The sequence below is a fragment of the Eubalaena glacialis genome, chromosome 3 (assembly GCF_028564815.1).
Source record: "Eubalaena glacialis isolate mEubGla1 chromosome 3, mEubGla1.1.hap2.+ XY, whole genome shotgun sequence".
NCBI lineage: Eukaryota > Metazoa > Chordata > Mammalia > Artiodactyla > Balaenidae > Eubalaena > Eubalaena glacialis.
In genome coordinates this window covers 96,876,764-96,940,085 of record NC_083718.1, presented here as the reverse complement: position 1 = coordinate 96,940,085, position 63,322 = coordinate 96,876,764, and the positions used below count along the sequence as shown (strand labels likewise).

Here is a 63,322-nt window from a genome sequence, read left to right as displayed (position 1 = left end):
TGATTTTTTGAGAGCTGCTCTGTTTCTTATTTACTTTTATTGCTGAGGTGTATTTCTTTAGAGTCCTAACTAAAAGTCCAGGGTGTTTTCCAGTCTCCTCTCTCCCATGGTCAGCCTAATTTTTGCTCCCCATCTTTCAGAGACCGTCTGCTCAAATTTCTGCTCAAATCCTCTGCTTATCCGCTGGCTATTTTATTATTATTATTTTTTAAATTTATTTAATTTATTTTTTTATACAACAGGTTCTTATTAATTATCTATTTTATACATATTAGTGTATATATGTCAATCCCAATCTCCCAATTCATCACACCACCACCACCCCCCATCCCACTGCATTCCCCCCTTGGTGTCCATACGTTTGTTCTCTACATCTGTGTCTCTATTTCTGCCTTGCAAACCGGTTCATCTGTACCATTTTTCTAGGTTCCACATATATGCGTTAATATACGATATTTGTTTTTCTCTTTCTGACTTACCTCACTCTGTATGACAGTCTCTAAATCCATCCACGTCTCTACAAATGACCCAATTTCGTTCCTTTTTATGTCAGCCGGCTTTTTAATTAGCGAATGTTCAAAGGGAACAGCAGCACCAACTGTTGGGCTCACCACTTTGGGCTACCCCTCTCTCCGGGATCTTGGTCCTGCAGGTTTTTTCTTCTTTGGTATATCTCTGATGTCTTGAAATATATATGCTTTATTGAGTCTGGTTTTTCTATCTCTTCTCACCTGGAGGATTATCTTGAAGCAAACCAATCTACCAATGAGGGAATATGTTGCCATAATTTCAAAGTACTTTGTGAGACACATTTCATGTCACTAATAATGTAAACACTAATTTCCAAAAAACACTGTGGGTATTAAAAATATTAATATTCCGGGGCTTCCCTGATGGCGCAGTGGTTGAGAGTCTGCCTGCCAATGCAGGGGACACGGGTTCGGGCCCTGGTCTGGGAAGATCCCACATGCCGTGCAGCGGCTGGGCCCGTGAGCCACAATTGCTGAGCCTGCGCGTCTGGAGCCTGTGCTCCGCAACAAGAGAGGCCACGATGGTGAGAGGCCCGCGCACCGCGAAGAGGAGTGGCCCCCACTTGCCGCAACTGGAGAAAGCCCTCGCACAGAAACGAGGACCCAGCATAGCCATAAATAAATGAATAAACAAAATAAAAATTAAAAAAAAAAGATACCTACAAAAAAAATAATAATATTAATATTCCTTAAAATATTAAAGAAAGTGAAAATTATCAAATTAATACTATATCTCTTTACATTTTGTTTACCATAATTTTTACTGTAATTATATTTTGAGTAGAAAGGAGGCTTGAAGCAAATTGTGCAATAATGTTGAGACCATATTTTTATTCCAATTAAGCTTTGTTTCTCATAAGACCTTCTCCTATATTACTGGGCTTTCTGCATTATTTGGTTTAAAAAAAAAAAACCTTCTTCAATGTTGCTATATATGTCAGATACAATCAGTTATTTTTGTAGCGGCCAGGAAGACATTTGAATGTTATATACGACTTGACACAATTCACTGTGTAACTGGGCAATGAGCTACAGGTATCCAGCCTCCCTGGCCCATTGACCAGGAGCATCGCCTAAATAATTTTTAACAAGCAAAACACTTCTACAAGTTTCCAAAATATCCTCTAGGACTCAATATTACGTCTTTTGGAAACCCTATATTAGAGCTATAAAATCATCCCTGTAGACTGTGCTAGCCCTGGGTATGTGTGGATCCCAAGATCATCCTTAGAAGCCAAAGATAGAATGTACCAATCACACTGCATTCTGTTGCCTCTCACACCTGACAACTCTTAAAGTTATCCTAAAATCAAGTGATAACAAGTTAGTGTTAATATCTAGGACAAAGGTAAAGAAGTCATCATACACTCTGATATTTCTTCTTGGGTTAGGATGGGAGTGCTCCTAAGCTAGCTAGATACTATTTCAGTAATAATAATCTCTTGCATTTTCACCTACCAAACACTAGGCAATGAACTGCTTTAATCCTGTTATCTTAATCCTCTCAACAACCCTATAAAGAGGAATTATTGTTCCCAATTTAGAGATGAGGAAACTGGGACTTAAGTAACTGCCTCCAAATTTAAACTATTAAGCACTTCTGTGATTCCACTGCACTCTACTGTTCCCCTAAGGACTCCAGATCTTTTAAAGCCTTGAGCAACACTTAGGGGTAGAAGGGGGTAACCTGATGGGAATTGCTTGAAGAAAAGGAAAAATGTGTCTAAGAGAGGCCTAATACAGATCTATCTGGGCTCCATTAGGTCCCCAACTCCCCTCTTCTGGGCATTTCCCAGGAATCCCACCCCCATAGGCCACCACTGCAGAGGCTGTGTTTTCCTACATCCTTGAACCTAGTAGCCTGGATTTCAGGGCATCCTGAACATGGGGGTCCCTGCTTCCTCAACAGTGCATTTCTGGTGGCCCAGCTTCCAAAGCTCTTCAGCCTACAACTTCAGATGCAGCAAACCCCCTTCCTCCTGCCCAGCTGCAGAATTCTCACTCCCCTGGGCTCCTGGCCTTGGAGGTGCAGTTCCTGCCCCAAGGATGGCTCTGCAGGATTCCCCACTTGCTGAGTAGGCTAGCTCAGAGCCACTCCTCTCTGGGAGCTTGGCAGCTGGGGCTGCCCAGCCCCGCCTCTGTTTCTTAGGCAATGTAGTACACAAACTCTGGCCCTGGTGGCACTGCTGAGATGTGCTTCAATAAAGCAGGTAAGGAGGGCTGTAATGGAGGAGTCAAGAGTAGAGGCAAGAGGAAGAGTAGGGAGGCTGGGAAAGAAGAAGGGCAAAGGGAGGGAAAATGCGCTTCACCTCCTTACATGGAGTTGATCTGGTTTTTGTTAAGAGCTGGGCCTGCTCTTAAGAGCTCTGCTTCTCCTCCCTACACCCCACCTGCCCCCGAGCTCTCACTTAGACCAGGGGTCTTCCCTCATGTGGAGTTTCTCCTGTTTCTTGATCTTCAGAGCCGCTGGTTAACTACTCCTTTGGAACATGTCAACAGAGGAAGGTCTTTCCTCACTCCTGTCCCACAAGCTTGTTGGGGAACAAGTTGCTCCCTTTTAGGGGAGCGCCCAACAGAGGGCCTGGATGTTACATAGCAGAAGATGTGAGTATTCACCTTCCCTTAGGTGGGTCTCAGGGTATCTAAGGATACCCAAATTTCCTGGAAGAAAAACTCTATGGGATTTGTGACCTTCAGGGTCCCAACATGAGAAATTGCCCTGGGCCTCTACAACCAGCTGTCAGGGCCAATATCAGAAATCAAAGGACAGTTGCTCCCTTTTTGCCTCCCACCAAATGCAAGCCTTGGCCTCATGCAGTCCCCAGTACAGTCCTCACCAAAAGAGACTCCATTCCTACCTCCAAAGGCAAGTGACTCAATAGCTCCCCTTAGTCCAAGTCTGGACTGTGGCTGTGCTGGTAGGTCAGTTTATGAAATCATATAATCAGACTGACAGTTGCATTACAGCAGATCCATCTCTGTGGGGCTCAGAAGAGTAGATTCACTGGAAGTAGAGAAATGTCAATCACTCTACCTATCCAGCCACATTCCTTTGTAGAGTTGCCTGGGTTACTTATGTAATTGCTTGTATGGTCTTGATGCAGAGGAATCAAGAACGAAAGAGCAACTTTGTCAGAGAAGATTCAGGAATACTCTAAGTTCATTCTGTTTTAATAACTATAATGTTCTCTATGTATGTTTTTTCTTTCTTTCTTTGTTTTCTATATACTACTGGAAGAGGTATGGCTTGGCATACAACCTCTCTAAGGTCCCAACCAGTATAAAAGGATATGCTTTTGGAGCCAGAACAGCCGTGAGGTTTAAGCCAATTAGCAAGGTGAGAAATGGCTGAATGTGCTTAGATTTTAGTGTGATCTGTGTTGCTGTGTGTATTTGCACTGGGGAGCAAAGCTGGAGGTTATGTAAAGAATATGCCCTGAAATTCAAGAAAAAAAGTCATTTGGGCAAAAGCTACTAAGAAGCCTATCAGAAAAGCTTGGATGTTAGCATTGCAAATGTGTGTGTGAGTATACTGGGAGAGTGGAAAACAATTCTCAGAATGAATGGTACCAAGGCAGGGCTTCAGTCTTGAGACACCTGATGTTAAAATACTGGCAGCTTTGTTTATATGCATCATATTATCTTGTCAGTTAAAAAAAAAATCCAACTTCTTCACCCTTTTGTGTGATTGGACTTCAAGTCTTCAGTATAGGCTCCTAATCTCTTGTTGGACATTTTCTTGACACTTAAGCACAAGGAGAGGGATACTGGCTCCAAAAGAATCTCTGAGTGGGATGGTGGGATGGTGGGATGGTGGGATGGTGGGGATAGTAGCTGCAATAAGTTACCTTGGCTCTCTACCCACCATAGGTTTATTTCTACATCCTAAGCTTTAAGTACATTTAGGTAGCTGAACCATACCCTTATCTTAGTTTTCTACCTACTATAGGCTTGTTTCTAAACCATACCTGATATATGAACAGGAAAAGGATGATTTTGTTTTCTCTACTTAGAAGACTTTTCATGTGTGTGTGTGTGTGTATATATATATATATATATATATATCACCCTCTAACATATTGGTCTTTTTCTTGGAAACAGGATATGACACCTTACCCAGGCATGTACCAGACAGTCAATCCTCGAGAGCAAAAACACAAACACAATTTTGCTCCATTTAATTCTTTGCTGCCTCGATTTAGGACATACTCAAAGGACTCTTGTTATCCTGGGTATGTGTTCCTTTTTCTGGTGCACTTCAACAAATAGCAATAGGAAAGGAAATACAAAAAGGGGTTTCATCCCAACCATGCCCTCTAAATAAGAAATCATCTATCTTTAAAGATTCAACCTCTTGCCTTCCAGGTCTCTAGAATTATAAAATTGTAGAGTATAGTGATTCATTCAATAAATATTTATAAATGGCCAGACAGATTTGTAGGGTTCAGAGATTTTGCATTAAACCCATCACACAAGATTCCTGATTTCTTCGAGTTTATATTCTAGAGTCCAAACAATGAGAAGCAAATAAACAAGAAAATATCAATGGTAATAAGGAGAGTGGCCATATTATTTGTTAGTCAGACAGTGACGCTTCTGAGAATGAAAGGGTGTCTTATTAACAATTATACCAAGATGGTAGCCATAAACTAGGGCTGTCATGGGTGCATCAGGAAGTCTGGTGACCTGGTGATGTGCTGAATAAAATCAAACAGGATGATGATATCATACAGAGTGGTGGACTGGAATCTACTTTGGCAAGGATTGTCAAGATAGGTCTTTTTGGGGAAATGACACTATCTGAAATCACAATGACAAGACTGAGCTGGCCCTGTGAAGATCTGGGCCCAGAGCTTCTCCGAGAGGAGGAATAGCAAGTGCAAACGCTGTAAGCTGGGAAGGAATTTGGTGTGAGGAAAAAAGAAAGAAGATTAGTTTGGCGAGAGTGCAGTGAGCAAGGAGGAAATGAGAACATAGGAGGAGGGGCGGGGCTAGAATACGTAGGCCTAATAGACCAAGAGAGGCATTATAAGTGCTTTAGGAAGCCTTTCAGAATGTGTGGAATTGTAGGGCCCAGGGTCAAGGTCTTTCTTTTACTGGTGAGAAATCCAAGGGTCAGAGAGTGAGTGTAACTTTCTCAAGGTTGTAGTAAGGAAGTGGAGATGTTGAATCTTGATTCCCTTGTCCATTCTATGTGTTATTTCCACAGCAAAGAGTCTACACCAAAAGACAAAGTGTTATGAACAAAGGCAATTATTAAATAATCCCATTATCAAGAAATTTCACCTGGTTCTGCTTTGCTGTCCCTAGATTACTGATAACTTTAAATTACCACTGCACTTTTATCCTCAATTTTATATCATGAGCAGTACTTATGTATCACTGTGTTAGTTGTCTTTTATCACCCACCATTTCTGGGAACTTTTGGTCTCTCAGCTAAGGATACTGAAGTTCCAGAAATATTTTAAAACAGAGTTGATTTTTACTTTGTCAAGACTAGATATCTTGAACGCTAAAACTTAGTTAGAAATACATTAAAAGGTAAAGGAATCCTATGTTAATCAGTTGGCTGCCTTTCCCCAAAGAGTTAGGACTCTAGATCAGAGGTAGAAATTCATATATGGCCACTAACTCATTACATATGATGTTTTGTATTTTTGTTTCTAGTCCCACCACATACAACCCAGAGATAAAGCCACCAAAAAAAGTCACCTGGCCAATGAAATTTGGATCTCCAGACTGGGCTCAGGTTCCATGTCTACAGAAAAGAACACTGAGAGCAGAGGTAATAGGATTGGACTTCTATGGAGCCCTTTACCTAATACTTCCATGTATATCAGTGATTCTTAACCAGGAGTCTGTGAATAAGCTTCAAGAAATCCTTGTTCCCCTGAAATTACTTGCACAGTTTTGTGTGTATATGCATATGGGGATCTTTTTGGAGAGTTACACAATTTCACTTGATTTTTAAATGTGCGTGTGAGCAAACAAGTCACATTTTCTTACTTAGTTCTCAAATAATCTATAGTAGTCCGAGATACTTATCCCTCTATGACTGAGGAGGAAACTGAGGCTCAGATGAATTAAGTGGCTTGTAGAAGTTTCTCAACTAGAATCTAGATCTTGTGAGTCCTAAGCCAGTGTTCTTTCCATCACACCACTTGCATATTAGATCATCAAGGGGCTGTGGATCGTTCTGTCAAGATCATGGATTTCAGGGACAGACTGCCTGGGTTCAAATACTAGTTCCATATTTGCTTGCTTTGTGATCCTGTGCAAGTCCTCTAACTTTTCTAAGCCTCAGTTTGCTTATCTTTAAAATAGATATAATAATAGACTCAATCTGATAAAGTTGTAAAGATTGAGATATTGTAGAGAAGCATTTAGCACAGTACCTGTAACATAATAAATACTCTCAATCCATGTCAGCTATCATAATTCCAGAGGTGCCTTTTTTCCCCTAGTGGAACTTTGGATTAATTTTACAAATATTTATTAAACGTCAAACGTATTAACATCATTGTGCCTATGGGTAACATTCAAGTATTAAACACATAATCTTCATTTTCAAGAAGTTTACCAGCCATACTTGACAATTTACCAAGTAGAAAATAATTCCTAGAATGATATATACCAGAGTAAGATGACAAATAGTACATGTACATAGTAATGTTGAGAGATTCACTAAGGCTAGGTTACTATGCAGTTGGGGTTCAGCTAGGCCACAACAGCTATAATGTACAGTTCTATTTTGCACAACCAGGAAGACCAGAGGCAGAGGGTTCTTATTCGAATATTGAACTAGACAATATTCTTTCATTGCAGTTGCCCACAGACAAAGACTTTAGAAAGCATAAGAACCGTGTGGCCTACCTAAGCCTGTATTACAACTGAAAAGCTGTGACTACCTTCACGTGCTCCTCCTGACCACAGACTCTCCAGGATTGAGGACACAGCTGCTCTTGTCCTTCTGCATTGGTCTGGCCCTCCTGTCTGCCAGCATGGGGCACAGGGAGGGGCAAGGGGCTCATAACTACTATATGACAGCATAAAGACTAGTTCAGAAGGCTCTCTCTCCATGTGCTGGTTTGTTGTGTATACATGTAGATGGGTCAAGGGGGTTCCTACTGAGTGTTCAGTGGGGTGGCTTCACTTTACTGAAATACTTGTGGGTCCCTGCCCTCTAGCTCTAATTCCCAGCCACGAGTTTTATGTTTTCTACCACTAGCCCTCGTGATAGGTGACTGTTAGTCTATACATATCAAGGATTTGGATGGCTTGCTTGGCCTTGTATTTGGGCTTGCTAGATGCAGAGGATACTTAAACGCAGAGTTAATATTTAGGTTTTAGGAGTTCTTGCAAGTGTCTGAGTTCCCCAGTGTGGATTGGGGAGGTCCTGATTTGATTGCCTTTCCCAGATTTGTGTAAAACTCACAGAATCAAAATATCCCCCCTTTCCCATTACATCATCTATTTAGTCTGTCAGTCATCATCATATTGAGTTCCTACCATGCATCAGGCAGAGTGGCAAACACTGGGGATACAGCAAGAATCAAAATAAACTCACTTACTGGCTTCTTGAGCCTGGACTGAAGAATGAGAAGGACTCCCCAGGGAGGCTAGTGAATTGGATCTGTTCCTCACTCCCAGTTTGAATGATGCCCTGAAGCTTTACAAGTTACTCTAGGTGTGTTAAGGTCAGAACTCATAGCAGCCACATTCAATGTACTTATCTAGACACTGGCCTGGGAGACAGGCCTTTTCCTTCCAGCACAAACTGAAATAACTCAAGTATGGTTCCTTCAGAAAGGGCATTAAGTATAGTCTACCTTATCTTTTAATGGGAAGGTCCTTTTGTGCCTACTTATCCTTCTTAGTAATTATCAGACTGATTGCAAGTCTTCATGTGTCTGGATACCAAAGAGTGAGATGCTGTTAGTGCCTCAAAAAGCTGTAGCCTGCTGTACTCTTCAGGGTCAGCATATGATAAGTGTTAGCTGATGAAAGAAGCACTAGGAGTTGAAACCTACTGGGAGTATGATGCTGAGAGGCCTAATTCCTTAGGTGCCAAGATCTTCTGAAGAAAAATGGTAAAAGACAAGTCCACTGGAAATCAAATTAGAATATTGAGATAATGCTAAATATACCTCAGTCCAAAAACTTTTACTTCATTTAATCTGATCATTTAAAGATTTCTATTATCTTGTCAAGAAGTATTTTTATGACTTGAGATAAATCAAGATTAACACTTCTCACCGCTTTAGCACACCTCCCTCCCTTTTCTCCTTTGGATCCACACACATGCTGCTTTTTTCAGAGGTGGTAATTTAGCATTCATTATTTTTTCTGACTTAGGGTCTTGGGCCCCTTCTTTGGAGGATATTGACAGGGATGAGAGAACATCTTTCACACTGTTTTTTGGTTCATACTCTCAAGGCTTTTGCCAGGGAAGGCAACTCCTCTTTCTAAAATAGTAATCTGATTTGGCAAAAAGTAAAAATTTTACTATAGCTTCAGTTAACCTCCAGGGTCCCTTGAAATGCTTAATTGTATATACAAGTACTTAAGGAAGAATACAAATGAATACAAAAAAATAAAGCATACAGTGTCATTTATTTTACATATGGGTTTTGTTCAAGGGGTTTATAGTTTTTTTTAGATCTTAATGGAGTAAAACCTAATTATAATGCTGCTTTAGTAACGTAGGGCTTCCAAATTGACAGATAGATTGATGTAATATGTAGACTACATGGAGTATTGGAAGATTAAGTTTGACATGCAGCACAAGAGAATTTGTGACAAAGTAGAATTTTTCCAACATTTTAAATTGAAGGCCAATTACAACACTTGCGGTTCTGGTGGAACACCAGACCCTGAGCACACTGGGAGAGGAAGGTCTTGCCTCCAACACACTGGTGGAACTTGGTGGTGTCTTTAGGATTGCTATAAATGCCATCTGCTTTACCAGTGCAGAAACCTTCATCTCCTCCACTGCCCCCATCACCACCACCTTCTCCACCACTGCTGCTGTCTCCACCGATATTGGCACAGAAACCTTCACTTCCGGGTGTCACTGGTGGGTTGTCTCCACCGATATTGGCACAGAAACCTTCACTTCCGGGTGTCATTGGTGGGTTGTCTCCACCGATATTGGCACAGGAAACTTCATTTCCGGGTGTCACTGGTGGGTTGTACCAGGTCTTGGTGGCTGGTGGAGTGCATTCTAAAAGAACAAAAAGACCATTTCAGAACATCATCATAAGCTGTTTTTGAACCTAGAAGCAAAAACTATAGACCTCCTCTTATATCAGTTTTGTTCTCCAAGAACTTGAGCCCTGTGAGAGTTCCAAGTTATGGTTGGGAAGAATGTTACAAGGGGACAGATGTCCAAAGCAAGCAGGAAGGGAGAACAAGGGCCATTGGAGTCCTAGCAGGATGTCAGCCCTGGGCTTATGCTACGTTTCCACTGAGCGAGAAGTGAACCCAACCCTACCGTGATTGGACCAAGGATTTTATGTGGGGGACTAATTAATACTTGTGTTTTCGTAGAGGAGGCTTATCCATATTTCTGTCATAAGTAATACATCTGCATTTTGTCATCTTGTTAGCCGTAAGTATTATACTTAGATTTTTTCATCTTGTTATGTTTTGTTTCTTATGCTTTATTTTTGCTTGTTTCCTTTCAACATTGCTTTTTCTCCCCTTTTTCTCCCTCTGGCAATTCAGACATTTTATATTTCATTTTACTCTATTACTAGAACCCTCTCCACCACTAGAATTTGCTGCCTCTTACTCCCTCACTCTATAATTTGAGCCCATCTTTTTATAATCATCTCTTAACAGGTTTTACAATTTAAAAAATCAATTATTCTGTCAATTTCCTGAGAGTAGAGACATACAGAACCCTTATATTTTCTACTTCTCTACCTCCATCTTTAGCCTTACCCCAGGGATGCTTAACCAAGGAACATACAAAGCCATGTGAAGAGCAGGGGTTTCTCTCCTCACACTGCTGAGTCATGGACCAATCAGCAATGTGAGCCTTTGTGCCTGCTCTTCTTCAAGACCTACCTCCAACCCTCCCCACTAGCACCCAAAGACAAAATCTGTAACTAAAGCAGGTGGGAAGTGGCTAAGCTGGCCTGCTTATGTCTAAGTCAGGATATGGTGCACTGCACTGACAGGAAAACTGTCTAGTTTAGAGAAAATGTCAACACATGCATCAGACTCACTTTCAAGATATCAGATTCTTCCTCCCAGACAAAATTTTCCTGAGAAGAAAGGCCCACCTCTAGGGTATAAGGTATATTCAAATCTTTGCCCACATAGCTACTGAACTTAGACTGGCCTCTTGATTGAAAAAAGTATTTCTAAAAAGCCTCTTCCTGTAAATCTGTCCCTTTTTCACATGATGCTCTGTGGCTACCTCCATGCACTCTTGTCCCTCTGCAGTTGCCATTCTTGCAGCTTGACCTACATCATCTTTAGAACAATGTGGTGAACTTAGTAGTGATGCACCTGAGGACAAGCCCAGGAGTGACTTCAGCTTGATTGTGAGTGAATATTTGCCCTTGTTGCAGAAGGAGCCTAAGAAGTCATCCAGATCAATGGCCCAAATCATGGACCCACCAAAATTGTTCTCCTTAAGAAAGTCAACCTGCAGACACAAAGAGCACTTGGTAGCCAGAATCAAATGGCATCTACACAACAAAGAATGGAGTACAGGGTGACAAGGGGATATTAGGGAGAAAAATGCAAGTGGGTTGAAACCCTATGAATTTTTTTTTTTATGAAAGGATATGTGCTTTGTGAATTCAAGGTATGATTGTCTAACTCAGTTCTATTTTTGTTTTCTTGCTCCTGTTAATAAACTCTTGGGTATTAATATAAACAAAGCTAATATTTATTTAATACTAGTAGTCCAAGCTAAGCTACATTTTAACATTCATTACTTGCTTAATCTTCACAGGAACTACTAGGTAGATCCTATTATTATTACTCTTTCACAGATTTCTGGGAACTCACCCAATCCTAGATCAGGACTTGAGAACCAGGTATATCTGACACCAAAGTCTAGACTGTTAACCACTGCACCATACAGCCCCTTTCTCCTCCATGTTGACCACCTTTCTCCTGACCAGGATTCTGTAAAGATGAACTGACAGAGCAGTGCGATGGAAAGAGCCTAGACTCTGAGCCAGATAACATGTTCAATTACTGCCTTTGCATTCTCCAACTATGTAACCTTGGATTAGTCGCAGAATCTATGAACCTCAGCTTACACATCTGTAAAATGGAGAGGCTATTTCTTACTTCACTGGATTGTGTAGAATCAAGTAAGATAATGGTTGCAAGGCATTTAGGTAAAAATGTAAAGGATTATTTTCATTATTGTCCATGAAAATGTTGGTCTTAGGTCTAGCTTATAACCATTTCACATGAATTAGTATAGATTCATATTGGACAAAAATTGGGCAATAAATTTTAAACATATTAGAATATTATACTATATGTCAGTGTATTCTCCTATATATTGTACACTGTATCATTAAATCTATATTTAATCATATTGTTTTCTCTGTCTTGGTGGAAAGGTAAGTCATAATGAGGTTGGTCTACTCCACTTTGTACATATTTAAAACTTTGAAACCATTTAGGATTTGAAGCTAGAATTGTAATTTTTTACACTGTTCATACCTTATATCCATAGCTCTTAATATTGTCATAGCCAACCTACTCAGGGTTTTTATAAGCATATGGAACTTTTTGGTCTTCAATCCAGGCATTTGTGACTTCACTTAGGAATGTGCAGATCTATGGGGGGAGTGAAGAAGGAAACGTTGAGTATGTCACAGATTATGTCATGTATTGGAGGAGAAAGGACTTAAATGGGAGAAAAATAGTAAGAAATGGGAGACAGATGGAAAAGGGGGCATTGTGAAATATCTACTTTAATTTCACATATTTCTCTGGAAAGTGATTTTGTTTCATAAAATGAAGACACAAATTTCTATGAAACCAGGTACAAAGAAGTGAAATTCTATTTCTATAACCACAGGTTAGTTGAGAAATGGTAAGCATGACCAAATGTGCTGAGATCATTCTTCCACAAACACTCGAGTCTTTGGCAAACACTGCTAACTATTCACCTATCAGTCTGAATTTTTAACACAAGATTTGAGTACATGCAATCAATTCAGGTTGGAAAGAAGATCCAATTATATGCCATCACTAGGCTAAACTACTGAAATCCTTCTCCGTCTATTTACATGGATGTAACAGAATTCAGTATAGCTTTGGACTGTAGAAAATATGGTCCCATATACTTCAAAACCCAAAGAGGAAATTCAGCTTGGTTTTTTTAAGTGAAAAGTATTCCACAGTCATCAACCTGCCTTTCCACAGGCTGCTATGCTCAGAGCTGTTAAATCTGTGAAAGCCGGGATATAGGATCTCAAGAGCAGAGGAGTAACAAAATGACTTGGAGAGTGGAAGAATTTTCCCCAGGGCATTTTAGCCTGAATTAGCTGTGTTAGTTACCTCATAGTAAGTCCAGAATCCAGCCTCACCTGTGTAAGGACCAGATGACCCTGCTCCAGAGACTGGGCACAGACTGAGGTGTCAGAAGTGCTGAGCCAGAAAGTCCTCCCATAGGTGAGGAATCCCATGATGAGCTTCTCTGAAGGGACCCCATTGTCTCTCCAGGGCTTCATGGCATATTCCTGCAGAAGGTAACACAGACATTATTCCTCACCAGTGTTTTTTCCATATGATTAACAAAGTCTAGCTAATTGTCCCCCAAAGAGAAACCCTGTTTTCCAACAACCAAGGCTCCCAATCGCTTCCCTGTCTTCCGTCTGCATATGATTTGGGTCTTTTCTTTTTTACACAGTTGAAATAACATATGTCACCTTGATCCTTGGATCCTACACGCAGGGGGCTGTTGTGTCTTGTACTCGTGTCCCAGCCACGATGGAAGTCATAAGTCATCACACTGATGAAATCAAGAAGCCTGGAGCAAGAGATTTTGAGCCATCAAGATCCTGGGAGCATTTTCTTATGGACAATTTAAGAGCAAGAAATGGTAGCTGTGGAAACTCATGATGTCAAGTAGATATCCATATGGTCCCACTAATGTGGCTTCCTGGGTGTTATCTTCTGTGACTTCCATAGGGCTAGACAGAAAGTCTCCTTTACTTTCTTGAAATAAACAGGGCAAACCCAGAGCAGAAGGTAAGAAAACATGGTAGTTAGAGTATGTGTCTCAGAAACACATGTCTCTAGGGCCATGGGAATTGCAGGTGAATAGCTCTCCTATTGTTTTGTCAATAATAGCTTTTTAAAAGAATTTATAGCCTTTTTCAAAAGAAACTGTTAATGAGGTTAGCTGTTACATATAAAGATTTTCCAAGGTCTTGAATCTTGTTCCTCTTTCCCCCAAAGCCTACTACAGTGACAATTTAAAGGGGTCACCACCTTGTCCCAGAACCACTTCAAACATTGTTGGCAATTGATGGTACCAACTTTCTCAACATTATGTTTACACAACTACTTGGAATGTTTTCTACCAAAACGTTTAGGTATCTCTGCTTTGGGATTTGGAGAACCTGAGAGACTCCTCACACTCACTTTCCAATCTCTGCAATTTCATATCCCGCATCAATGGTCCCTTTGCCTGCAGACACAGCTGCTGTGATCAGCAGTCTGGGTTTTCCTCTTGCTTTAGCCTCTTCTTCAAAAGCCTGTAGCATTTCCTGGAGAGAAGAGAGGGTGAATTTTAGTGGCTGTCTTCATTATCTATTTCCTATGGTGAGTACTTCTTGAGATGGTTTCCAGCTCATAGCAATTCCCCATTTCTGGAAATAGCCCTTGAAATATAGGGATAGATTCTGGTAAGGTATAACTTGGAACAAAGATAAAAACAGTAAGAGTCCTTGAATCTAAGTCTCACTTAATGACAATTCTAGAGAAAAAGACCAGGAACTCCTGGCAGAGGATCTAGAAACTCTCTTCCTTGCTGTGACTTCGCTCTCCCTTTTGAAGCTCTATCCTCAGCATTTGTTCTTTCCTGCCTCTAGCCTTTGCAAATGCTTTTATCACTTCCTTAGAAAATTCTTCCTATCCTTTGTATTCCTGGTTCCTTTTATATCTTCATGTTGTTGCTCAAATGTCGCTTCTTGGAGTAGACTCCCCTGACCATCTTATTTGCTGCTATCATTGCTCTTATCATGATTGACAATTACTTATTCATTTATTTGTTTGTTTTGCTCTGTATCCTCCACTATGCTGTAATCCCCACAAGAGCAAGTATCACATTTATCTTACTCACTGCTCTGTATCCAGTGTGAAGCACAGTGTCTGGATCATAGAATGCACTCAATACTTACTGAATGAATGACATAATGAAAGGTTCCTTCTTTTTGATTCAAGAATTTCTTGGAAGAGAAGATTCAAGATGGAAGTGTAGAAGGACTCTGAACTGACTCCTCCCATGGATACAACAAAATCTACTACTACATATGGAAAAATTCCCTCCAGAAAGGGCCTGAAAACTGGATGAATAGAGTCTCCACAACAAAGGGTAAAAGGACAGCATTAAGATGGGTAGAAGAAACAGAGATACAGTCACATCAAGGAAAAACCACACTCCAGCCACAGTGATCCACAATCACGAAGTATAACAAAGATACAGTTACCTGAAACTAACACAACATTGTAAATCAACTATACTCCAATAAATTTTTTTTTTAAAGTACAGTTATTTTGTCTGAGGAATAAAGGTTTCGAGTTCCACATCAGGCAAACTAAGCCTTAGATCCTTCTCAGGAGATACAAACCCTGCCCTCCCCAAACCACTGAGTTTAAAAACCAATGTGAAATACTCCCAGGAAAACCATAGAACTACAGGGAAAGGAAAACTCATTTTTAAAGGGCCCACACACAGTCTTTCTTGACAAAAACCTGCACAAAATCACCAGATTGAAAAGTGCATGGACCATAGATGAAAGAGACACACTTTCTAATCCTGAAGCATCTGCTATAGAGTAAGGACCAGCTGGGATGACCCCTGGGGACTGAGACCCTAGTGGGAGCCATTTTTGCTATCTCAGGCTACCTTACTAATACTGGCACTGGTGGCACCATATTGGAAATCTCCATCTAATCTGTGGGTGCACACTGCTAAGAGCCCTGCCTACCTCTGTGTTTTGGCAGTGCCTCACAGCCAGCCAGGAAATAACACTGCTGGGCACTGGTGGGCACAGCCCCACTGCAGTTCTGAGGGCCAGCCCTATCCCCCAGCATATGACAGCCCTGAAAATAGTCTTTGCAGCCATTATATGGCCAGCTCTGCCCACAGGTACCCAGCAGCCAACATGCATGAGTCTCACAGCCATTCTGGGACCAGCCAACCCACTAGTAACCGGCAGCCACCATGACTCGGCCCCACAGGCATTCCAGGGGCTACCGCTGACCACCAGCATCCAGCAGCCACTATGGTGAGACCCCATAGGCAATTTGCAGGGCCAACCCCGCATACTAGTGTGCTGTCATAGTATCTGTGACCCCACAACAACAGGAAAACATATGCAGCCCACATAGGGGACCTGGCTTGTGCACATTGCTCTGGTGGCCAATTAGGATAGTTCTTCTGAACCCCACAGGACAGCTCCTATATAAAGCCAGTCTTTCAAGACTGGGAGTGGTAGCTGATTTACCTAATACATCAAAACAAACACAGAGAATTAGGCAAAATGAGTAGACAGAAGAATATGTTCCAATCAAAAGAACAAGACAAAAATCTCAGAAAAAAAATGAAATGAAATGGTGATAACCAATCTACCTGATAAAGAGTTCAACATAATGGTCATAAAGATGCTCACTGAACTCAGGAGGAGAAGGGAAGAACACAATGACAGCATCAACAAAGAGATAGAAAAATATTTTTAAAAAGTAAACAGAAGTTATAACTGAACAGAAAAATACACTAGATGTGTGCAACAACAGATTACAATAGTAGTCAAACAAATCAGTGAGCTAAAAGGCAAAGCAATGGAACTCATCCAGACAGAGCAGCAAATTGAACAAAAAATTTTAAAAAGTGAAGATACTTTAAGGGACCTTTGGTACAACAACAAGTAGCATAACATTCACATTATATGGGTCCCAGAAGTAGAAGAGAAAGAGAAAGGGACAGAAAAACTTATTTGAAGAAATAGCAGCTGAAGAATTCCTAATCTGGGGAAGGAAACAGACATCCAGGTCCAGGAAGCTTGGAGAGTTTCGAATAAATTGAACCCAAAGAGACATGCACCAAGACACATTGTAATTAAAATGGCAAAAGTTAAGGAAAAAGAATCTGCTGCTTTTAGGAGAGCAGCAAGGGAAAAACAATTTGTTACATACAAGTGAAACTCCATAAGGCTATCAGCAGATTTTTCAGCAGAAACCTTACAAGCCAGTAGGGAGTGGCATGACATATTCAAAGTACTGAAAGGAAAAAACTTCCAAGAAAGAATTCTCTACCCAGCAAGGTTATCATTCACAATTGAAGGAGAGATTATGAGTTTCCAAAATAAACAAAAGTTAAAGGAGGTCACCACCACTAAACTGGCCTTATAAGAAATGTTTAAGGGACTTCTTTAAGATGAAAAAAGGCACTAATTAATAATTTTTAAAAATATGAAAGCAAAAATCTCACTTGAAAATGTAAATATATTTTTTAAAAAGTAGTGGATCAATCACTAATAAAGTAAATGTGAAGGTTAAAAGACAAATGTAATAAAATTAACTAAAATTACAATAATCAGTTAAGAGTTACATAAAATAAGATGTAAGCAAAAGTATAAAATGTGGGAGAGATTAAAAGGGGATATTTACATAGAATATTATATATGAACTTCATGGTAACTACATGAAAAAAAACTTTAAATGTAAATGGACTAAATTCACAATCATAAGACATAGAATGGCTGAATGAATAAAGAAACAAATCCATCTATATGCTGCCTACAAGAGACTCACTTCAAAAATAAAGACACACGTAGACTGAGGTGAAGGGATGGAAAAAAATATTTCATGCAAAAGGAAGTTAAAAAGAAATTTAGAGTAGCTAAACTCATACCAGAGAAAATAGACTTTAAAATAAACACTGTAATAAAGACAAAGAAGGGCATTACATAATGACAAAGGGGTCAATCCAATAAGAAGCTGTAACATTTGTAAATGTATATGCACCCAACAGAGGAGCACCAAGATATATAAAGCAATTATTAACGTACTCAAAGGGAGAAATTTAAAGCAATAGTAATAGTAGGGGAGTTGTCACCCTCTTACATCAATAACAGATCATCCAGACGGAAAATCAAGAATAAAACAGTGGACTTAACACATTAGATCACATAGCTTTAGAGATATATACAGAACATTCCATCCAGACTAGCAAAATACACATTTTTTTCAAGTTCATATGGAAGGTTCTTCATGATAGATCACATGTTAAGTCATAAAACAAGTCTCAATAAATTCAAGATTGAACTTATATCAAGCATCTTCTATAACCACAATGATATGAAACTAGAAATCAATCATGAGACAAAAATGAGAAAAACAACAAAATGTGGAGATTAAACAACAATGCTATGAATAACCAATGGACCATCAAGAAAATTAAAGGAGAAATCAAAAAATACCAAGAGACAAATGAGAATAGAAATATGACATGTCAGAATCCATCAGATGCAGCAACGGTGGTTCTGAGAGGGAACTTCATAGTAAAACAGACCTACATCAAGAAAAAAGAAAAATCTCAAGTAAACAATCTAACTTTACCAAAAGGAACTAGAAGAAGAACCAAAAAGATCAATGAAATTAAGAGCTGTTTCTTTGAAAAGATAAACAGAATCAATAAGGCATTAGGCAGACTAACAGAGAGAGAGAGAGAGAGAGAGAGAGATAGAACAAGTAAATAAAATCAGAAATGAAAGAGGAGAAGTTACAACTGATACCACAGAAATACAAAGGATAATAAGATACTACTAAGAACAATTGTAAGCCAATAAATTGGTCAACATAGAAGAAATGGATAGATTTCTAGAAACATACAATCTTTCAAGACTGAATTATGAAGAAATGGAAAATCTGAATAGACTGATTACTAAGGAGATTGAAACAGTAATCAAAAATCTTCCAACAAACAAAAGCTCAGGACCACATGGCTATTTAATACCTATCTTTCTCAAACTCAGTTGAAAAGGAGGGAAAATTTGCAAACACATTTTACGAAGCCAGAATTGCCCTGATACCAAATCTAGACAAGGACCACACACACAAAAAAATTATAGGCCAATACCCTTGATGAACATAGATGCAAAAGTTCTCAATAAAAATATTAACAAACCAAATCCAACAATACAATAAAAGGATCAGATGCTACTATCAAGTGTGATTTATACCAGGGATGCAAGGATGGTTCAGCACCTACAGATCAATCAAGGTGATACATCACATTAACAAATGAAGGATAAAAAACATATGATCATCTCAATAGATGTAGAAAAAGCAGTTGACAAAATTCAAGATCCATTTATGATAAAATCTTTCAATAAAGGAGGCATAGAGGGAATGTATCTCAACATAAAAAGGCCGTATATGATAAATCTACTTCTAATATATTCAATAGTGAAAAGCTAAAAGTTTTTCCTCTAAGATCACGAGCAATACAAGGATGCCCATTCTCACCACTTCTACTTAACATAGTGTTTGGAAGTCCTAGCCACAGCAATTAGGCAAGAAAAATAAATTAAGACATTCAAATTGAAAAGGAAGAAATAAACTGTCACTATCCGTAGATGACATGATGCTATATATAGAAATCCCTGAAGACTCCACCAAAAAAAAAGTAAGAATAAATGAATTCAGTAAAATCGCAGAATACAAAATTAATATACAGACATCTGTTACATTTCTATACAATAATAATAAACTAACAGAAAGAGAAATTAAGAAAACAATCCCATTTACAATTGCATCTCAAAGAATAAAATACCCAGGAATAAATTTAACCTAGGACGTGAAAGACTTGTACTCTAAAAACTATAAGACATTGATGAAACAAATTGAAGACAATGAAAATATAAGCCATTCTTGTGGACTGGAAGAATTAATATTGTTGAAAAGTCCATACCAAAACAGTTCATAGATTCAATGCAATCCCTATCAAAATACCTATGGCATATTCACAGTATTGGAACAAATATTCTAAAATTTGTATGGGACCACAAAAGACCTTATATTCTCATATCATACTCCCTGATTTCAAACTATACTACAAAGCTATAGTAATCAAAACAGTATGGTACTGCCACAAAAATAGACACATAGATCAATGGAAAAGAATTGATTCCTCAGAAATAAACCCATGCATGTAGACAATTAATCTATAACAAAGGAGCAAAGAACATATAATGATAAAAGACATTTTCTTCAATAAATAGTGTTGGGAAACTTGGATGGCCACACACAAAAGAATTAAACTAGACTACTCTCTTACACCATACACAAAAAATAACTCAAAATGGATTAAAGATGTGAATTCAAGACTTGAAACCATGAAATTTTTGGAAGAAAGCATAGGTGGTAACCTCATTAACATTGGTCACAGAGACATTTTTGTGGATCTGACTCCAAGGCAAGGGAAACATAAGCAAAAATATACAAACAAAATTACATTAAACTAATAAGCTTCTTTACAACAAACAAAACCATCATCAAAACGAAATTCAACCTACTGAATGGGAGAAAATATTTGCAAATCATATATCTGATAAGGGGTTAATATCTAAAATATGTAAAGAATTCAGAAAATTCAAGACCAAAAAACCTCAGACACTCCAATTAAAAAATGGGCAGAGGATCTGAATCGATATTTTTTCCAGAGAAGACATACAGATGTCCCACAAGCACATGAAAGGATGTTCAACATCATTAATCAAAACCACAATAAAATATCCTCTCACAACTGTTAAAATGGCTATTATTCAAAAGACAAGGAATAACAAATGTTGGACAGGAGGTGGAGAAAAGAGAACCCTCATACTTTGTTGGTGGGATTATAAATTGGTGCAGGCATTGTAGAAAACAGTATGGAGATTACTCAAAAAATTAAGGATAGAACTACCATATGACCCAGCTATTACACTTCTGGGTATTTATCCAAAGAAAATGAAAACACGAATTAAAAAAAATATGTTCCCCTATGTTCACTGAAGCATTATTTACAATAGCCAAGATATGGAAGCAACCTAAGTGATCAAAACATGGTATACATGTGTGTGTATATATATATAAATGGAATTCTACTCAGCCTTAAAAAAGAATGAAATTCTGCCGTTTGCAACCACATGGATGGAACTTGAGTGTATTATGCTAAGTGAAATGAGTGAGATGGAGAAAGACAAATACCATATTATTTTAATCATAGGTGGAATCTGAGGAAAAAACCCAGCAAACAAACAAAATAAAACAAAAACAAAGTCATAGATACAGTGAACAAACTGGTGGTTACCAGAGGGGAAGAGGGTTGTGGGGTGGGTGAAATGGGTGAAGGACATTAACTGCATGGTGATGGCTAATAACTAGACTTATGGCTGTGATCACTCTGTAATGTATGCAGATGTTGAACTATCATGCTGTATACCCGAAGCATATATAAAAGCATATATATTGATGAAGCATATATATTGATGAAGGAAGTCAATGACAGAACAGATGAAGATTTTGCTTTTGGCAGCTGTGGAGACCATGGTGGTGAATCTAGGCAGAGAGTTTGTCTGTATTAACATCACAGATCCAGGAATACTCCCCACACCATCTCTGATATCAATTTTTATTATGCATTTTATAGTAACCACCATTGGATTTTTACAGTTAAGGTGAACTCAAAGTGTTAATGTTAATTAGTAGATAAGTGTTTATAATTAAAACTTTATTTTCTTCAGTATACCCATTCAATAATATTCTCTATTTATTTATAATATCAATGGTACATGTGCACTTAAATTATTAGTGAGATCTTTCAGGGGCAGTGGTTTAGATATCACAGTTCTTTGATCCTAAGATGTTCATTTTTTATATTTACTGTTTCTAAAATTAAGATGTGATTTATAATATGTGAATATGTTTAATGAAGCACTTCTGATTCCCAAAGATGTGCTATTAAATATACTGAGTCTTGTACTTAAAGTTGCCTTGAAATCTAGAAAAATTAGTTCATCTGTCATAGTCAGCAATTTTATACTCTATAAACACATTTTTAAACCCTCTTGGTTAGTTCTTGATTATAACGAGCCTGTGGTAAACCCTTTGTAACCTGGATCAAAACCTCCCTAAGTTATCTTCTATTTTTTCTTTTCTTTTTGCTTTTAGTTCAGGTATTCAATAGCAATTAAGTTTTTTTTTTTTTAATTGAAATAAACTGACTAGTGCAAACTGAGTTACCTAAAAAGGGAGGGGGGACATATTTGGAGTTATGGGAATTGACCTGCAAAGATTTTCTTATATAAGTGATTTGTGAGCAAGATAAGAAAAAACTCTATTGGTGGAGTGGACTTGAGGCAGAAGAAATATTGATCAAATACCAAAGGTGAGAATTAGCTTGTTACCTGATAGGTAACTGCCAGAAAGTTCACTTGGCTATTTGAGAATAAAAACACTCATTGCAACTTGTTCCATCATTGCATTTTAGGAGTAGCTGCCTACCTCTGAAGAATTTTGGAGGGAAGAAGAGAGAGGCAAGTTACTTTTCATGTCAAATAACTTTGTGATCTCTAATTTCAAAATAATTATAGGAAGGCCTTACTTTCAGAATTTAAAAAGTAGTTTACCACTGACTTGGATAACTTTTTACATACAAATCTAGTCTAACCTCATCATCTCTTTTTTTCCAACTCAGAGTCAAAAAGCCTGTGAGGTTACCAATCCTTTCTCACTGCTTCCCAGAAGAAAAGCCTATGACTCAACCCAGGGCTCATATTCTCATGAGGACCCAAGTGCTTCTCCATCACCACGCCAGTTCTTTCTCACTCACCATTCTCCACATTCTTTTGAGTGTTTGCCCACCATTTTCTCCATACTATTTTTATGTTTCCACATCTGCTGCAGTCAGCCCTTCCCACCTGCAGACAGTATCTTCTTAAGTGCCAGTCTCTTTCCCCCTGGAATATCCATTTTCACCTACCCACTGGTATCACATTTTCCCACCCCAGCCTGAAAGATTCTTCCTTTTGCCTCCACCCTCATATTCTGGCCATAGAAAGACTTACTTCTGAGTGCCAAAATTCCAGCCACCAACAGCCAGCAAAGTGACCAGATCTCTGTTGCTGCAGAAAGAAACAAACAAACACTTTTTAGTGAGACCTCTGTGAGCTTGCAGGATACAGGTACTGCAAAAACAACTCTGCTATCCTCATTCTTGACTCTCTGGGAAATAGGCAGCCACCAAGTACAAGCTCTAAAGTCCCCATGGCAAGTGCGCCTCTCCATCTGCCCACGTTAGTCTTTACATCATAGTTTACCATATATGTGTCAGAAATCTGTGTATTCTTTTCAGGAAAAAACTATCTGCAAGGGACTTTGCCTCTCAGAATCTTATGATATTTGGGAATAAATTGGAGACTGAACTTGGGCTCTCCATTATCCCTCGCTGACTCCCACTCACCGTGGATTCAATTCCCATTGACCAGTCTTTCAGGGCTTGGAACTGAGTATACAGGACATCAATATCATTCCATTCATAGGGAGCAATCTTGTTGTCATTCATGGTGGCAAAGGCATATATCAGGTGTGTGCACAGACATGGGTCCACATCCTTGGGGAAGAACTTGGCTGGTTCTGGTCGATACTGCGACCAGTTGGTAAAGTAGCACACTATCTTATAGGCTGAGCCTATGAGAGAAAGCAGCAGCCATTGTGGTGCAAGGCTCCACTGTCTGTGTCACTTGCTGATGACCTCTTCAAGGGGAAGGGCTACTACCTAAGAGTTCACATGACAGATACCTGGTAGATACTGCTGCACTCCTTTCCCAGGTCTATGAAGGACCTGGCTAAACAGTCATGACACTTTTGTGAACAGAATCTCAGCAAGACCTATGCATCTTTCATGACTCAGAAAGATTTAAATCAATTCAAGTCAACACATAAAATAAAATCAATTCACCATCATAGCAGCAAGTGGTGAGGTTAATTATGCTCCTTGGGTACTATTCATAACTTCAAAGACTACTCAAGTTCATTACCAATAAAACAAATACCTTTTGTAGATGGCATATGATGTGACTGATGCTTTATTTAGAGGTTTTACATGCATTGTTTTACTTAAATTTTAATACCCATACGGCCTTATGGGGGAAACATTCTCATTTTTAGATGAGACTCAGAACTACTCAAGGCTGAAAGATTAAGATGAATACCAATTCATTCATCCATTTATTCCCCAAATATTTATTGTGCATGAACTATTTCCAGGCAGTCTTGCTCTGAAGCTCACGCTCTTCCCACTCTCCTCTCCTGAGTCCCCATATCTGGGCCTTAGTAATATTTCACATCCACAGAACAATGCTTAGTTATTAGAAAGAATGTGAGGACATTTGAGGGGAAAAGAAGACAACACAAAGAAGAGTATAGACTACTAGGTCATAGACACTATTCTTGGCATTAGAATATTGGGTTAAGTCCTGGTGCTGAACAACCAAGGACAAGTCGCTTCCCTTCTCTGTGCTTTAGTTTTCCCACCTATAAAATGAGGCATTCTGGATTAGATGAGCTATATGTCCCCTCCCAGTGTTGACTTTCTGAGATCAAGCAAAACAGGCTGGGGCTAGTCCTAGTCCTGACATAGCAAAAGGAGAAGGAAATGCAGACTTGGAAGAAAGGAGGGAAAGAGGAGTAACTATCAGGAAAATTGGAGTGTGGATAGGAGGCTGTGTTACTCCTTACCTAGTTGTACCTGCAGCAGAACAGCCAAGCCTGAAACAAACAAAGAAACAAAATACAAAAACCAGTTGTCCTCAGATGGGTTTCCCAGTTAGGACCTGCTGTACTCAGGAGACTTCCAGGATGTCAAGGGCCTTTGGATTTATCAGTGGCATTTCCCCAAGACCCCATTTCATCACTCTCAGGCGTGGATCCCAAGTTCCTCTATCCACAGCCTGAGGCATGGGGGAATCCCCTATGTACAAGGCTCACTGAAACAGAAACCTGCCCTCCTCCCCATTCCCAGGGATACCCCATGACCTGTGGGAAGGAAGAAGGGCAAAAAGAGTAGGAGACTCACAGTCCCAGAGCAGCATCCTTCCCATTGTGCCTACACACTGGCCACCTTGGGCAGCCTATTGACCCAGCCTTATATAAGGAGAAGACCCCTTTTATCACTATGGGAACAGCACAGCTGCCACCTCATGACCACAGGTGCCCAAGGGTGTCACGTTCATATCGTCACCCATCCCATCTCATCCAGATTCATGAGAATCTAAGCAGGAGAGAATCCAGGAGAGTTCCCTCACCAGCCCAGGCCTGGCTACTCTGACAGAACTGCTTACAATTGGAAGCCTTAGCTCAGCACTGAGGCCAAGTCCCTCAGGGGATGTGGAAGCCCAGGGAAGGAATGAAGGGCACAGTGTTAGAATCAGGGTCCCAAGGTACAGGGCCCAGGGCCAGAAAAACACATGGTGGAAGGGTTTAGTTGTGATGTTAAGCATTCATTTAAGGCGTGTAACTTTCTTCCTACAGGACCAGTCCCTACTTTTAAGGCCAGTGGCAAGGGTCCTAGAAGGAACTTGGTTCATGGAAGGGGCAGGATTAGCCCTGCTCATCTTCTCCCCCTTGTGCCCTAGTGATTTTACTACCACAGTGCTGGAGGGGAAGGACTGGGGCAGACATAGGATGCTGCAGCTCCCAGCTCTCCCCCCTTATTCCAGCTCAGGGAAGAGATAGGGAGAGAGCAGCTGCTGCCAGAGAAATATGGACCTTGTACCTCTGCCCTCTCCTCCTCATTCTGGGAGGAGTGGTGGCATTAGGTGTGTAAAGAACATTGTGTCCTATTTTTGCTAGAGCTTGACTCCTTAGGAAAAACATATGAGATTGGGGTTTTGGTGGGGTGAGAGGTGTGGCTGGGAGAGTAGTCAGTGCTACAAGGAGTTGCAGAGGTCAGGGCCTGTTTTATCTCACCTGATGCCCCAAGGCCATAGACTTGCCACTGCCAGCAGCCACATCACTCAAACCTGGGCCTAAGCCAGTCCGGCAGATAAGAGTGGGCACAGGTGCAGGGGCAGCTGTCAGCCTTGGCCTTAAAGCAGATCCCCAGGCTGAGCCAAGAATTTCTTCAGTGTATCTGGCCTCCTTTAAGTCATCTTCAGTTCATCTTTGGATCCCTGGAAGTTGACACAGACTAGGCACTTGATACAAGTTGGTTGAATAAATGGATGTCTCTTCTTCAACAGTTCTGGTGTTGGGCAATCTCATGGTCAAATATCAACAACCAAGCTATTCTTGACTCTATTCATTATCTGTTGCTGTATAACAACTTATCCCCAAACTTAGACACTTAAAACAATAAGAAATATGTATTATTTCATATAGAGTCTATAATTCAGGAGCAGCTTGGCTGAGTGGTCCTGGATTGGGTTCTCTCATGAGAACTGCAGGTTGCAGTCAAGATGTTGACTGGAGCAGGGGGACTTCCCTGGTTGTTCAGTGGTTAAGAACCTGCCTTCCAATGCAGGGGACGTGGGTTCGATTCCTGGCCAGGGAACTAAGATCCCACATGCTGCGGGGCAACTAAGCCCGTGCACCGCAACTACTGAGCCCGTGCGCTTTGGAGCCCATGCACCACAACTAGAGAGAAGCCCGCGTGCCACAACGAAGAGCCCACGCGCAGCAGCAAAAGATCCCACTTGCCGCAATGAAGATCCTGCGTGCCGCAACTAAGACCCGATGCAGCCAAATAAATAAATAAATATTTTAAAAATATATATATATAAAAGATGTTGACTAGAGCAGTTATTGAAGGCTTGACTGGGTCTGAAGGATTCATTCCTAAAATAACTCACTCACTTGGCTGGCAAGCTGGCACTGGCTGTTGGCAGAAGATCTCAGTACCCCTTGTGGCCTCTCTTTAGGGCTGCTGGAATGTCAGCTGGTTCTCTCAGGGTACGTGAACCAAGAAAGAGCATGATGGAAAGGTCTGAGCCCCACATCAGGCTCCCCAGTCTGGTGACCTCGTGACCCTGTGGTCACTGGACAGGGGGTGTGGGTTTTGACTAGACTGAATCTCTGCCCCTCTTACCTGTCTTGATGTTGCCTGTCCTTTATATCCTTAGTTGTAGAAAATCTGTTTTGCTAGTCTTCAGGTCATTTTCAGAGCTAGTTTTTTTTTTTTTTTTTAACATCTTTTTTGGAGTGTAATTGCTTTACAATGGTGTGTTAGTTTCTGCTTTATAACAAAGTGAATCAGCTATACATATACATATATCCCTATATCTCCTCCCTCTTGCGTCTCCCTCCCTCCCTCCCTTCCTTCCTTCCTCTATTTATTTTTTTGTAACAATTTTGAGTATCCTACAGGAGGTAGAGACTCCAGTTCTCTCAGATTTTCAAATATGTCTAAGTCTGCTGATGGTGGAAACTCCTCTATCAAAAGGAAAGACACTCATGATGCTTACCAAGCTGCAGTTGCAGCAATACAACCAAACCTGTAAAAAGACAAGAAACAAATCCATGACTCAGCTCAGGGCTTCCCAGGGAAGCTACAGACCTGTTGCACTGCTGGGTAACTAACAATGAACTACTGTCAGCTACTGGTGAGTCCTGCACAGATCTTCCTCTCCACAGCTTGTGCCTAAGCCACCCTGGGGAGGAGGGGGTGCTGGAGCTGGGTTCCCCACCACCTAGTGAGTGGTGAGTAGAAAGAGCATGGGCTCTGAGCAGACACTGTTGTGCTTGAAGCCTGGCTCTTCTCCTTCCAGCTGCAGGGTGCTGGATATCTTGTCACACAACACCTAACCTCAATTTGCTTACTGACAAAAATGGGGAGATTAAAACCCACTTCAAAATATATTGTGAGGATTAGATGAGATAACCAAAGTGACATTACCTAACGTACAGTCAGAATAAAATAAATGTGTGTTAATTAAACCAGTAACCTATCTACCTGGCGCAGTCATCAAGGCTCCAATGGACTGGATTCTCACCTTCCGACAATGACCTTAAGCCAAGATCTAGCTTATCTACTCTTGTTTTAGCTCAGCTGTATCTTTAGTGGGGGCAAGAGCTGAACAGCTTTGCATTCTCGCTGAGGCCCAGGATGTCCCAGAATCTGTTGGATCAGCTGCTCCCACTGGTGGTGTTCAGCATCCTCAGGTGCTCATGGACCACAGCCTTCCAAAGCTCTTTGGGAGTGGGGTGTTACCAGGTTAAGGATCTGAGCACTGAGGGTAGCGTTAGTTCTTCCTCTACAGAAGGTGGCACTGGGCAAGATATGGGTGGTGAGAGAGGTGATAGATGAAGGAGTAGAATCATTGTAAAAGTCATTCTATTAAGTGGGACATTGCAGAGGAAGAGGCAGTGAGATTTGGATTGGAAGCAACAGAAGCAGTGCTTTGGGTTAGATGCATTCAAGGAATGCCTGACTTGCTAGGGCACACCTGCTAAGCCTTCGAAATTCAGTACTTTGTAACTTAGCACTTCCTATTAATGTACAGATGATGTCACTCTTTTTATTCTGGAACCTGGGCATGTATAAGAGAAAGAAAAAGCCAGCAGCCTGACAAAGCAGGGACCTAATGGGATGGCACATGCCAGGACAAGAGAGAAATGACATAGAAAAATCCAAACAAAGTCTTTTTATATTGAAGCAAACTTCTGGGTCCCTGCTTTCTGATGCTTGATGGAGAGGATTCTCTGGATTTAGAGGAGAAGAGGGAATTGGGTCTGTGTTACTTACCAGTCCAAAGCAGCGTCCTTTCCATCACTGCTGCAGTCCTCAAAGAAAGACCTGGCATCCTGTCGCTTTGTGTAAGATCTGAGCTGAGACGGGCCTCGTTATCTCTGTGACAGTAGAACAGGCTATTGTGTTGTCAACTCCTCACCTGCTGTGGCCAATTTCAGAGGACTTGTTCAGAGAATGCATCAAATCTTCTGAAGAAGATAAAATCCTTTTGCCATGTCTTTGACCGTGAGAGGGACAGGGAAGGAGGCCTTGGTCAACATGGCCACCAGGACTGTGGGGAGCTGTTTTTGGGTTTCCTGTGACTTTTGGATAGTAAAGAGGAGAGTCACAGTGGAATAAGAAAGAGGGAAGCTGAGAGCTCCCTGATTTGGGTTGGCTCTAAATTCTGGGTATAGGGGTCTTTCACTTATGTTTAGGTTTCTCGGCCATGACCATGAGCTAGGAAAATGGCTAGGGTCCTAAGGCAGAAGCTCTACCAGGAATGAAGAATATGCATCTCTCTGGAGTTGTGTCTCCACCAGGTATGGGAACCTGAGGAACCCCAACTGAGGGCTGTGGAACAGAGGGGCCCTGCCAACAGACCTCTCTTCCTCAAACAAAGGTCTGATCATTCTCTCTCTTTTTCTAAACCCATTGTGGTTCCCATCGATTAGATAATAAAGTCCAGACTTTTAGCAAGGTCCTGCTCATCTGATCCAACCCACCTGGCAGCCTCATTCCCTGCTATCCTTTCCAGGTTCTGTGTGCTCCAGCCAGTTCAGATTCTTTGCTGATCTGCAACGGCACAAACTCTTCCAAGCCTCTGTGTTGTTCTTACGTTGTTTTTCTGCATGAGATGCCTTTTTACTTTCCATACATGATGAGTTCCTACTCATACTTCAAGGTCTAAAGTTAACACAATTTCCTCTGTGATACCTTCTTCTTTCCTGACACTCTCAGGAAGAATTCACTGTAACAGCATTAATCTCACTTGTATTGTATATTATTAATTTAGTAGTACAAGTTTCTGCTAAGTACATCTTTTCTGCGAGACATCTAAGATCTGGGGATTTAAAGAGAAAATAACACAGTCTCTTTCCTCTAGGAGATCATAATCTAGTTGGGTAAATGGGTAAAATCCAGTGCACTGTGTAATGCATTATCAGAGATACAAAGTATTGTACCTCTTCATAGTGAGTGGGAGGGTAGGCAGAGGAAAGGGAGAAAGATGTCAGGGATCAGGGAAAATTTCATTTACACAAACCAAGATTTTGATTAATAGTTTATGAATAAATTAATGATATTTGACCTGTGATGACCCCATTAGAAATAATTAAATGGAAGTCTCTTTTATAAGTATAACCCAAATATAGGCTGGGGTCCCATGTGGCCACTGTCTTCATGAATTCAATTTAAAAAGCACATTATGGCTGCCAATAATAATTAAAGGATCATTCCAATCTTTATATCTCTTTAGGAATATTTTTAAAACTCTAATTTGTAAGCATGGGCAACATTTCTCAGAATCTCCATCCTACATTCCTCTCTAGAGATGTTGCTCTGGAACATCTCCCCCAAAAAACCCCAGATCTCTAACTTCACCTCCACCTTCCATAGCTTCTACCTCTTCTCACTTCCCTGTTTCCTTGCAGCTCTCTATTTAAATACTTTTCTCTTTCCTCCTACCTTTGTGGACCTGCTGCTCTCTCTCAATCTATTGATATTTCCCTCTCTCTCCCTCTCCTTCTTCCCCTGTCTCTCTTCCCAGTCTTCAAATACTCTATCTCAGAAGAGAATATGTGCAGGTAAAGTGAATATGTGAAGCAGCCTGAAAGTACTGGTAGGAATGAATGGAGTCTGTGAAATGTCCCATAATATTTAAATTTATTACAACTGTGTTGCTCCCTTACAAAAACAAATAAATGAACAATAACGCTACGTTCTGATCAGATTTTGGCCTTCCAAGCACCTTTTTGAAATGCTCTCTAAGGATTCTTTTCTCTTCTCCAAAATTCTTGAGTCAGCAATTGATCTGGCTGGCGTCTTTTTTAAGAACTGAGAGAAAATAATTTTGGAGGAGAGAGTGCTGGGAGGGGTGAAAACCTCCAACCACGACCGTCATGTAGAGACCACTGTGTCCTTGACACCCATGCTGCATGCCGCCAGATACTGCCTCTCCTGTTCTCTCCCATTGATTAAAAGATCCTCCAAACAGCTGTTGCTAACTTTCAATTTAGGATAAACTACTAAATTGTTTGTTGGAAGGAGCCTCAAAAATGTTTGGAGATTTCTGATTTCTTAGGTTCAGGAAGAAAAACACTCTAGTGGGCAGAAGGAATCAGGATAGTTTAAAATGCTGCCCTCAGCCACAAAGGCATTAGGGCAAATGCAGAGCCCTCGGGGAGGTTGCAGGCAGCTGCAGGCAGCTGCCTTGCACTAGTCTAGGTGGAGAGGGCAAAGCCCACATGATTGTTGGCCACATCGAAGACAGAGTAATACTCCTTGAAGAAGACATCACCCAGAATCCACAGAGGCTCCCCGCTGGAGGAGGGCAGGTAAGAGGCCTCAATCCCAAGCATGCAGTAGCTATTGTTCTGAAGAGACAGAGGACATGAGGACATCATCAGTTGCACTGCAGAGGCCTTTCCCATGGGAACGCCCCCCACCCTATATTCCATGATGCCTGGGGGTCCCTGACTTCTTGTTCACCCTCAGCCCTGCCCCTGGTGATTGCCCATAGCAACCCAGATGTGAGCTGGGACACAGACCAGCCTTGGGCCCATCCAAACACACAATCCAGGGACCCTGGGGTGAATACGTATGTTGAAGACATAGGCAGAGGGAGGCAGTGGGAAATGGGACCCACTGATGATGAAGGTGATGATGGGCATGCTCTGCACGGAGTCGCAGTTGACCACAAACTGAGAGAGAGAAGAGGCAATGCTGCAGAACGCTGGGGCTAGGGGCCCAGACAAAGGGCCCAAGCCCCCCCTTTTCCTGTGAGACTCTCTTCTCCACCTTCCAGCAGAGGCTGTTTCAGAGCATGGAAGGCCAGGCCTGACTCCTGGGCACAATGCTGACTGGCCCTCTTGCTTCTTGACTCCTCTCCTTAAACATACCTCAGCTCTTAGTTTTGGGGAGTATGGATATGGCCATAAGGAGTTAGGCTCTTCCAAAACCCAAATTCTAACCTCAGAAAGTACAAATTACAGAGAAAAGGCATTGGCACACATTTGTAGAAGTATACTCATAACACACTCTCATATCCACATTTGTGTACACCAGTCCATGTACTCATCACATGCACACACACATCCACACACAGACACTTGCATGCAGGGAAAAGCAAACTACATATGTGTACCAAGGGGTGGAGATGTGGGCACAGGAGGCTCCTCAGAGTAAAACCCAAAGGTGCATTTCTAGAGAAGGAAGAAAGCCAAGTGGAATGTACAAGGGCATTGTGCCCTGACTCTATTTCACTCAGTCAAATGACAGTGGCCAGACCAAGCTGAATGTGCTCCTAGGACCTACAATGAACTAGCAGCACCTGACAACCATTCAGCCCTCACTCACAGTCTGGATGGGGTTGGTATTATTCCCTCCCCTTTCCCTTCCTTGCATTGGAGGTTCATGAAATGCCAAGCTGTGTCCCCACCTGTTCTGTCCTGTCAGGGGTTCAGGTCCCCACACAACCCTTCCTCCTCCCTCTCATGAACTCAGGCACTTGGGCTCCTGGCTGAGGCTGCATGGAAGTGCAGAGAAACCTTTGGCTTCTGGCTACTCACATCACCATTCTCATTTTCCTGGGCTCCTGTTGACTGCAGGAAGGAGGTCATGTACTGCTGGGAAACAGCCAGCAGGAAGGTCCCCATATCCACAATGGCCTGGCAGCCCTGGGAACACCAGCCAGTGGCCTGGTCACTGATGGCAAACCTGAGAGGGACACCAGTACAAAGAGAGTCAGGTGCCTCTTCCACAACCACGAGCCCTGTCCTCCCCTCATCACCGCCACCCCCGTCCCCAATCCAGGAGCTCCAATGTTCTGCATCTTCCAGGAAGCAAGACCACCCTATGACATACCTACCCATGTAATGGTGTTGGGCCTTTGTGATTATTGGAATAATAGCCTCAGTCTTGTACTGGTGACCTCTCCAGCTCTGACTGGAAGCTCTTGGAAGGCAGAGACTGTGTCTTGTCTTCTTTAATCTACCATTGTGTGGGCCAGCACACAGTGCCAAACACAGTCAGGGCTTGAAATTAATTGATATATACAAGTTGAGCACCTACTATGTGCAAGACACTCCTATAGGGATCATGGTGATATAAGGAGGGGGTAAATCATACTTTCTGTTTTTAAGGAGCTTATTCTAACTGAAAAGACACAACACAATATGTCATGCCATGACAAACACTATAAGGCAGTAGCTGATAAACTCCATAATGTGGTACATAAAGTCCTATGTGATTCAGTCCCTCATTCCCTGTCCAGCTTTTTCTGCTGCTCTACCTCTCCTCTTCATTCTCAAGTGTTTGTTGGTGCTGTCTATGAGACAAGGCACTTGGAGATACAATGGTGAGCAAGACAGACACCACAGCCTAGTGGAAAGGCCAGACACTTAACAAAAACACACATATATGAGGTGTAATTGCAGTCCTGATATGTGCTGTAAAGAAAATGCAATGTTTCAGAGAAGAGGAAACTTGAGCTATTCTGGGGTTTCACACAAGGGTTGTTCTAAGGAAGTGATGCTTAAAGAGTGAGAGTAATTGGTCCATGTGAAAAAGACACCTCTATTCCAAGCGCATGAAGCTAGTCCCCAGACATGCCAAGTTTTTCCTTTCTCCACTCCTGCACATTGGGCTGTTTTTCCAGTGCTTACCCAGTGATTTGGACATATAAATTGTGACAGGGGCACAGGTAAATACTACTGGATTAAAAGTGAGAGATCACTGTGGACTGGGACCCCGGGAGAAGTTTGGAGGGGATAGGAGTTAATCCAGGCGCTGAAGTTTGCCTAAAATTCAAATAAGCATGGAGAAGAGGAGGGACACTTCAGGTGATATTAACAAAAGAAGCAAGAAAGTTATGACAAGGTGCAAGCACTTGATGAAGTCTATGCTTCAGATCAGGGAGTAGGGGAAAGGCTGTATAGATAGGTAGGGGCTAGCTTCTGTATGGTCTTGAGTACAGGCAAAAGGCGTTTTGTCTTAAATTTGCATGTGATGGAAAATTCTTGAGGGCTTTGAGTGTAGAAGCAGTGGATTCATGATCAGTGGGATCTGATGTGTTGTGTTCAGGTTCAAATTTTGAAATTTGTGAAATGTGTGACTTCTGATAATTTACCAACATCTGAGCCTTGATTTCTTTATCGACGGAATGAAATACAGTTCTGACATCCTTATAGTGTTGTGGAAATTATATGCAATATTATATGTAAAATATTTAGCACAGTATCTGGCACGTGGAAAGCATCAATGCATCAATAGTAACAGCCATTACTCTTACTGATGATGGAAGTGGTAAAGATCATGTTGATGGGATAACGAAGCTTCTAAGAACAAAGACGTGAATTCACAGGGCCTAGGAATGACCAACCTGCTGACACGGCAAAGCTCAGGGACCAGTTCAAAAAGTTCAGTCAAGAGCTAGACTCCAGAGTCTACTGAGCTCCAGGACAACCTCAGCCTGGGGGTTTGATGATTCTTTAAGAAATCTGTGTCATGAGAGGAACGGGGAATATTGTCATGCTGGAGGAACATCCTAGGAGTGTCCATAATCCATTGGAACTGTCCACTCTACTTATTCCTGGATGTCAATCTGCCAGTACATTTCCCGGGTGACAAGGGTCCAGACGATCTGACCAGAATAGAGTTGGGTGTCCACACCTCCCAGGATGAGCTCTCACCATATTGATAGGTTGGTTGGCTGGGGAGAAAGGTACACGAGCATGAGTTCCACCACATGAATGGGTCAGGCAGTTCCTCTCTCTCCTCCCGCCTTCCCTCTCTCCCTCAGACACAGAGGTACTGCAGAACAAGGGTGTGCTGTCCTCTGAGCTGCTCCTTAGATTCCACCTGACTCAAAGTACAACAGAGAGGAGAATTCTTAGAGAAACACCCAAAGTGTCAGAGACTTGGAAACACAGACTCCATCATATAGGAGAGGACAGGCACCTGAAAACAAACTATAGAAGTATCCCAGAGAGACCTTTCCTGGACAGGGTGAGAATAAGAAGAAACCCCTCTGAGAGTACCTGGAATGGGGCCTGACAGAGACACCAAGTGTGCCATGATGGGCATGCTCCTATCGTGGTCAGGTTGGTAACTATATAATGTGAAGAAGATCTAGGCCTCCTGTGTTTACTACCTTGGATCAGGTACCCTGAGCTTGATATATTTAGGAAAAAAGATCAGTAAGTAAAATTTGCCATAAAAGTTCGAGGCCAGGTAGAGTAGGAAAAGTACTGGATTTCTGATCAAGGCATTTAAGCTTGAGTCTTGGCTTCACACCTACTAGTGACTGACCTTGATCAACATCAACAACCTGTTTGAGCCTTCATTTCCTCATTGGCAAACCTGGGCTAATAACAGGATTTTTGAGATGTCATTTGAAGGGATTGCTACAAGAATACCTTATAAAGCCAGAGATGTTATTATAATTATCATTCCATTTCTGTTCTCTTACTAGTAAATGCTCATGTGGCTTGTTCAATTGCTCTACAGTTGTGCAAATCTAACACAGCAATTTCTAGATTTACTAAACAAATGTTGAAGGAATATTGCATTTTTTAAGAAAAGAGTCATCATATGGCTTATGGTCATAATTAAAAATTCTTCTACTGTGTTTAAAATAAAATTCCCCCCACAATGTAATTACAAATTTTCAGAAATACATGGATTGTTTTACTCACTGTATCAGGAAACTTTTTTACCTAGGCTCTGTCTGATGTTGAATTGTCCAAAGCCCCCACAGTGCATCATTTGATGAGCCCTTCCCAGGACAAAGGTTCTTACCGAGAGAAGTAGAAGCTGAAGAGGGGTTGGGTGAGCTGGTCCTGCTGCAGCCTGCTCTGCATGACTGTTGGGGTACCTCCCACCGTCAAGCTGGGGTAGGCCATTCCCGGAATCCCATCAAAGTCTAAATAGTAGAAGGGATAGCTGGGTTCACTCTCTCACTCAGGCCAAACTCCTGGTTATCAGTGACGATGTTCTGAACCTGGGCTGAGCAGAGAGAAGAGTTTCACAATTCAGGTGGACAAATCTTTCCCAGACTTAGGTGCCCAGGGTCTGGAATCTAGAACCTCTCCCAGGAGAGGAAGTTGGCTTTTTTCATGCTAAGCTCAAACATGAGTGTGAGGGTGGAAGGTGAAGGGGCAACAACATAACCCAACCAAATATGTCTTGGAAAAAGGAGTGTGGTTGTTACGGAAGCAGAGGCAGCTGATTTCTGGAGTTATAGTTTCCACATCCATGGGCAAGGAAAGAACAGTGACTGGTGTTATATTGAAAAATCCACGTGCAAGAACAAGAGAGAACTGTGGGAGTTGGATGTAAAGAAATAAGGAAAATGTGAAAGGATATGTCTTCAAATATCCAAAGTGAAATTGTGTGGAAGAGGGAGCAGATTTATTCTGATTCTGAACAGCAGAGTAAAACCAGGGAAGAAAGTCAAAAGGCATAGCAACCTTAGCACCACATAAAGAGCTTTCTGCAGTCAGAACTGCTGTGGAAGCAATGCCTGTCTTGGGAGGAAGGTTGAATTAGATGAACTTTGACATCCTTTCCAACTCTAGCTTCTGGGAATGTCGTACAAATTAGTAATTGTGGATTTCTCTCACAGCTTAAGGCTCTAGAAAATGAAAGCCAAACCACAGAACCTCAGAGGATATTACTCACAGTAATATGAGGATATTACTCACAGTCATGGTATCAAATACCAAGACCACAACCAGGCTTCCAAAATCATAGGACAGTGTATAGGTTTGCCCATTGTTTCTGAAAGTGGAGGACTGGCTGGGGTTGAACTTATTGTGATTGGCTGTAGAAAGACAAAATGAAATATTAGTCTTATTAATTACTTTCCAAATACTTGGAGACAACTTACCCTCGATGGCCTAGGATCATCAGACCAAGGCTGGGATAGGACCTTAGCCTCACTTCCTTTATACTGTAGACAAACTGTGTTAGCCACAGAAAAGCCTGTCCCCTTGGATAACATACATTGCCCAAATTCCTTCCAATCCACCATCCCTGAGGGATAGATCTCTTCAAAAGTGCCAGGAATTCCAGCCCACAGGAAAGAACGGACAGAAAGGAACAATGTAGAAAAAGGAATGGAAGCCTCAGTCTATTTCTGCTCTCTATCTACTATTAGGACTTTTTTTTTTACTTTTATTTTATATATTTTAAAATACAGCAGGTTCTTATTAGTTATCAATTTTATACATATTAGTGTATATATGTCAATCCCAATCTCCCAATTCATCACACGACCACCCCCACACCCCCGTGGCTTTCCCCCCTCGGTGTCCATACGTTTGTTCTCTACATCTGTGTCTCAATTTCTGCCCTGCAAACCTGTTCATCTGTACCATTTTTCTATGTTCCACATACATACGTTAATATACGATATTTATTTTTCTCTTTCTGACTTACTTCACTCTGTATGACAGTCTCTAGATCCATCCACGTCTCAACAAATGACCCAATTTCGTTCCTTTTTATGGCTGAGTAATATTCCATTGTATATATGTACCACAACTTCTTTATCCATTCATCTGTCGATGGGCATTTAGGTTCTTTCTGTGACCTGGCTACTGTAAATAGTGCTGCAATTAACATTGGGGTGCATGTGTCTTTTTGAATTATGGTTTTCTCTGGGTATATACCCAGTAGTGGGATTGCTGGGTCATATTGTAATTCTATTTTTAGTTTTTCAAGGAACCTCCATACTGTTCTCCATAGTGGCTGTATCAATTTACATTCCCACCAGCAGTAAAAGAGGGTTCCCGTTTCTCCACACCCTCTCCAGCATTTGTTGTTTGTAGATTTTCTGATGATGTCCATTCTAACTGGCATGAGGTGATAACTCATTGTAGTTTTGATTTGCATTTCTCTAAAAATTAGTGATGTTGAGCAGCTTTTCATGTGCTTCTTGGCCATCTGTATGTCTTCTTTGGAGAAATGTCTATTTAGGTCTTCCACCCATTTTTGGATTGCATTGTTTGTTTCTTTAATATTGAGCTGCATGGCTGTTTATATATTTTGGAGATTAATCCTTTGTCCGTTGATTCGTTTGCAAATATTTTCTCCCATTCTGAGGGTTGTCTTTTCGTCTTGTTTATGGTTTCCTTTGCTGTGCAAAAGATTTTAAGTTTCATTAGGTCCCATTTGTTTATTTTTGCTTTTATTTCAATTTCTCTAGGAGGTGGGTCAAAAAGGATCTTGCTGTGATTTACATCATTGAGTGTTCTGCCTATGTTTTCCTCTAAGAGTTTGATAGTGTCTGGCCTTACATTTAGGTCTTTAATCCATTTTGAGTTTATTTTTGTGTATGGTGTTAAGGACTGTTCTAATTTCATATGTTTACATGTACCTGTCCAGTTTTCCCACCACCACTTATTGAAGAGGCTGTCTTTTCTCCACTGTATATTCTTGTCTCCTTTGTCATAGATTAGTTGACCATAGGTGCGTGGGTTTATCTCTGGGCTTTCTATCTTCTTCCATTGATCTATGTTTCTGTTTTTGTTCCAGTACCATATTGTCTTGATTACTGTAGTTTTGTAATATAGTCTGAAGTCAGGGAGTCTGATTCCTCCAGCTCCGTTTCTTTCCCTCAAGACTGCTTTGGCTATTCGGGGTCTTTTGTGTCTCCATACAAATTTTAAGATGATTTCTTCTAGTTACGTAAAAATGCCATTGGTAATTTGATAGGGACTGCATTGAATCTGTAGATTGCTTTGAGTAGTATAGTCATTTTCACAATATTGATTCTTCCAATCCAAGAACATGGTATATCTCTCCATCTGTTGATGTCATCTTTAATTTCTTTCATCAGTGTCCTATAATTTTCTGCATACAGGTCTTTTGTCTCCTTAGGTAGGTTTATTCCTAGGTATTTTATTCTTTTTGTTGCAATGGTAAACGGGAGTGTTTTCTTAATTTCACTTTCAGATTTTTCATCATTAGTATACAGGAATGCAAGAGATTTCTGTGCATTAATTTTGTATCCTGCTACTTTACCAAATTCATTGATTAGCTCTAGTAGTTTTCTGGTAGCATCTTTTGGATTCTCTATGGATAGGATCATGTCATCTGCAAACGGTGACAGCTTTACTTCTTCTTTTCCGATTTGGATTCCTTTTATTTCTTTTTCGTCTCTGATTGCTGTGGCTAACACTTCCAAAACTATGTTGAATAATAGTGGTGAGAGTGGGCAACCTTGTCTTGTTCCTGATCTTAGTGGAAATGGTTTCAGTTTTTCACCATTGAGGACAATGTTGGCTGTGGGTTTGTCATATACGGCCTTTATTATGTTGAGGAAAGTTCCCTCTATGCCTACTTTCTGCAGGACTTTTATCATAAATGGGTGTTGAATTTTGTCGAAAGCTTTCTCTGCATCTATTGAGATGATCATATGGTTTTTCTCCTTCAATTTGTTAATATGATGTATCACGTTGATTGATTTGCGTATATTGAAGAATCCTTGCATTCCTGGAATAAACCCCACTTGATCATGGTGTATGATCCTTTTAACGTGCTGTTGGATTCTGTTTGCTAGTATTTTGTTGAGGATTTTTGCATCTATGTTCATCAGTGATATTGGCCTGTAGTTTTCTTTCTTTGTGACATCTTTGCCTGGTTTTGGTATCAGGGTGATGGTGGCCTCGTAGAATGAGTTGGGGAGTGTTCCTCCCTCTGCAATATTTTGGAAGAGTTTGAGAAGGATAGGTGTTAGCTCTTCTCTAAATGTTTGATAGAATTCGCCTGTGAAGCCATCTGGTCCTGGGCTTTTGTGTGTTGGAAGATTTTTAATCACAGTTTCAATTTCAGTGCTTGTGATTGGTCTGTTCATATTTTCTATTTCTTCCTGGTTCAGTCTCGGCAGGTTGCGCATTTCTAAGAATCTGTCCATTTCTTCCAGGTTGTCCATTTTATTAGCATAGAGTTGCTTGTAGTAATCTCTTATGATCGTTTGTATTTCTGCAGTGTCAGTGGTTACTTCTCCTTTTTCATTTCTAATTCTATTAATTTGAGTCTTCTCCTTTTTTCTCTTGATGAGTCTGGCTAATGGTTTATCAATTTTGTTTATCTTCTCAAAGAACCAGCTTTTAGTTTCATTGATTTTTGCTATTGTTTCCTTCATTTCTTTTTCATTTATTTCTGATCTGATCTTTATGATTTCTTTCCTTCTGCTAGCTTTGGGGTTTTTTTGTTCTTCTTTCTCTAATTGCTTTAGGTGCAAGGTTAGGTTGTTTATTCGAGATGTTTCCTGTTTCTTGATGTAGGCTTGTATTGCTATAAACTTCCCTCTTAGAACTGCTTTTGCTGCATCCCATAGGTTTTGGATCGTCGTGTCTCCATTGTCATTTGTTTCTAGGTATTTTTTGATTTCCCCTTTGATTTCTTCAGTGATCACTTCGTTATTAAGTAGTGTATTGTGTAGCCTCCATGTGTTTGTATTTTTTACAGATGTTTTCCTGTAATTGATATCTAGTCTCATAGCGTTGTGGTCGGAAAAGATACTTGATACGATTTCAATTTTTTTAAATTTACTGAGGCTTGATTTGTGACCCAAGATGTGATCTATCCTGGAGAATGTTCCGTGCGCACTTGAGAAGAAAGTGTAATCTGCTGTTTTTGGATGGAATGTCCTATAAATATCAATTAAATCTATCTAGTCTAGTGTGTCATTTAAAGCTTGTGTTTCCTTATTTATTTTCATTTTGGATGATCTGTCCATTGGTGAAAGTGGGGTGTTAAAGTCCCCTACTATGATTGTGTTACTGTCGATTTCCCCTTTTATGGCTGTTAGTATTTGCCTTATGTATTGAGGTGCTCCTATGTTGGGTGCATAGATATTTACAATTGTTATACCTTCCTCTTGGATCGATCCCTTGATCATTATATAGTGTACTTCTTTGTCTCTTGTAATAGTCTTTATTTTAAAGTCTATTTTGTCTGATATGAGAATTGCTACTCCAGCTTTCTTTTGATTTCCATTTGCATGGAATATCTTTTTCCATCCCCTCACTTTCAGTCTGTATGTGTCTCTAGGTCTGAAGTGGGTCTCTTGTAGACAGCATATATATGGGTCTTGTTTTTGTATCCATTCAGCCAGTCTGTGTCTTTTGGTGGGAGCATTTAATCCATTTACATTTAAGGTAATTATCGATACGTATGTTCCTATTCCCATTTTCTTAAATGTTTTGGGTTTGTTATTGTAGGTGTTTTCCTTCTCTTGTGTTTTTTGCCTAGAGAAGTTCCTTTAGCATTTGTTGTAAAGCTGGTTTGGTGGTGCTGAACTCTCTCAGCTTTTGCTTGTCTGTAAAGGTTTTAATTTCTCCATCAAATCTGAATGAGATCCTTGCTGGGTAGAGTAATCTTGGTTGTAGGTTTTTCTCCTTCATCACTGTAAGTATATCCTGCCACTCCCTTCTGGCTTGCAGAGTTTCTGCTGAAAGATCAGCTGTTAACCTTATGGGGATGCCCTTGTGTGTTATTTGTTGTTTTTCCCTTGCTGCTTTTAATATGTTTTCTTTATATTTAATTTTTGATAGTTTGATTAATATGTGTCTTGGCGTGTTTCTCCTTGGATTTATCCTGTATGGGACTCTCTGTGCTTCCAGGACTTGATTAACTATTTCCTTTCCCATATTAGGGAAGTTTTCAACTATAATCTCTTCAAATATTTTCTCAGTCCCTTTCTTTTTCTCTTCTTCTTCTGGGACTCCTATAATTCGAATGTTGGTGCGTTTAATGTTGTCCCAGAGGTCTCTGAGACTGTCCTCAGTTCTTTTCATTCTTTTTTCTTTATTCTGCTCTGCAGTAGTTATTTCCACCATTTTATCTTCCAGGTCACTTATCCGTTCTTCTGCCTCAGTTATTCTGCTATTGATCCCATCTAGAGTATTTTTAATTTCATTTATTGTGCTTTTCATCGTTGCTTGGTTCCTCTTTAGTTCTTCTACGTCCTTGTTAAATGTTTCTTGCATTTTGTCTATTCTATTTCCAAGACTTTGGATCATCCTTACTATCATTATTCTGAATTCTTTTTCAGGTAGACTGCCTATTTCCTCTTCATTTGTTAGGTCTGGTGTGTTTTGACCCTGCTCCTTCATCTGCTGTGTGTTTTTCTGTCTTCTCATTTTGCTTATCTTACTGTGTTTGGGGTCTCCTTTTCACAGGCTGCAGGTTCGTAGTTCCCGTTGTTTTTGGTATCTGTCCCCAGTGGCTAAGGTTGGTTCAGTGGGTTGTGTAGGTTTCCTGGTGGAGGGAACTAGTGCCTGTGTTCTGGTGGATGAGGCTGGATGTTGTCTTTCTGGTGGGCTCGTCCACGTCTGGTGGTGTGTTTTGGGGTGTCTGTGGCCTTATTATGATTTTAGGCAGCCTCTCTGTTAATGGATGGGGCTGTGTTCCTGTCTTGCTAGTTGTTTGGCATAGGGTGTCCAGCACTGTAGCTTGCTGGTCGTTGAGTGAAGCTGGGTCTTGATGTTGAGATGGAGATCTCTGAGAGATTTTCACCATTTGGTATTACGTGGAGCTGGGAGGTCTCTTGTGGACCAGTGTCCTGAAGTTGGCTCTCCCACCTCAGAGGCACAGCCCTGATGCCTGGCTGGAGCACCAAGAGCCTTTCATCCACACGGCTCAGAATAAAAGGGAGAAAAAATGGAAAGAAAGAAAGAAAGAGGATAAAATAAAATAAAGCAATTATAATAAAAAATAAGAAAAAAAATTATTAAGAATAAATGTATTAAGAAAAAAATTTTTTTTTAATTTTTAAAAATAGATTTATTAACTTTTTATACTAAAAATAAGAAAAAAATTATTAAGAAAAAATTTATTAAGAAAAAAAATTTTTTTAATTTTTTAAAATAAAAAATATGAAAAAACTTATTAAAAATGTTTTTTTAATTTTTTAAAAATAGAAAATAAGGAAAAAATTATTAAGAAAACATTTATTAGGGAAAAAAAATTTTTTAAGTAAAAAAAAAAAAAAAAAAAAAAGAGGACGGACCTAACCCTAGGACTAACAGTGAGAGCAAAGCTATACAGACAAAATCTCACCCAAAAGCATACACATATACTCTCACAAAAAAAGGAAAAGGGGAAAAGTTAATATATCCTGCTCCCAAAGTCCACCTCCTAAATTTGGGATAATTCGTTGTCTATTCAGGTATTCAACAGATGCAGGCACATCAAGTTGTTTGTGGAGCTTTAATCCGCTGCTTCTGAGGCTGCTGGGAGAGATTTCCCTTTCTCTTCTTTGTTCATACAGCTCCCGGGGTTCAGTTTTGGATTTGGACCCGCCTCTGCATGTAGGTTGCCTGAGGGCGTCTGTTCCCCGGCCAGACAGAACGGGGTTAAAGGAGCAGCTGATTCGGGGGCTCTGGCTCAGTCAGGCCGGGGGGAGGGAGCGGTACGGAGGAGGCGGGGCGAGCCTGCGGCGGCAGAAGCCGGCGTGACGTTGCAGCAGCCTGAGGCGCGCCTTGCGCTCTCCCGGGGAAGTTGTCCCCAGATTACGGGAGCCTGGCCATGGCCGGCTGCACAGGCTCCCGGGAGGGGCAGTGTGGAGAATGACCTGTGCTCACCCACAGGCTTTTTGGTGGCGGCAGCAGCAGCCTTAGCGTCTCATGCCCGTCTCTGGGGTCCGCGCTGATAGCCGCGGCTCGCGCCCGTCTCTGGAGTTCGTTTAAGTGGCGCTCTGAATCCCCTCTCCTTGCTCGCCGCGAAACAAAGAGGCAAGAAAAAGTCTCTTGCCTCTTCGGCAGCTGCAGACTTTTTCTCGGGCACCCTCCCGGCTAGTTGTGGTGCGCTAGCCCCTTCAGGCTGTGTTCACGCCGCCAACCCCAGTCCTCTCCCTGGGATCCGACCGAAGCCCGCGCCTCAGCTCCCAGCCCCCGCCCGCCCCGGCAGGTGAGCAGACAAGCCTCTCAGGCTGGTGAGTGCTGCTCGGCGCCGAGCCTCTGTGCGGGAATCTCTCCGTTTTTCCCTCTGCGTCCCTGTTGCTGTGGGATCCGCGCTGATAGCCGCGGCTCGCGCCCGTCTCTGGAGCTCGTTTAGGTGGCGCTCTGAATCCCCTCTCCTTGCACGCCGCGAAACAAAGAGGCAAGAAAAAGTCTCTTGCCTCTTCGGCAGCTGCAGTCTTTTTCCCGGACTCCCTCTCGCCAGCACCGAAGCCCGAGCCTCAGCTCCCAGCCCCCGCCCGCCCCGGCGGCCGAGCAGACAAGCCTCTCGGGCTGGTGAGTGCTGGTCGGCACCGATCCTCTGTGCGGGAATCTCTCCGCTTTGCCCTCCGCACCACTGTGGCTGCGCTCTCCTCCGTGGCTCTGAAGCTTCCCCCCTCTGCTACCCGCAGTCTCTGCCCACGAAGGGGCTTCCTAGTGTGTGGAAACTTTCCTCCTTCACAGCTCACTCCCACTGGTGCAGGTCCCATCCCTATTCTTTTGTCTCTGTTATTTCTTTTTTCTTTTGCCCTACCCAAGTACGTGGGGATTTTCTTGCCTTTTGGGAGGTCTGACGTCTTCTGCCAGCGTTCAGTGGGTGTTCTGTAGGAGCAGTTCCACGTGTAGATGTATTTCTCATGTATCTGTGGGGAGGAAGGTGATCTCCGCGTCTTACTCTTCCGCCATCTTGCCCCTCCCCTCCTCTTTAATTTTTGATAGTTTGATTATTATTTGTCTTGGCATGTTTCTCCTTGGATATATCCTGTATGGGACTCTCTGTTCTTCCTGGACTTGATTGACTATTTCCTTTCCCATATTAGGGAAATTTTGAACTATAATCTCTTCAAATATTTTCTCAGTCCCTTTCTTTTTCTCTTCTTCTTCTGGGACCCCTATAGTTCATATGTTGGTGTGTTTAATATTGTCCCAGAGGTCTCTGAGACTGTCCTCAATTCTTTTCATTCTTTTTTCTTTATTCTTCTCTGCAGTAGTTATTTCCACTATTTTATCTTTCAGGTCACTTATCCGTTCTTCTGCCTCAGTTATTCTGCTATTGCTCCCTTCTAGAGAAATTTTAATTTCATTTATTGTGTTGTTCATGATTGTTTGTTTGCTCTTTAGTTCTTCTAGGTCATTGTTAAACGTTTCTTGTATTTTCCCCATACTGTTTCCAAGATTTTGGATCACCTTTACTATCATTATTCTGAATTCTTTTTCAGGTAGACTGCCTATTTCCTCTTCATTTGTTAGGTCTGGTAGGTTTTTACCTTGCTCCTTCATCTGCTGTATTTCCTTGTCTTCTCATTTTGCTTAACTTACTGTGTTTGGGGTCTCCTTTTCGTAGGCTGCAGGTTCATAGTTCCCATTGTTTTTGGTGTCTGCCCCCAGTGGCTAAGGTTGGTTCAATGGGTTGTGTAGGATTCCTGGTGGAGGGGACTAGTGCCTGTGTACTGGTGTTTGAGGCTGGATCTTGTCTTCCTGGTGGGCAGGACCATGTCTGATGGTGTGTTTTGGGGTGTCTGTGACCTTATTATTATTTTAGGCAGCTTCTCTGCTAATGGGTGGGGTTGTGTTCTTCTCTTGCTAGTTGTTCGGCATAGGGTGTCCAGCACTGTAGCTTCCTGGTCGTTGAGTGGAGCTGGGTCTTGGTGTTGAGATGGAGATCTCTGGGAGATTTTTACCATTTGATATTACGTGGAGCTGGGAAGTCTCTGGTGAACCAATGTCCGGAGCTTGGCTCTCCCACCTCAGAGGCACAGCTGTGATGCCTGGCTGGAGCACCAAGAACCTGTCATCCAAACGGCTCAGAATAAAAGGGAGAAAGAAAGAAAGAAAGAAGGAAAGAAAGAAAGAAAGAAAGAAAGAAAGAAAGAAAGAAAGAAAGAAGAAAGAAATTTTAAAAAAAGGTTATTAAAATAAAAAACAAAAAATAATATTAAAAAAGTTTTTTAAGTAATTAAAAAAAAAGAAAGAAAGAAACAAGAGAACAACGAAACCAAAAAACAAATCCACCAATGATAACAAGCGCTGAAAACTATACAAAATAACAAAACAAAAAACGGACAGACAGAACCCTAGGACAAATGGTAAAAACAAAGCTATACAGAGAAAATCACACACAGTAGCATATGCATACACACTCACAAAAAGAGAAAAAGGGGAAAAAAATATATCATTGCTACCAAAGTCCACCTCCTCAATTTGGGTTGATTCGTTGTCTATTCAGGTATTCCACAGTTGCAGGGTACATCAAGTTGACTGTGGAGATTTAATCCGCTGCTCCTGAGGCTGCTGGGAGAGATTTCCCTTTCTCTTCTTTGTTCGCACAGCTCCTGGGATTCAGCTTTGGATTTGGCCCTGCCTCTGCATGTAGGTCGCCTGAGGTCATCTGTTCTTCGCTCAGACAGGATGGGGTTAAAGGAGCAGCTTCTTTGGGGGTTCTGGCTCACTCAGGCCAGGGAGAGGGAGGGGTACGGAGTGCGTGGTGAGCCTGCAGCAGCAGAGGCCGGCGTGACGTTGCACCAGCCTGAGGTGTGCCATGTGTTCTCCTGGGGAAGTTGTCCCTGGATCACGGGACCCTGGCAGTGGTGGGCTGCACAGGCTCCCGGGAGGGGAGGTATAAATAGTGACCTGTGCTTGCACAGAGGCTTCTTGGTGGCTGCAGCAGCAGCCTTAGCATCTCATGCCTGTCTCTGGGGTCCACACTGATAGCCGCGGCTCGCGCCCGTCTCTCGTGCTCCTTTAAGTGGCGCTCTTAATCCTCTCTCCTCATGCGCCAGGAAACAAAGAGGCAAGAAAAAGTCTCTTGCCTCTTTGGCGGATCCAGACCTTTTCCCGGACTCCCTCCCGGCTAGCTGTGGCGCACTAGCCCCCTTCAGGCTGTGTTCATGCAGCCAACCCCAGTCCTCTCCCTGGGATCCGACCTCCGAAGCCCGAGCCTTAGCTCCCAGCCCCCACCCATCCTGGCGGGTGAGCAGACAAGCCTCTCAGGCTGGTGAGTGCTGTTCAGCACCCATCCTCTGTGCGGCAATCTCCACTTTGCCCTCTGCACCCCTGTTGCTGCGCTCTCCTCCGTGGCTCCGAAGCTCCCCCCCTCTGCCACCCACAGTCTTTGCCTGCGAAGGGGCTTCCTAATGTGTGGAAACCTTTCCTCCTTCACAGCTCCCTCCCACTGGTGCAGGTCCCGTCCCTATTCTTTTGTCTCTGTTTTTTCTTTTTTCTTTTGCCCTACCCAGGTACGTGGGGAGTTTCTTGCCTTTTGGGAAGTCTGAGGTCTTCTCCTAGCGTTCAGTAGGTGTTCTGTAGGAGGTATTCCACATGTAGTTGTATTTCTGATGTATTTGTGGGGAGGAAGGTGATCTCCACGTCTTACTCTTCCACCATCTTGAAGCTCACCTTTTGTGTAATTTTGACTTTTAGAAAACTACAAATGATGTTTCACATAACCCAAAAATAAGTAAATAAAATCAAGGATATAATAGAGGTGGTGGTGGGGGGGCAACTCAAATCTGCAATACAAACAGTGATGAATGAACTTAACTGTGTTTTAAAAATAGAACAACATAACCACAATGAAGGGATTAGGGAAGAAAAGAACTAACCATATTAACTTTGGAAAGTAGGATTTTGCCTACATACCTAAAGGCTGAAGACAAAAAGAACTATGCACAAATACTATACTCTAGTTAGCAAATTTGCTTTTTATAGGTGTATGTGTTAGCAATTCTGAAACTATTTGATGTGTGTTCCAGAACTAAACAAATAAGTAAATATTTTGTGGATAATGAAAGCCAGGTTTCTCACTGGCAGAGAATTAAATTACAAATAGGGAAATGGGAAAGGCTAGAATGAACCCTGTGGTGTTGAAATCAGAGGTATCAGTATGAAATTATGGCTTTAAAAACATATAGATAGGTTAATACATAAAATTGATATCAAAATATATGTATACATAAATATGTTTCCTAGCTTTGACCACTGAAAGGGCCTAGAAATAATGACATCACAGAAGCAATAAGTACATCTAATGCCAAAATCTTGATTTCTAAATCCTGTTCTCTAAATAAAAGAACCAGAGATCTTGAAGAAATATCTGATTTGGGTGCTGGAGCAGGGAAAATACAAAAAAAGACTGGAGCAGCTTATGTTTCCAGGAAGTAAGGAAGTACTAAAAAATGATGAGGTCATGTCAGAGGGACACAAGAGCCACCTTGAAGGAGTTCCCGGTGGCCAAAATTGGAACAATCTGAGTAACAAAATAATGATAATGATGAAATATGACCCATAGAATAAAGTAAATACTGAGAAAGTACTATTACCAATGAATAATCAAATAAACAAATGGGGAAAAAGAGACAGATGTTACTTACAAGATGTCAGTTAATGAATCTAGAAGAAAGAGTGGAAAGTAAAAAATCACTATTTGACAAATAGCACCCAGTAATAATTGTTGGAGACAAGAAAGAATCAATGGATGTCAGAAATTTTGGATGAAAGTATGACAAGAAACTTGATATTTGCATAGTCTTAAAGTATTTCACCACAAGATATTTGTAATTACTAAGGAAAATAGTAACTTTACAATGCAAGAAACACAGCAGACAGCATATAATACAAGAGATCAAAAAGTTAATATCACCAGCAATGAGACATGCCAACATCATGTAACTCCTGATATGATGCACTGAGGAGGACACAATATCCGTCCTCTGACATTCTTTCCAAAAATGCATAACCTGAGTTTAAACATAAGAAAATATCAGACAAACCCGAAATGAAAAACATTCTACAAAATAACTGGCCGTATTCTTCAAATGTGTCCAAGCCATGAAAGACAAGAACTACCCAGGTTGGGGGAAACTAAGGAGATATGACAACTAAATGCAATGTAGGATCCCAGATTGAATTCTGGACCAGAAAGAGGCATTTCCTTCAAAATAGAGCTTGTATTGAACAAGTTCTTGACACATCCACTGCTCCTTCACTGACCTGAGACCCCCCATCACCTCTCATCTGTGTTACTAAGATAATCTTGGCTTCTTTGTTTTTATCCTTGTCCCCTACAGTCTATTATCAGCCCAGCACCCAAACTAAAGTCTGATCATGTTGTTCCTTTACAGTGGTTCCCGATTTTACTCAGAATGAAAGACAAAGCCTTCAGAATGACCAGCAAAAACTTTCCATGGTCAGGCTTCCCAGACCTCTAGAAGGGGCTCTCTCAGCTCTCTCCCTTACACACTGTGCTGCAGCTCTGCCCAGCTCCTTCTTCTTCACTGACACTCAGGCACACTCTGCCTTTAGACCTTTGCAAGGCTGTTCATTTGGTCTGGAACATTCTTCTCCCATATATCCCCATAGTGCATGCCCTTATCTTTTAGTCTTTTATCAAATGGCATATTTTCAACAAAGCATACACTAATCACCCTATTGAATACTGCCAACTGCATATTCCCTGCCCCTACACTTCTTTTTTTGAAGTATAATTATCTTACAATATTGTATTAGTTTCAGGTGTACAACATAGTGATTTGATATTTTTATACATTCTAAAATGATCACCATGATGTCTAGTTACCTTCTGTCAGCACACAAAGTTATTGCAATATTATTACTATATTCCTTATGCTGTAAATTATAACTGTGACGTTTATTTTATACTCGAAATTTGTACCTCTTTATATCCCTCAGCTATTTCACTTATTCCCCCAATTCCACAGAAACCAGTTTGTTCTTTGTATCTATGTGTCTGTTTCTTTTTGTTATGTTTGTTCTTTTATTTTGCTTTTTATATTCCACATATAAGTAAAATCATATGGCATTTGGCCATTTGCAGCAACTTAGATGCAACTAGAGATTATCATACAAAGTGAAGTAAGTCAGAAAGAGAAAGAGAAATACCATATGATATCACTTATATGTAGAATCTAAAATATGACACAAATGAACCTATCTATGAAACAAAAACAGAATCAGGGACATAGAGAATAGATTGGTGGTTGCCAAGGGGGATCGGGGTGGGAGACAGATGGATTGGGAGTTTGGGATTAGCAAATGCAAACTGGTATATATAGGATGGATAAACAACAAGGTCCTACTGTATAGCACAGGAAACTATATTCAATATCCTGTGATAACAGAGATCAGCTTGATGCTTTGTGACCACCTAGAAGGGTGGGATAGGGAGGGTGGGAGGGAGATGCAAGAGGGAGGGGATATGGGGACATACGCATACATATAGCTGATTCACTTTGTTATAAAGCAGAAATTAACACACCATTGTAAAGCAATTATACTCCAATAAAGAAGTTAAAAAATAAATATCTTCCACCAAAAAAAAGAAAAATCCTGTGATAAACCATAATGGAAAAGAATATGAAAAAGAATGTGTGTGTGTGTATATATATATATATATATATATATATATATATATATATATATACACACACACACACACATTCTGCATGTATATACATGTATAACTGAGTCACTTTGTTGTACAGCAGTAATTAATACAACACTGTATATCAACTATACTTCAATAAAAAGTTTTTAAAAAATCATACAGCATTTGTCTTTCTCTCTGTCTGACTTATTTTACTTAGCATAATACCCTCTAGATCCAAACAAGTTGTCACAAATGGCAAGATTTTATTCTTTTTTTGTAGCTGAGTAATATTCCATTGTATATATATATACCACATCTTTATCCATCTATCTATTGATGAATACTTAAGTTGCTTCCACATATTGGCTATTGTAAATAATGCTGCAATTAACATAGGGCTGCATACAACTTTTTGAATTAGTGCTTTTTTGTTTTTTTTTTTTTTGGAAAAATACTCAGAAGTGGAATTACTAGATAGTATGGTAGTACTATTTTTACTTTTGAGGAAACTCCATACTGTTTTCCATAGTGGCTGTACCAATTTACATTCCCACCAGCAGAGCACAAGGGTTCCCTTTCTCCACATCTTTGCCCACACTTGTTATTTGTTGTCTTTTTGATAATAGCCATTCTGACAGGTGTAAGGTGATATCTCCTTATGGTTTTGATTTGTATTTCCCTGAAGATTAGTGATTTTGAGCATCTTTTCATGTGTCTGTTGGCCATCTGTATGTCTTCTTTGGAAAAAATGTTTATTCAAGTCCTCTGCCCATTTAAAAAACTTTTTTTATGTTGAGTTGTAAGAGTTCTTTGTATATTTTGGATATTCCTCCCTTATCAGATATATCATTTGCAATATCTTCTCCCATTTAGTAGGTGGCCTTTTTGTTTTGTTGATGGTTTCCTTCACTGTGCAAAGGCTTTTTGGTTTTTTTAGTTCTATTTGTTTATTTTGCTATTTCAATTATTCTGCTCTGATCTTTATCATTTCTTTCTACTAACATTGGGTTTTGTTTGTTCTTCTTTTTCTGGTTCCTTAGGTGTAAAGTTAGGTTATTTAGTTGAGATTCATCTTGTTTCTAGTGGTAGGCTTGTATTACTATAAACTCCCCTCTTAGAACTGCTTTTGCTGCATACTATAGATTTTGGATCATTGTGTTTCCATTTTCATTTGTCTCCAGGTATTTTTTGATTTCTTCAGTGACCACTGGTTGTTTAAAAGCATAATGTTTAGCCTCCATGTGTTTGTGTACTGCAGTTTTTTTTATTTTAGTTGATTTCTAGTCTCATACCACTGTGGTCAGAAAAGATGCTTGATATGATTTCAATCTTCTCAAATTTATTGAGACTTGTTTTGTGGCCAGCATGTGATCTATCCTGGAGAATGTTCCATTTACACTTGAAAAGAATGTGTATTCTGCTGCTTTTGAATGAAGTGTTCTATATTTATCTACTAAGTTCATCTGCTCAAATGTGTCATTTTAAGCTAGTATTTCCTTATTGATATTCTGTCTGAATGATTTGTCCATTGATGTAAGTGCGGTGTTAGACAAAGTAGTCCTCTACTATGTTTGTGTTACTATCAATTTCTCCCTTTATGTTTGTTAATATTTCCTTTATAAATTTAGGTGCTCTTATGTTGGGTGCATATATATTTACAATTATTATATCTTCTTATTGGATTGAGTCCTTTATCATTATGTAATGTCCTTTTTTGTCTCTTGCTAGAGTGCTAGTCTTAAAGTCTATTTTTTCTGGTATAAGAACTGCTACTCCAGCTTTCTTTTCATTTCCATTCACATGAAATACCTTTTTCCATCCCTTCACTTTCAGTGTGTTTCTTTAGACCTGAAGTGAGTCTTTTGTAGGCAGTATTTTATGTGTCTTTTTTTTTTTAATCTATTCAGCCACTCTATGTCTTTGATTAAGGCAGTTAGTCCATTTACATTTAAAGTAATTATTGATAGGAATGTACTTACTGCCATTTTGTTAATTATTTTCTGGTTGTTTTGTCCTGCCGCCACACTTTGGAATTCCTACACTGCCTTACTTTTTTTTTGTATTCCATAGAAGCAACCTGCTTTTGTAAGTTAGGAATATTGGTATCAGGTGACAGTAGCACACAGGGTTACTTTATGAATACGGTACTTTTATTGGGGTATAGTTGTTTTACAATGTTGTGCTTCTACTGTACAGTGAGGTGAGGTAGAGTTCCTTGTGCAATACAGCAGGTTCTCATTAGTTATCTATTTTATACATATTAGTGTATATATGTCAATCCCAATCTCCCAATTCATCACACCCCCTTTCCCCCCTTGGTGTCCGTACATTTGTTCTCTACGTCCATGTCTCTATTTCTGCCTTGCAAACCAGTTCATCTGTACCATTTTTCTAGGTTCCACATATATGCGTTAATATATGATATTTGTTTTTCTCTTTCTGACTTACTTCACCCTGTATGATAGTCTCTAGGTCCATCCACGTCTCTACAAATGACCCAATTTCATTCCTTTTTATGGCTGAGTAATATTCCATTGTATATATGTACCATATCTTCATTATCCATTCATCTGTCAATGAGCATTTAGCTTGCTTCCATGACCCTGCCATTGTAAATAGTGCTGCAATGAACATTGGGATGCATGTGTCTTTTTGAGTTGTGGTTTTCTCTGGGTATATGCCCAGTAGTGGGATTGCTGTTTCATATGATAATTCTATTTTTATTTTTTTAAGGAACCTCCATACTGTTCTCCATAGTGGTTATATCAATTTACATTCCCACCAACAGTGCAAGAGGGTTCCCTTTTCTCCACACCCTCTCCAGCATTTATTGTTTGTAGATTTTTTGATGATGGCCATTCTGACCAGTGTGAGTTGATGCCTCATAGTTTTGATTTGCATTTCTCTAATAATTAGTGATGTTGAGCATCTTTTCATGTGCCACTTGGCCATTGAATACAGTATTTTCATTACCACTCTCATTCATTCAATGCTCATTTGAATGCCTAGAGTAATCACATTGCCTCATAATTTGAATATGAATCAATACCAAAAGGAAAATGGGGGGGGAGATAAATTAGGAGGTTGGGATTAACATATACACACTACTATATACAAAATAGATAATCAACAAGGACCTACCTTGTAGCACAGGGAACTATACTCAATACTCTGTAGTAACCTATATGTGAAAAGAATTTGAAAAAGAACAGATATATGAATACATATACCAATCATTTGCTGTACACCCGAAACTAACACAACATTGTAAATCAACTATACTTCAATATAAAAAAAATTTTTTTAAAGAATGCAGACATTTACATACAAGGATCATTTCTTAATTATCTTTGTGTGCCAGAGCTTAGTACAGAGGTGAGCACTGAGTAGTCCTTCCATAAATATTGGCTAATTTGTGAACTAATAATTTGAAAATAAAGATCAGATTGTCATAGACTATAATAATCACATATGGATGGCTAGATGAGAGTGATCAGAGGAAGAGAGGGAAAGAAGAAGTAGAGAGTAGATTGTAAATCTCAAAAATCACATGCCTTCTGGAGCCAAAGAGCAAATTGTTCTACTCTTCTGGCAAAAGTTGCCAGCAGCCATTTCTGTGTAGACAGGGGCACCAGGATTCTTTGTCCCCAGTGCATTTTACATTAGTTATCACATCCTAATATTTATATTCCATCAGCAAACCACTGATTGCCTTTTAAATTGGTTACAAAGTGAACATTAAAGTACTTGATACTTGCCAGAGGGAAAAACAAAGATTATTAGCTTGTGTAGGGACACAAGCTGGTACAAAGATAGGAAAGCTCATGTGCCTAGAGATTAAATGTGCAGGGAGAGGGCTTCCATGGTGGTGCAGTGGTTAAGAATCCGCCTGCCAATGCAGGGGGCACAGGTTCAAGCCCTGGTCCAGGAAGATCCCACATGCTGTGGAGCAACTAAGCCCATGATCCACAACTACTGAGCCTGTGCTCTAGAGCCTGCAAGCCACAACTACTGAGCCCATGTGCCACAACTATTGAAGCCACATGCCTAGAGCCCATGCTCCACCACAAAAGAAACCACCACAATGAGAAGCCTGCGCACCGCAATGAAGAGAAGCTCCCACTTGCCACAACTAGAGAAAGCCCGTGCACAGCAACAAAGACCCAATGCAGCCAAAAATAAAAATAAAATTTTTTAAAAAGTGCAGAGAGAGGAGAGAGAGACTCAACTTCCTTCTGTGTATCCTAACCCTTGGGTCTGCCACCATGTCCTGTGTGTTGGTGGACAGTGAAAAATTGTCACCATGAAGATTCTTGTCTTGGTCCTGGTTTGTCTACACCTCTCAGAGGGTGTGGAAAGGTTTGTATTGGGATTCAGGTTCATTGTGAATTCCAGGCTTTAAAGAGAATGACAAGCCAGAGAAGAGCAAAGTAATCCATCTATACATCTCTTCGAAAGGCAGTCAGATTGTTTCTTGATACCATAAAGTGAAAACCTGCTGGGGGCCAAGACTTAAATGGATGGATGGATGTGTGTGTGTAGGAGTGAGTTGGGTGTATTTCTTGCTTAAGAATGAAGGATACACGATCCCTGCCTCAGCTTATAGGAGGGTCTGGGAAGAAACAGACATTTCTTCTCTGGAAACAATATATAAGTACAAAACCCAAACACATGGAATAGTGTATTTCCATGCTGGGAATGCTGGAGTAACTGTGGAGATCAGAAGTTGCTAAAATCTGGGAGGATTTCCTATAAGAGGCTCGTCTTTAGCAGAGTACTGAAGAGGTTTGAAAACTCCAGGTCAGGTCATTGAAGGAATTGTTGTAATGGGACAAGGTGAAGCTCATTCTTTTTGTTTACCATATTCTCTGCAGAATCATGCTGAGGAAAGGAAAGTCTATCTGCAAGGTGATGGAGGAACAGGGTGTAATGGAGAAAGTCCTAAAAAAACACCCAAAGGTTGATCCAGCTGCCAAGTGTCATTTCAATAATAATGCTGTTGCTTATGAGCCCTTCACCAGCTACTTGGATGTGAGTGAATTGGGAGGTGGTGTCCATGACCCTTGGCTAATAACCATTCTTAAATACTCATTTATACTTCTTATTAGCTCTGATTTTGGACTAGTTACAGAACCTAAGTCTCACTTTCCTATGGAAACTATCTGAAAGAGTTATGAGTTGGTGCTAATAGTATAGTAGTTCTTTTTCCTTCCTGCTTTCCAAAGTCCCATTAATATGGTTAAGAGATTCATAGAGGGAATGTTCAAGCTCATTGAGAGATCCAAAGGAGGTCCTAGCAATGAGTTGCAGGGGAAAGAAGGAAAACACATGCAAGCCACTGGACAAAATCTCCAGTGGCTCCAGACACTATATATCTCCCTTTCCTGAAAGACACACAGGTGACCACAGCAAATATTTGAATGTTCTTGAGGCTACAGTATCTGCTCAGGGCATCACAACGTACTGGTGTCCTATGGACTGTCCTTAGTGAAATGTTACAAAGAGTCTCAGAGCTGGAAGCCACTTTAGGGATCTCCTATTTCAACTACCACGTTTTATAGATAGAGGAACTGGAAGCAGGTAAATGACATGGCTGACACAAATCCATTTAGAACTTAAACTACCTCTCAGTGAAATTTTCTTCTTGCTTTCCATGCTACCTCTCACTTTAGACTTCCAAGAACTCTTTGCAAGTATATGACCAGGAGAGAGGAGAACGGTAGTGGGAGTATCGAACACTAGAAATGAAGGGGAGATGAGTGTGTGTGCGAATCTGTATGTGTGTTTGTGTGTGTGTGAGTGTGTGTGTGAAGTGGGAGCATGGATAGACACTGGGAAAAGAGGGGAAAGTGATTCTTCTCCATCTTTGGGTATTCTGGCAGAGCATGGTAAATCCATGGAGGTATCACCTTATTACAAAGCAGAAAACACATTTAAAAGAGGATATTGGGGGAGGAGCTTCAAGATGGCGGAGGAGTAAGACGCGGAGATCACCTTCCTCTCCACAAATACATCAGAAATATATCTACATGTGGAACAACTCCAACAGAACACCTACTGAACGCTGGCAGAAGACCTCAGACTGCCCAAAAGGCAAGAAACTCCCCACGTACCTGGGTAGGGCAAAAGAAAAAACAGAGACAAAAGAATAGGGACAGGACCTGCACCAGTGGGAGGGAGCTGTGAAGGAGGAAAGGTTTCCACACACTAGGAAGCCCCTTCGCAGGCGGAGACTGTGGGTGGCGGAGGGGGGGAGCTTCGGAGCCACAGAGGAGAGCGCAGCAACAGGGGTGCGGAGGGCAAAGCGGAGAGATTCCCACACAGAGGATTGGTGCCGACCAGCACTCACCAGCCTGAGAGGCTTGTCTGCTCACCCGCCAGGGCGGGCGGGGGCTGGGAGCTGAGGCTCGGGCTTCAGTTGGATCCCAGGGAGAGGGCTGTGGTTGGCTGCATGAACACAGCCTGAAGGGGGCTAGTGCGCCACAGCTAGCCGGGAGGGAGTCCGGGAAAAAGTCTGGAGTTGCCAAAGAGGCAAGAGACTTTTTCTTGCCTCTTTGTTTCCTGGTGCACGAGGAGAGGAGATTAACAGCGCCACTTAATGGAGCGCAAGAGACGGGCATGAGCCGCGGCTATCAGCGCGGACCCCAGAGATGGGCATGAGACGCTAAGGCTGCTGCTGCAGCCACCAAGAAGCCTGTGTGCAAGCACAGGTCATTATTTACACCTCCCCTCCCGGGAGCCTGTGCAGCCCGCCACTGCCAGGGTCCCTTGACCCAGGGACAACTTCATTGGGAGAACACACGGCGCACCTCAGGCTGTTGCAAGGTCACACCAGCCTCTGCCGCGGCAGGCTCACCCCGCATTCTACCCCTCCCTCCCCCCAGCCTGAGTGAGCCAGAGCTCCCGAATCACCTGCTCCTTTAACCCCGTCCTGTCTGAGTGAAGAACAGACGCCCTCAGGCGACCTACACGCAGAGGCAGGTCCAAATCCAAAGCTGAACTCTGGGAGCTGTGCGAACAAAGAACAGAAAGCGAAATTTCTCCCAGCAGCCTCAGGAGCAGAGGATTAAATCTCCACAGTCAACTTGATGTACCCTGCATCTGTGGAATGCCTGAATAGACAACGAATCATCCCAAATTGGGGAGGTGGACTTTGGGAGAAAAGATATATATATATTTTTTCCCTTTTTCTCTTTTTGTGAGTGTGTATGTGTATGCTTCTGTGTGTGATTTTGTCTGTATAGCTTAGCTTTTACCATTTGTCCTAGGGTTCTGTCTGTCCTTTTTTTTTTATTACTTTTTAAAATTTTTTCCTTAATAATTATTTTTTATTTTTTATTTTAATAACTTTATTTTATTTTATCTTCTTTCTTTCTTTCTTTCTATTTTTTCTCCCTTTATTCTGAGCCGTGAGGATGAAAGACTCTAAGTGCTCCAGCCAGGCGTCAGGGCTGTGCCTCTGAGGTGGGAGAGCCAACTTCAGGACACTGGTCTACAAGACACCTCCCAGCTCCACGAAATATCAAAGAGCGAAAATCTCCCAGAGATCTCCTTCTCAATGCCAAGACCCAGCTTCACTCAACGACCAGCAAGCTACAGTGCTGGACACCCTAGGCCAAACAACTAGCGAGACAGGAACACAACACCATCCATTAGCAGAGAGGCTGCCTAAAATCATAATAAGGCTATAGACACCCCAAAACACATCACAAGAAGTGCACCTGCCCACCAGAAAAACAAGGTCCAGCCTCATCCACCAGAACACAGGGACTAGTCCCCTCCACCAGGAAGCCTACACAACCCACTGAACCAACATAGCCACTGGGGACAGATATCAAAAACAACAGGAACTACGAACCTGCAGCCTGTGAAAAGGAGACCCCAAACACAGTAAGTTAAGTAAAATGAGAAGACAGAAAAACACACAGAAGATGAAGGAGCAAGGCAAAAACCCACCAGAACAAACAAATGAAGAGGAAATAGGCAGTCTACCTGTAAAAGAATTGAGAATAATGATAGTAAAGATGATCCAAAATCTTGGAAATAGAATAGAGAAAATACAACAAACATTTAACAGGACCTAGAAGAACTAAAGAGCAAACAAACAGTGATGAACAACACAATAAATGAAATTAAAAATTCTCTAGAAGGGAGCAATAGCAGAATAACTGAGGCAGAGGGACGGATAAGTGACCTGGAAGATAAAATAGTGGAAATAACTACTGCAGAGCAGAGTAAAGAAAAAAGAATGAAAAGAATTAAGGACAGTATCAGAGACCTCTGGGACAACATTAAACACACCAGCATTCGAATTATAGGGGTCCCAGAAGAAGAAGAGAAAAAGAAAGGGACTGAGGAAATATTTGAAGAGATTATAGATGAAAACTTCCCTAATATGGGAAAGGAAATAGTCAATCAAGTCCAGGAAGAACAGAGAGTCCCATACAGGATATATCCAAGGAGAAACACGCCAAGACACATAATAATCAAACTATCAAAAAAATAAATACAAAGAAAAAATATTAAAAGCAGCAAGGGAGAAACAACAAATAACACACAAGGGAATCCCCATAAGGTAAACAGCTGATCTTTCAGCAGAAACTCTGCAAGCCAGAAGGCAGTGGCAGAACATATTTAAAGTGATGAAGGAGAAAAAAACTACAATCAAGATTACTCTACCCAGCAAGGATCTCATTCAGATTTGATGGAGAAATTAAAACATTTACAGACAAGCAAAATCTAAGAGAATTCAGCACCACCAAACCAGCTTTAAAACAAATGCTAAAGGAACTTCTCTAGGCAGGAAATACAAGAGAAGGAAAAGACCTACAATAACAAACCTAAAACAATTAAGAAAATGGTAATAGGAACATACATATAGATAATTACCTTAAATGTAAATGGATTAAATGTGCTAACAAAAAGACATAGACTGGCTGAATGGATCCCAAACAAGACCCATATATATGCTGTCTACAAGAGACCCACTTCAGACTTAGGGACACATACAGACTGAAGGTGAGAGGATGGAAAAAGATATTCCATGCAAATGGAAATCAAAAGAAAGCTGGAGTAGCAATTCTCATATCAGACAAAATAAACTATAAAATAAAGACTATTACAAGAGACAAAGAAGGACACTACATAATGATCAAGGGATTGATCCAAGAAGAAGATATAAAAATTGTAAATATGCACCCAACATAGGATCACCTCAATACATAAGGCAAATGCTAACAGCCATAAAAGAGGAAATCATCAGTAACACAATCAGAGTAGGGGACTAAAAACCCCACTTTCACCAATGGACAGATCATCCAAAATGAAAATAAATAAGGAAACACAAGCTTTAAATGATACATCAAACAAGATGGACTTAATTGATATTTATAGGACATTCCATCCAAAAACAGCAGAATACACTTTCTTCTCAAGTGCTCATGGAACATTCTCCAGGATAGATCATATCTTGGGTCAAAAATCCAGCCTTGTTAAATTTAAGAAAATTGAAATCATATCAGGTATCTTTCCTGACCACAACGCTATGAGACTAGATATCAGTTACAGGAAAAAATCTGTAAAAAATACAAAAACATGGAGGCTACACAAATCACTACTTAATAACCAACAGATCTCTGAAGAAATCAAAGAGGAAATTAAAAAATACCTAGAAACAGATGACAATGAAAACATGATGACCCAAAACCTATGGGATGCAGCAAAAGCATTTCTAAGAGGGAAGTTTATAGCAATACAATCCTACCTTAAGAAACAAGAAACATCTCAAATAAACAACCTAACCTTACACCTAAAACAATTAGAGAACGAAGAACAAAAAAAATCCCAAAGTTAGCAGAAGGAAAGAAATCATAAAGGTCAGATCAGAAACGAAAATGAAATGAAGGAAATGATAGCAAGGATCAATAAAACTAAAAGCTCGTTCTTTAAGAAGATAAACAAAATTGATAAACCATTAGCCAAACTCATCAAGAAAAAAAGGGAGAAGACTCAAATCAATAGAATTAGAAATGAAAAAGGAGAAGTAACAACTGACACTGCAGAAATACGTAGGATCATGAGAGATTACTACAAGCAACAATTTTATGCCAATAAAATGGACAACCTGGAAGAAATGGACAAATTCTTAGAAATACACAACCTTCCGAGGCTGAACCAGAAAGAAATAGAAAATATGAACAGACCAATCACAAGCACTGAAATTGAAACTGTGATTAAAAATCTTCCAACAAAGAAAAACCCAGGACCAGATGGTTTCACAGGTGAATTCTATCAAACATTTAGAGAAGAGCAAACACCTATCCTTCTCAAACTGTTCCAAAATATAGCAGAGGGAGGATCACTCCCAAACTCATTCTACGAGGCCACCATCATCCTGATACCAAAACCAGACAAAGATATCACAAAAAAAGAAAACTACAGGCCAATAACACTGATGAACATAGATGCAAAAATCCTCAACAAAATACTAGCAAACAGAATCCAACAGCACATTAAAAGGATCATACACCATGATCAAGTGGGGTTTATTCCAGGAATGCAAGGATTCTTCATATACGCAAATCAATCAATGTGATGCAGCATATTAACAAATTGAAGGAGAAAAACCATATGATCATCTCAATAGATGCAGAGAAAGCTTTTGACAAAATTCAACACCGATTTATGATAAAAACCCTCCAGAAAGTAGGCATAGAAGGAACTTACCTCAACATAGTAAAGGTCATATATGACAAACCGACAGCCAACATCGACCTCAGTGGTGAAAAACTGAAACCATTTCCACTAAGATCAGGAACAAGACAATGTTTCCCACTCTCACCACTATTATTCAACATAGTTTTGGAAGTTTTAGCCACAGCAATCAGAGAAGAAAAAGAAATAAAAAGAATCCAAATCAGAAAAGAACAGGTAAAGCTGTCACTGTTTGCAGATGACATGATACTATACATAGAGAGTCCTAAAGATGCTACCAGAAAACTACTACAGCTAATCAATGAATTTGATAAAGTAGCAGGATACAAAATTAATGCACAGAAATATACAGCATTCCTATACACTAATGATGAAAAATCTGAAAGTGAAATTAAGAAAACACTCCCAGGTAGGGGGATCGCTTTAGACCCTGAAGACCTAGGCGTCCCAGTGGTTTTTAGCATGATGAGCTCAATCGGCACCGGGTATGACCTGTCAGCCTCTACATTCTCTCCTGATGGAAGAGTTTTTCAAGTTGAGTATGCTATGAAGGCTGTGGAAAATAGTAGCTATTGGAATCAGATATAAAGACGGCATTGTCTTTGGGGTAGAAAAATTAGTCCTTTCTAAACTTTATGAAGAAGGTTCTAACAAATAACTTTTTAATGTTGATCAGCATGTCAAAATGGCAGTAGCAGGTTTGTTGGCAGATGCTCGTTTTTAGCAGACATTGCGAGAGAAGAGGCTTCCAACTTTAGATCTAACTTTGGATATAACATTCCACTAAAACATCTTGCAGACAGAGTGGCCATGTATGTACATGCCTATACACTCTACAGTGCTGTTAGACCTTTTGGCTGCAGTTTCATGTTAGGGTCTTACAGTGTGAATGATGGTGCACAACTCTACATGATTGACCCATTGGGTGTTTCATATGGTTATTGGGCCTGTGCCATTGGCAAAGCCAGACAAGCTGCAAAGACAGAAATCGAAAAGCTTCAGATGAAAGAAATGACCTGCCATGATGTTGTTAAAGAAGTTGCAAAAATAATTTACATAGTACATGATGAAGTTAAGGATAAAGCTTTTGAACTAGAGCTCAGCTGGGTTGGTGAAATAACTAATGGAAGACATGAAATTGTTCCAAAAGATATAAGGGAAGAGGCAGAGAAATATGCCAAGGAATCTTTGAAGGAAGAAGATGAATCAGATGATGATAACATGTAACATTTACTTCAATTTAACTATTTAGCCCTTCGGATTAATACATACCCACTGACCAACTTTCATTAAATCTTTGTCTCGTAAAAAAAAAAAAAAAAAGAAAACACTCCCATTTACCATTACAATAAAAAGACTAAAATACCTAGGAATAAACCTACCTAAGGAGACAAAAGACCTGTATTCAGAAAATTATAAGACACTGATGAAAGAAATTAAAGATGATACAAATAGATGGAGAGATATACCATGTTCTTGGATTGGAAGAATCAACGTTGTGAAAATGACTCTACTACCCAAAGTAATCTACGGATTCAATGCAATCTCTATCAAACTACCACTGGCATTTTTCACAGAACTAGAACCAAAAATTTCACAATTTGTATGGAAACAAAAAAGACCCCGAATAGCCAAAGCAATCTTGAGAAAGAAAAACGGAGGTGGAGGAATCAGGCTCCCTGACTTCAGACTATACTACAAAGCTACAGTAATCAAGACAATATGGTACTGGCACAAAAACAGAAATATAGATCAATGCAACAGGATAGAAAGCCCAGAAATAAACCCATGCACATATGGTCACCTTATCTTTGATAAAGGGGGCAAGAATATACAGTGGAGAAAAGACAGTCTCTTCAATAAGTGGTGGTGGGAAAACTGGACAAGCACATGTAAACGTATGAAATTAGAACACTCCTTAACACCATACACAAAAATAAACTCAAAATGGATTAAAAACCTAAATGTAAAGCCAGACACTATCAAACTCTTAGAGGAAAACATAGGCAGAACACTCTATGACATAAATCACAGCAAGATCCTTTTTGACCCACCTCCTAGAGAAATGGAAATAAAAACAAAAATAAACAAATGGGACCTAATGAAAATTAAAAGCTTTTGCACAGCAAAGGAAACCATAAACAAGACCAAAAGACAACCCTCAGAATGGGAGAAAATATTTGCAAATGAAGCAACTGACAAAGGATTAATCTCTAAAATTTACAAACAGCTCATGCAGCTCAATATCAAAAACACAAACAACCCAATCCAAAAATGGGCAGAAGACCTAAATAGACATTTCTGCAAAGAAGATATACAGATTGGCAACAAACACATGAAAGAATGCTCAACATCACTAACCATTAGAGAAATGCAAGTCAAAAGTACAATGTGATATCATCTCACACCGGTCAGAATGGTCATCATCAAAAAATCTAGAAATAATAAATGCTGGAGAGGGTGTGGAGAAAAGGGAACACTCTTGCACTGTTGGTGGGAACATAAATTGATACAGCCACTATGGAGAACAGTATGGAGGTTCCTTAAA

The 63,322-nt window shown here is 40.7% G+C and overlaps 2 protein-coding genes and 2 pseudogenes across 3 annotated transcripts; 2 read left to right on the top strand and 2 right to left on the bottom strand.

Annotated features, from left to right (window-relative positions):
• The first annotated feature begins 2,721 nt into the window (after positions 1-2,721).
• On the top strand, positions 2,722-7,424 carry CIMAP3 (ciliary microtubule associated protein 3). Of its 2 annotated transcripts, XM_061186183.1 has the most exons (6): positions 2,722-2,740; positions 2,992-3,134; positions 3,769-3,867; positions 4,632-4,762; positions 6,198-6,315; positions 7,356-7,424. In XM_061186183.1, the coding sequence occupies exons 1-6, from the start codon at positions 2,722-2,724 to the stop codon at positions 7,422-7,424; spliced, it is 579 nt and encodes a 192-aa protein (XP_061042166.1). The 2 variants fall into 2 exon arrangements, with proteins under 2 accessions (XP_061042166.1, XP_061042167.1); XM_061186184.1 differs by lacking the exon at positions 3,769-3,867.
• Positions 7,425-9,352: 1,928 nt separating this feature from the next.
• Positions 9,353-24,883, bottom strand: LOC133087104 (acidic mammalian chitinase-like; annotated as a pseudogene).
• A 6,067-nt stretch (positions 24,884-30,950) lies between these two features.
• On the bottom strand, positions 30,951-49,039 carry LOC133087103 (pepsin B-like). The gene is given in 9 exon segments (XM_061183868.1): positions 30,951-31,103; positions 31,314-31,430; positions 32,298-32,445; positions 34,308-34,416; positions 34,419-34,438; positions 35,527-35,684; positions 35,687-35,728; positions 36,432-36,626; positions 48,980-49,039. Coding segments are annotated over 9 exon segments (1,002 nt in total).
• A 12,150-nt stretch (positions 49,040-61,189) lies between these two features.
• LOC133088309 (proteasome subunit alpha type-3-like) lies at positions 61,190-62,001 on the top strand (annotated as a pseudogene).
• Positions 62,002-63,322: the final 1,321 nt, after the last annotated feature.

What these genes read in the sequence shown, in the direction of transcription:
- CIMAP3 (XM_061186183.1), top strand. An exon ending in GGTTTAAGCCAATTAGCAAG is followed by an intron (nt 3,868 to 4,631) that starts GTGAGAAATGGC and finishes TCTTGGAAACAG; the next exon opens with GATATGACACCTTACCCAGG. An exon ending in AAAGAACACTGAGAGCAGAG is followed by an intron (nt 6,316 to 7,355) that starts GTAATAGGATTG and finishes CTTTCATTGCAG; the next exon opens with TTGCCCACAGACAAAGACTT.